This window comes from Giraffa tippelskirchi, chromosome 13, assembly GCF_054371585.1.
Source record: "Giraffa tippelskirchi isolate mGirTip1 chromosome 13, T2T-mGirTip1v1.2.pri, whole genome shotgun sequence".
Taxonomy (NCBI): Eukaryota; Metazoa; Chordata; class Mammalia; order Artiodactyla; family Giraffidae; genus Giraffa; species Giraffa tippelskirchi.
Genome location: NC_137287.1, coordinates 47,611,582 through 47,674,722, shown reverse-complemented (window position 1 = coordinate 47,674,722; position 63,141 = coordinate 47,611,582). Strand labels below are relative to the sequence as shown.

General features: G+C 50.1%; 1 protein-coding gene across 2 annotated transcripts; it reads right to left on the bottom strand.

The window, feature by feature from the left end:
• Positions 1-13,548: 13,548 nt before the first annotated feature.
• On the bottom strand, positions 13,549-49,155 carry JAG1 (jagged canonical Notch ligand 1). Of its 2 annotated transcripts, XR_014073721.1 has the most exons (27): positions 48,577-49,155; positions 47,844-48,149; positions 39,189-39,240; positions 33,853-34,107; positions 32,163-32,223; positions 28,399-28,529; positions 28,071-28,190; positions 27,294-27,407; positions 25,986-26,099; positions 25,302-25,415; positions 24,843-24,889; positions 24,352-24,525; positions 23,682-23,832; positions 22,704-22,868; positions 21,943-22,056; positions 21,362-21,475; positions 21,168-21,281; positions 20,914-21,030; positions 20,413-20,440; positions 19,888-19,973; positions 18,396-18,509; positions 17,659-17,768; positions 17,338-17,571; positions 16,998-17,129; positions 16,448-16,598; positions 14,307-15,711; positions 13,549-13,799 (listed from the first exon to the last, which is right to left on the bottom strand). XR_014073721.1 is itself a non-coding variant. In XM_081559101.1 (26 exons), the coding sequence occupies exons 1-26, from the start codon at positions 48,655-48,657 to the stop codon at positions 15,254-15,256; spliced, it is 3,657 nt and encodes a 1,218-aa protein (XP_081415227.1). In that variant the 5' UTR covers positions 48,658-49,155; the 3' UTR covers positions 13,549-15,253. The 2 variants fall into 2 exon arrangements, 1 of the variants encoding a protein (XP_081415227.1); XM_081559101.1 differs by having other exon boundaries at positions 13,549-15,711.
• Positions 49,156-63,141: the final 13,986 nt, after the last annotated feature.

Here is a 63,141-nt window from a genome sequence, read left to right as displayed (position 1 = left end):
TTTTTTACTTTTGGCTGCTCTTGGCCTTCACTTCATGGCAGCATGCAAGCTCTTCATTGAGTGTGCAAGCTTTTCTGGTTGTGGCACATGGCCTTCCCTAGATGTGGCACTAGGGCTTAGTTGCCCCACAGCATGTGGGATCTTAGTTCCCCAGCCAGGGATTGAACCCACATGTGCTACATCGGAAGGCAGATTCTTAACCACTGGACCAGCAGGGAAGTCCCCTAAAGGTGTGGATTTGACAGAGTCCCAGAGTAGATGTTCTTCAGTCAAGGCAGAAAGCCAGTCGCTGCATTCATCACCAGTCGAGCTCTCTTCTCCCACTGACCTTATTCTCTTGTTTGTTTGGTTTCAGCTACTAAAATAGTTTCCCTTGTGACTCAGTAGGTAAAGAATCTGCCTGCAATGCAGGAGACCTGGGTTCAATCCCTGGGTCTGGAAGAGCCCCTGGAGAAGGGAATGGCAACTCACGCTGGTATTCTTGCCTGGAGAATCCCATGGGCAGAGGAGTCTGGCGGGCTACTGTCCATGGACTCGCAAGAGTTGGACACAACTGAGCGATTAACACACACTAAAATAGTTTCAATGGTTGTGCATTTCTAGGGGATGAAATTAGTATGTAGTTGTAAATGAACCTACTTCATGAATAAACAGTAAAATTGTTTTAGTGTGTATCACTTTTCTTTAAAGCAAGTGAATTACTTAACCCCAAGGAATATGCATTCAAAATGCCCTTTTCTGAACATGCTATTTAAAATTATCTTTTATTGGTTGGAGACTTTTTCCTCCTTGGATCAGTTCTGAAGGTTTGAAGACTGTGTTGAAATAATCAAAGGAGCTCCTCATTTGAACCATTGGCCCTAAAAATTTAGGCCCTAAAAATCTGCACCCTGTGCAGATGTTGTGATTAAATGTAAGAATAGGAGTGGTCTTAACAATGTAGCTATATTCCCACTTTTCCCATTTGTGAGCTGAGATAGACTCCTCTAGTGAGGGGTTAAAGTATGCAACCTTGACTTCTTTCCAGAGAATCTTGACATTTCCGAAAGGGATTCCTTTCCATTTTCGAAGTGCATCTAGCCCTGGAGCCGCACTGAGTGAAGTCCTGGGCCCACTCTTTCTCTGCGCTGCCTCTTATGACAGGTTACGAGGCCTCTCTGGTTGCTTGGATCCTATACATACTTTTTTAGAAGTATTTCAATATCAGATTGGGACATGAATTGGGACCTGAATAGTTGTGCATGAAACACTGAGAGCCACTGCATCCAAGCCATTTCTTGGTGTTTCGGTCACAGGCCCCAAGTGCCAACCCAGGAAAGCCACTCTTCCCTGTCTGTTGCTGCTGCCCACCCTGGTACTTTGCCACCAATTGGTTCCTGTGGTTTGGAGACAAGTCACGTAACTTCCCAGGCCTCGGTTTCTTCATCTGCCAAATAATCTTTGATAGTAAGTTCCACGCATGGCTCCGTAGAACCCCGAGGTAATAGTACCACTCTATGCATTAAAACTCTATAGCTTCTAGTTAAATCAGAATCCTTGAGATTTGGCCTAGGCATTGGCAGTTTTAAAAGCTCCTCAAATTCCCATGAGATGCCATAGTTAAGAACTGTTGTTTAAAAGTAGGGGTGGCAGTTTTTGTGTGTTTAACTACTGGATGCTAGAAGAGGCAGGGTCTACGAAGAGCTGAGTATCCTTGAGAAGAAGGGCTTTGTGCAGGTCAGAAATGGGCCTAACAGACAGCTGTAGGAAGCTGCGTGCAGCACAGGGAGCTCAGCTCGGGCTCTGTGACGACCTGGGGGTGGGGTGGGATGGGGGTGGGACGCCCGAGAGAAAGGGGGTACATGTGTACATGCAGCTGATGCACTTTGCTGTACAGCAGAAACTACCACAACGCTGTGAAGCAAATATACTCCAAAAAAACCCCGAAACGTTTCTACTTTCAAATGACTGGAAAAGGCTTAGGTGACAAGGTACCAGCAGACATACGTTTTACTCCTACAGAGAGACCCGTTCTCTCTTCTCCTGAAAGTCCCCCTGTGTTAGTTAGTTCTGGTGCTTTATAGTCGACACATCAGAGCCCAGCTTCATCTTTGCCGGCATTGAGAAATTGTTACCCTCCTACAGAAGATGGGTTTTTAAAGCACCTAAGTAATTGTCTGGGCTTTGTCTTTGATCCACGATCATTAATATCATTAATAAGCTCTTGAAAGTGCATGTGAATCTCAAGTTCACGTTTGGCAGGGCAGTGGAAGAAAGAACGCTTTTAAACTAATTTGGCTCAGAAAGTACATCTGAAATATCCCTGTGGGAAAAAGAGGAGAATTTCTCATCTTCGAAAGGATTACCTAGGATGGAGATGCTGACCTTGTGTTTTAAGTTCACTTACATTTTTTGAAACCTCATTCATCCCCCAGCCTGATTTATTTTAGGAGGTGAAGCAGGCTGTGGGAGGGAAGTCTGGTGCTATGCAGTTTTCGTGTTTGCTTTCTGGTTTTTTTTTTTCCCAATTAACCAAAGATCATAACGTGCATATATTTATTTAAAAAAAAAAAAAAGGCTGCTTTATGAGGTTTACTACAGCTTTTCTCTCAGAAATTAGCGCTGAAGAATTCTTTGCTCTGCAGGCTTCCACAGCGATCCAGTCCCAGAAGGCGAGGTGCCCAGGGCGAGCGGAGCACTGACCTCCGTGGGGGAGAGGTCAGCGGAGCAGCGAGGCTCAAAAGGGAGGAAGAAAAAGCAGCTCCTCAGCGGGGAGTTTGACTTGCTTCAGGGCAGAGGAGCTTTTATAAATAAGGTCCCAGGCTCCCACGCCCTCGCGCCGGTCTCCTGTTACCAGTCCTGTCTCTGCACTTAGACACATGCACACACACTCATGGACACACACAGACACACACATTCATGGACACACAGTAGTGGATGCACACACACACGGACACACTTGACACAAACATTCTTGGACACACACAGACATAGACCTGAAGACACATGCATTCATGGACACAAAGTAATGGAGGCACACACTCACACAGGGACACACATTCAGACATACAGACATATGTACACGCTCAGACACAAACATTCATGGACATACATACAGACACAGTCATGAACACAGACACACTCAGACACACACACTCATGAACACACACAGACATACAGACACACATTGACACATTCATACACATGGATACACATACACCTTCATGGACACACTTAGACACAAACATTCATGGACACATACAGACATGATCATGAACACACACACACACTAGTGGACACACAGGCACACAGTAGTGGACGCACACATGAAGACATTACACATGGGCATACACACACACATCTACACAGTCACACTCATGACACACGATACACTGGTGGACATAGACACTAGTGGGTGCACACACTGATAGACACACATGGACACGATCCTGGATGCACATTTGTGGACACACACTCGTGGACATGTACACAGACATGCTCACGGACAGAGCCTGGTGGACACAGCCCCAGCTCTCACGTGCCCCGCCTGCCTCTCTCTCCACCTGCCTCTGGATCTGCGGTGGGACAGACAGACCCTTCTGCAGAGGAGCAGGTGATGGATTGGCTGGGGATTTTTCTAGGCCCAGTGGCTCCTAAGGCCTTTTCAGTTCCTCCTTCAGCAGGTTCAGCTGGTGAGAAGAATGTGGAGTGCTCGTTCCCAAACCCACCGTGGGTGCCTGGGAGGACGGAGCCCAGTTCAGCTGTCTGTGCCTGCTGTCAGAGGGAGGGGGGATAGTCAATTAGGACAACCTCCAATCTCCATGGGACACGCAGGGCCAGCGCCGGGAATGTGTTCTCGTGGGAGGGGCCTGGAAGACCTTCCCCAAATGATGCCGGTGTGGACAGAGGCTTGTGAAACAGCAGCTTTGCTTTGCTGTGTATATTCTTCGCATGCTTGCCTGTGAGCCTCTCACAGTGCCCTCTGCTCTGTGACCCTGCAGAGCAGGGTGGAGCCCGCCTGGGCGGAGCCTGGGGCATCTAGAAAAGCGTCCTCAGGTGGCTCTGCCACGGGAGTAGACGCTGTCCGAGTCAGAGACGCAGGTACCAGTTCTGCTGGTGGCTGGCCAGGGGCAGTGCTCAGCATCTCCTGGCTCTTCTCAGGACCTAATGCAGAAACCCCTTGTGCTGAATCCCTTTCCTATTTTGAATCTCTCTGACTTCTTCTGTAACCAGCCAGAGAAAACTCCCTACTTTTAAATCTCCATTTGGATAATCATTGCATTTTAAGGTGAACTGATTTGGGAACTTTAATTATGTCCAAAAAAAAAAAACCCTTCACAGTAGGACCTGGATTAGTGTTTGGTCAAATAACCAGGGACTAGGAGTCTCTAGGAGCCGTCCACCACCGGATCCAACAGCCCTTGGCTCTTCTCTAACACAGGTGCAGGTCAAAGGAGAGTGTGGGGGGCTTCCTCAGTGGTCCAATGCCACCAAGTGAGAAGAATGCTATGCTGCCAATGCAGGGGGCAAGGGTTTTGATCCCTGGTCTGGGAACTAAGATCCCATGCATTGTGCAGTATAGCCAAAAGATTAAAATAAAAAAAAAAAGTGAGAATGGAGACAGACATTGAAATCTAGCTGGACTTCATATTTTAACGGACTCTGGTCTCGTGACGCACAGAGAAATACTGAGAGTGCATTCTTTCTTGCTGCCGTCCCTTTTTGTGAACACTGACCAAGTGACACACATTTATTATCACCATTTTGCAGACGGGGAAACTGAGGCACAGAGCATTTTGGAAACTTTCCCGAGTTAGTAAGTGGCAGAACTGAGAATCCAGGCCTGTCTAAACCCCAAAGCCCAGTGACTTCTATTGAGCCACAGTGGTGTGAGGTAGAAGATACCGACGCCAGGACTCAAGGAAGAAAGAGCTGCAGGGGAATCAAGGGGGTGTGGCTCCAGAGTGCAGGCCCTGACTACTCAGGGCTCGGCCTGGCTCTGCACACCCAGATGGCGAAAGTGACAGGTGACCAGTCAGGCTGGGGTGGAGGCCCGTCTATTTAAATTGAACTACAGTTGACTTAAAGTATTGTGTTAGTTTCAGGTGTACAGCTTCAGATGCTTTGCCGTTACAGGTTATTACAAGATACTGAATATAGTTCCCTTTGCATACAGTAAACCCTTATTGTTTATACTATATATAGTGGTATGTATCTTTTAATCCTATACTCCTATAATAATTTATCCCTCCCTCTCCCCTTTTACGTTTGGTAACCACAAGATTTTTTTCCTCTGGCTGTGAGTCTGTTTCTGTTGTGCAAATAAGTTGATTTGTATTATTGTTTTTTAGATTCCACATATAAGTGATCTCATATGATATTTGTCTTTGTCTGGCTTCACCTGTGGCGGCTGCGATGGTCCGCGCAGAAGCATGGCGGCTGCGATGGTTCGCGCAGAAGTGTGGCGGCTGTGATGGTCCATGCAGAAGCATGGCCAAGAGGAGCTACCCCATGGCCGAGGTCGGGGGCGGCGGTCGAGAGGAACTACCCCGGGCCGGAGGCCAGGGGCGGCGGCCCACAGGAGCTACCCTGGGCCGGAGGCCAGGGGCAGCAGCAAGAGGAGCTACCGCGTGCCCGAGGCCAGGGGTGGTGGCCAAGAGTAGTTACCCCAGGTTCAAGGAGTGGCAGCTGCATGGGCACAGGAGGGCTGAGGGGAGTTACTCCACAATCAAGGTCAGGAGGGGCTGTCTTGAGTAGATACCCCTTGTCCAAGGTAAGGAGCAACGGCTGCACTTTGCTGGAGCAGCCGTGAAGAGATAGATACCCCACGTCCAAGGTAAGAGAAACCCAAGTAAGACGGTAGGTGTTGCGAGAGGGCATCAGAGGGCAGACACACTGAAAATATAATCACAGAAAACTAGCTAATCTGATCACACGGACTATAGCCTTGTCTATCTCAATGAAACTAAGCCATGCCGTATGAGGCCACCCAAGACAGATGGGTCATGGTGGACAGGTCTGACAGAATGTGGTCCACTGGAGAAGGGCATGGAAAACCACTTCAGTATTCTTGCCTTGAGAACCCCATGAACAGTATGAAAAGGCAAAAAGATAGGACACTGAAAGATGAACTCCCCAGGTCGGTAGGTGCCCAATATGCTACTGGAGATCATTGGAGAAATAACTCCAGAAAGAATGATGGGATGGAGCCAAAGCAAAAACGATACCCAGCTGTGGATGTGACTGGTGATAGAAGCAAAGTCCGGTGCTGTAAAGAGCAATATTGCATAGGAAGCTGGAATGTTAGGTCCATGAATCAAGGCAAATTGGAAGAGGTCAAACAGGATATGGCAAGAGTGAACATCGACATTCTAGGAATCAGCGAACTAAGATGGACTGGAATAGGTGAATTTAACTCAGATGACCATTATATCTAGTACTGTGGGCAAGAATCCCTTATAAGAAATGGAGTAGCCATCATGGTCAACAAAAGAGTCCAAAATGCAGTACATGGATGCAATCTCAAAAACGACAGAATGATCTCTGTTTGTTTCCAAGGCAAACCATTCAATATCACGGTAATCCAAGTCTATACCCCGACCAGTAACGCTGAAGAAGCTGAACTTGAACGGTTCTATGAAGACCTTTAAGACCTTTTAGAACTAACACCCAATAAAGATGTCCTTTTCATGATAGGGGACTGGAATGCAAAAGTAGGAAGTCAGGAAACACCTGGCGTAACAGGCAAATTTGGCCTTGGAGTACAGAATGAAGCAGGGCAAAGGCTAATAGAGTTGTGCCAAGAGAAAGCACTGGTCATAGCAAACACCCTCTTCCAACAACACAAGAGAAGACTCTACACATGGACATCACCAGATGGTCAACACTAAAATCAGATTGATTATATTCTTTGCAGCCAAAGATGGAGAACCTCTATACAGTCAGCAAAAACAAGATCGGGAGCAGACTGTGACTCAGATCATGAACTGCTTATTGCCAAATTCAGACTTAAATTGAAGAAAGTAGGGAAAACCACTAGACCATGCAGGTATGACCTAAATAAAATCCCTTATGATTATACAGTGGAAGTGACAAATAGATTTAAGGGACTAGATCTGATAGACAGAGTGCCTGATGAACTATGGACGGAGGTTCGTGACATTGTACAGGAGACAGGGATCAAGACCATCCCCGTGGAAAAGAAATGCAAAAAAGCAAAATGGCTGTCTGAGGAGGCCTTACAAATAGCTGGGAAAAGAAGAGAAGCGAAAAGCAAAGGAGAAAAGGAAAGATATTCCCATCTGAATGCAGAGTTCCAAAGAATAGCAAGGAGAGATAAGAAAGCCTTCCTCAGCGATCAGTGCAAAGAAATAGAGGAAAACAACAGAATGGGAAAGACTAGAGATCTCTTCAAGGAAATTAGAGATACCAAGGGAACATTTCATGCAAAGATGGGCTCACTAAAGGACAAAAATGGTATGGACCTAACAGAAGCAGAAGATATTAAGAAGAGGTGGCAAGAATACACAGAAGAACTGTACAAAAAAGATCTTCACGACCCAGATAATCACGATGGTGTGATCACTCACCTAGAGCCAGACATCCTGGAATGTGAAGTCAAGTGGGCCTTAGGAAGCATCACTATGAACAAAGCTAGTGGAGGGGATGGAATTCCAGTTGAGCTATTTCAAATCCTGAAAGATGATGCTGTGAAAGTGCTGCACTCGATATGCCAGCAAATCTGGAAAACTCAGCAGTGGCCACAGGACTGGAAAAGGTCAGTTTTCATCCCAATCCCAAAGAAAGGCAATGCCAAAGAATGCTCAAACTACTGCACAATTGCTCTCATCTCACACGCTAGTAAAGTAATGCTCAAAATTCTCCAAGCCAGACTTCAGCAATACGTGAACCGTGAACTTCCAGGTGTACAAGCTGGTTTTAGAAAAGGCAGAGGAACCAGAGATCAAATTGCCAACATCCGCTGGATCATCGAAAAAGCAAGAGAGTTCCAGAAAAACATCTATTTCTGCTTTATTGACTATGCCAAAGCCTTTGACTGTATGGATCACAATAAACTGTGGAAAATTCTGAAAGAGATGGGAATACCAGACCATCTGACCTGTCTCTTGAGAAACCTGTATGCAGGTCAGGAAGCAACAGTTAGAACTGGACATGGAACGACTGGTTCCAAATAGGGAAAGGAGTACGTCAAGGTTGTATATTGTCACCCTGCTTATTTAACTTCTATGCAGAGTACATCATGAGAAACGCTTGGCTGGAAGAAACACAAGCTGGAATCAAGATTGCGGGAGAAATATCAATAACCTCAGATATACAGATGACACCACCCTTATGGCAGAAAGTGAAGAAGCACTAAAGAGCCTCTTGATGGAAGTGAAAGTGGAGAGTGAAAAAGTTGGCTTAAAGCTCAACATTCAGAAAACTAAGATCATGGCATCTGGTCCCATCACTTCATGGGAAGTAGATGGGGAAACAGTGGAAACAGTGTCAGACTTTTTTGGGCTCCAAAATTACTGCTGATGGTGATTGCAGCCATAAAATTAAAAGACGCTTACTCCTTGGAAGGAAGGTTATGGCCAACCTAGATAGCATATTTAAAAGCAGAGACATTACTTTGCCAACAAAGGTCCGTCTAGTCAAGGCTATGTTTTTTCCAGTGGTCATGTATGGATGTGAGAGTTGGACTATAAAGAAAGCTGAGCGCCGAAGAATTGATGCTTTTGAACTGTGGTGTTGGAGAAGACTCTTGAGAGTCCCTTGGATTGCAAGGAGATCAAACCAGTCCATCCTAAAGGAGATCAGTCCTGGGTGTTCATTGGAAGGACTGATGTTGAAGCTGAAACTCCAATACTTTGGCCACCTGATGTGAAGAGCTGACTCATTTCAAAAGACCCTGTTGCTGGGAAAGATTGAAGGCATGAGGAGAAGGGGATGACGGAGGATGAGATGGTTGGATGGCATCACCAACTCAATGGACAGGAGTTTGGGTAAACTCCGGCAGTTGGTGATGGACAGGGAGGCCTGGCGAGCTGCGGTTCATGGCGTTGCAAAGTGTAGGAGATGACTGAGCGACTGAACTGAGACTGTTTTCCATAGTAGCTGCTCAGTTTACCTTCTGTTCAGGCCTTTTTACTGATGTTGGACCAAGAACTCACAGTAAGCAAACGTAAAAGATACCAGCCATGGACGGAGCGAGCACCAATGGGTGGGAGGCCTCGCTCAGCGCCCCACCCCCACACTCCTTTTATTTTATGTCTTGGCCACTTCGTCCTTAGTTTTGTGCAAACCTGTAGCTGTTTCACATTTGTGCTCTTCCTTTCCGATTTGTGCCTTGGATTCTTTCAGAAACACTTACAGAAACCGTCCTGCCAAGCCAGAGAGCCCCCGAGGATATCTGACTCGCATCATCCTGAACTTGGAGGGTGTACTTTTCTGTCTCCAAGAGGGAGTTTTCCTAAATGGGTCAGCGAGAGTGCCTTCGCGCATAGGAAACTGGCATAATGCGCATAATTCTGGCCTCCCCCGCATGAGGAACAGGTTAAGGATTTGGGATCCGCTCTGGCCCCTCCTCGGCGGGTAGGGAGACGTGGAGGAAGCCAGTGGCTCACGGGCCGTTCCGGGAATCCCCGGATGTGTCTGTGCTGGCCCTGGCCATGGATGGCATCACGTTCGGCCCCCTGGGAGTTTAGTCCTTTTAACTGCTCAGATGCTGTTTGCTCTGTAACCTGCCCTGGAGGCAAGCATGGTGGAGGGGCTGTGAGAGCAGGCCTGTTGCAGTCGCAGTCACCTGACCCCGCCCGCCCCCTCCCAGCTGGCTCAGACAGGGACCCTCTTGAAAACGGTGAAGTGCGCCTGTGCGTGCAACGCAGAGGGAGGGGCAGGATGTAGGCGGCTGTAGCTTGCTCTCCTTTCTCAGCCTCTCTTCCTGCGATTCATTTTCTAATTCCGTGAAGCAGAAACTCAAAAGGAAATCCGAAGCTGCCCTAGAACAAGGGACTCGCCTCCAAAGGAGTGGGGCCCTGTCTGCCTTTGGTTTGGGTGATGTGTATTGTTCGTGGGGTCATAAAGCTGTCAATTTCTAGGCAGTCTGGAGGAGGCAAAGCTTGGATGGCCACACTGACGTTGTGGTGGCATCCTGTGCCTTCATTTTGGTCCGTTGCTCACTTCCCAAGTCTGCATCTTTGACAGTCACATCAAGGGCAGGTTCTGGAGATAAACCTGACAAATCCCCAGAAGACGCTGAAAACACAGCAATCCAGCTGGCAGGAGCCCCAGATTCTAGTCCTAATTCTTGCTAACTCAGTGTGACCTGGAACGGGTCCCCGATCGTCTCTAGGTCCCAGTTTTCCCACCTGGGAAAATAAGAAAGGGTGGATCCTTTGCTTGGGAAGGTCTCCGATTGCGTTAATATCCAGTGAGTCTCCCATGAAGGCTTTTCAGCTGCACTTTTCTGAGAAAGGCTGAAGTAAAGCAGCTTTTCCCCCTTCAGGTGGAAAACAGAGTGGGGGGCCAACCAGTCTGGGTGCTGAGTGGTCATTAGGAAGCCAGCTGCCAGCTTGTGTTCCCCTGGGATGGAGGAGGAGCCCTGCTGTCCCTGCCAGGAGAACGTCCCTTAAAAAAAAAAAGCTTTTGCCAGCATCTGCTTCCGATCTCTGGGTAATCCAGCTCCTGGGTGCCCTGATGTGGAGAGTGGCGGGGGAGGCGTGTGGGGTTGGGGGGGTAGGGCAGTGGGCAGGCCTCCATTCAAGATTCTTATTGGACTTTAGAGCCTTTACTCTTCAAGTTAATTTCCCCAACTTGCGTATCACAGGTTAATACTGGACCCGTGGATAATGATACATAATTTAAGACTTGTAAAAGCTGCCCAGGACTTGAAAGAAACACAGTCTAAGCCAGGAGACTGTGCCTGGCATGCAAGAGCAAGTAACACAGGTAGAATTTATGTCCAAAGCGGGAGAGCCACACCCTCGTGACACCATCTCAGAAGGTGCCACGCTGTGTGCAGGCCCTCCCTTCTGTGCCAGGCGGCAGCACTGGAGCCCTGCAACCATCACCCCACTTGCCATTAACCACCATTGGAAGGCAATTAGTTGTTCACAAGGGCAAGTTCTTTATTCTTAATAGACCCAGGAATATCTCATGGACTTAAAGTGACACAACATGATTTGCCCTAATGGTTTCTGAACTCTGTTTTTAAGACTTCTGGGCCAGAACCCCACAGAACTGCCCTGGGGCACCCTTCTACCTCTGATAACCAAGCTGTCTGTTGGCATAGTTGGAGCCTGACATAGCCTGAGTCGGGATGTTTGGCTGCTTGTGGGATGGAAAAAAAATGTTAAGAAAAATAATTGTTGTTTTTGCAAACTATCTATTTAAAAACAGAACCTCAGGAAGCAGATTTCTGTTTCAACGCTCAGATGAATCAGAGCTTACAAAGTATAAATACACATTAGCAGGAGGAGGCTTCCCATAACCCAGCGCTGTGTGTCTTCCCAGCCCTGGAACCTCTGACTCCTGCTTCTCATTCCCAGCAGAGACAAGAAAGCAAGCCGCCATGGAAGCGGAAGTGCTGGAACCTCGCTCAGCCCAAGTTGCAAACCTCTACAGGCCAGTGGGAGTTTTGTATTTTTTCTTTAAAAGCAAGTGGTTGTTCGCCACACACTCGCTCACTTTGGGATCGACAGGTGTATGCCGTTCAGAAATGTGGCAAACCCACAGGCTGGTTCCTTGGGCTCTTTGCTACCAAAGAAAGATTACCAAAGAAGTTAACTTTGACTCACTGACCCCTCAGATCAGCCAATAAAATGAAGCACTTACACCACAACTTACTCAAGGGGTAGTGTAATTGATTTACTTAAAAATGATGTCAGGTGTCAACTGAGCAACAAACTGGCTTCCAGACTGCTTAATTCAGTTTAACAAGGAGGAAAAACCTTGTAATTAACGGAAGAGCTTGAATACTTGGGTGAAGCTGTTTTCAAAGTCTGCCATACCTAAGCTGGGGAGGGTGGGGGAAGAGGGGACAGCTTGCTGAAAACTATAGGTTCCAAGACCCTGCTTGCAAATCAGGGGCCAGGCCTGGGATTCTGCATTTAAGAGAAACGTCTTTGCAAGTTCTGCTTCTCTACTCATCACCCAGTCTCACTGGACTTTTAGTCAAGCTCTACTCCCGTTTTCTGTTCTAATTCTACATTGTGTGTCTATGTCTAGAATCCTTAGGACAGTTTCCCATCCTAAAGCAACCACCTTTGAGCTGCTGTTTTCCTGGAGTTTCATGGTATATATGTACTAATGTTGGAATTCTAGTTCATCATGTTTCTGAATGGAAAATTCTTCATCTTCCAGGGCCTGAGTATAGAGGGCATAGAACTTTCCGGGGCAGGGCCGGGGTGGGGGGGGCGGGGGTTTCTGGGGCTCTTCTCTTGGACTTTCCTGCCCCCAGGACAACCAGGGCTCCAGTGCAGGATGCCTGCCATCTGGAGAAAGGTAACAACCGCCCTTAACAACCGAGGTCCTGGCTTTGAACTGTGTCCAGATGAGCCTGTCTCCTCCTTTCCACTACCCAGAGTGTCCTGCATAGACGGCTCCTTGAAATAACAATCTCGAGATCACTTGTCTCTTAGAACAAAGAACTGCAGAGGCTCATCAAACTTTTTTCTTGGCACACAAGCATCTGGCAACTACCCAGGGAACTTGGGGGTCCTGCAGAATCCAAGATTACAAACCACCAGAGCAAAGTAGTGTTGGAATTCAGACTTGGTCCTACTGGTCGGTCTGCTCCTCCCTCTGACCGCACCCCGCAGAGAGCGGCACCAGGAACAGGGATGCCCCAGCCTGCCATCCACTCCTAACCACGACACCCGCTGGGCCACACCTCCTAACCTGGTAGAAAGAGAAGGGTCCTGAGAATGAAGCAAGATCAACAGCCGCATGGCTCTTCCTCCGCTCAGTCTGGTGCTCCAGTTGGAAGTGCAGCACGGAGACTGGATGGGGTGGACAGCAGGAGAGCCGCGGCTGGGAGGAGGGTAAGCTGGGGCTTCCTGCAGAGGAGGGCACTCCTGGCAGCTCCCTGAAGCTGCTGGAAGCTGTCCACGAGCCCGTCCCTGGCGGCTCACCCTCCACGCAGAGGTGCCAGAAGCAAAGCGCCCCCCACACACCCCCCCGACACCACGCAGGGCACGCCTGTTGGCCTTGGCCCAGCAGACGCCAGTGACAGCCACGCTCTCCTCCCGTCACAGGTGGGAACAGCCCAGCGCCGGCACCCCAGGCTGACCGAGAAAGAGGCCGGCGCCGGCTCACCTCCGGGAATAAGGTGATGAGCAGCCAGCCTCACAACCTCCCGGAGGCCAGCCTGGAGGCACAAGCAGGCCCAAAGCCTCGAGGGTGTGGTCCTCAGTAACGCCAGGACACCCCTATTCCTCCAGGCAGCCAGAGAAGAAAGCATCCTGCCACCCTCCTAATCCCTCAGCACCGTTCTAAGCTATTTAAAACCCTCTGAGGTGGGCATCGCCCCAAAGTTGCTCAAAACAATTCACATCCACACTGCAGGCCATTAATCCAGTGGTGTTTATTCAAGCAGTATTCACACTCGCTGTCGAATAACAAGGGCATCAAGGCCCCCAAGAGGGGGCTCTCACAGCTCCAGCTTCACAGCAGCCTCTCTGGGAGGGGTTTCAAGAACTGAAGATGAAGGTGATGGCTGAAAAGGCTTGCCGTTCCTGCTCTGGGCCCCCGAGGAGTACAGCCTGCTTCTCGCATCCCGGTCACCAGACAGACCCAGGCCAGAGGCAGAGGCACAGCTGGGCAAAAATACATAAGCTCAGAAGAGGCCACACTGGTCCATGTTTTCTTACAAAAAATTTAATAAATATGACTTTTCAAAATGTATTGCCAGGAACAACACAAAGATGCATGTTTATGTTCATATAACACTAAGAGGACAATACAAAGGATCTTCTGGTCTCAATGGTGAACTAACAAAATCAGTTTTGAATAAGCCTTTTTGAACTTAAACTTCATCATAGCATTAGCATTTTAATTTCCTCACTTAAGGCAGGCAGTGGACTCTGGCAAATCTAAACAGTGATCTTACTGGACATTTTACGGTTCAAGTATTCAACTAGCTTATTAGAATACTCCCTATATGCAGTAGATAAAAAAATCAAATCAGTCTTACATAACGAATGGTGACAAGAAATCAGAATTTACAAAATAAGATTGGTGTGCTTCCAACTTCACACAATTAATTTGATATTTTTATTGATCTTCAACCACTCACATTTCGGCTATGTTTAGTCATAGCTCACCTTGTTCCCTTAAACTGCTAGGCAGCAGATCACTTGCCTGTCTCTCTTCAAGTCTAAAAAAAAAAAAACAACTGTTCTAGACTAATTCTCAAACTGCCTCAGTCGGGGTTTTAAATATCTGACGTCGTATGCAAAAAAAAAAATTCCACCAGTATTCCAGGCACGAAAGGCCATCCTATTGTCTTAAACTATTTTCAAACACCTTAATTTTGGCTTATAGGCAACACGTAATAAGAAAATAAGTTCAAAAAATAAAGCCATATGCTTACAACGCTATCAAAAACCTTCAATTCTAAACACGTACATATAAATAAAAAGGAATGATGTCTTAAGGCTCTTGATTATTAAGTTAATAAATCAAATATACACAGTGATTAATAAAAAAAAGAATTATTTACATAACTATACAAAATTCTACTTTTGACACATTTTTCCTCTTTAAATTCTTCATTTTACCAGCAACTGCTGACATCAAAGTCCCCCCTCCCCCAACGACAACAACAAAATACAATAAAAAAAATAAATAATAAACTCATTTGTGATAGTTGCTGTGGTTCTGAGCTGCAAAGGCACTTTTCAAATACAGAACTACTTGGACGTCATCATAAAACCAATATACAAAAACAACTCGAGTCAATAAATATAAATAAAAACTATGATCCTAAGACTGCATCACCATCGGGACATCTGGCAGAAATGGAAGCTGGGCGTTCTCCCGGGAGCCTGATCCAGAGGTGCGGGGGCGGGGGGACCGGTGTTTGCGTAGCTGCGCGGTGCGGTGCCACCCAGCCAACCACAGAAACTACCACTGCCAGTGTAAGCCAGCTTGTCAGAACTTAAATTAACACAGGACTCTACGCCCAGGACAGCATGGGGCCGGAACACGACAGACAGGGCAGCTGCAGGAGCAGGAGCCCTGGGAGCCCTCGGACCGCGCCCGCCGTCTGCTATACGATGTACTCCATGCGGTTCAGGCTCTGCGCGCTCTCCAGGTCTCTGTTGTCCTGTTTGTTTGTCCAGTTGGGGTGTTTGGCCGGCGTGCCATGGGGGGGCTTCTCCTCTCGGTCGACCAGCGTGTACGTGGCCTGCTTGGCGAAGCGCGCCTTCTGCTGGTGCTTGTCCATGTCGTCCTCCTCCACCTCCGAGTTGTGTGTCCTTATTTTGGACATTTTGGAGTTCTTGCTCTCGTAGTCCTTGATGGGGACCGTGTTGGCCCCGTGCTTCTCGATGGGGTTCTTAATCTGGTTCAGCTGCTCACGCACGTTGTTGGTGGTGTTGTCCTCGGAGGCCGCGCGCGCGTGGCTGCCCGGCTTCCGCCGCTTGCGCACGCACCAGTAGAAGGCGGTGACAAGGCAGCAGACCCAGGCCACGGTCAGCACGGAGCTCAGCAGGGGCACCAGGAAATCTGCAAGGCAGGGCAGTGGCGGCGGGGAGCCCAGGTGAGCCACACACCGGTGCCCCTGGCCCCGGTCCGGAAGAGGGGCGGCATCCCCCGCCCCAGCTGCATCGTCCCTCCCCGGCGTCCTCAGAGACCCTGCCGGCCTCCCTGGAGAGACCAGGCCAAACAGCAGCCCATACAGGTGCCCACCTCTGTGTGGGGAGAGGCGTCTGGGCCAGGGCTGGGGAGTCTGGCGACTGAGACAGCTCGTGAGATGAGCTGGTTCTCAGAATCATCAGAAAGAGGGCCCTGGGACGCATGGCTCCAACGCCCCCAGGGGTCCCCCGTGCCAGCTATAGCACAGTGATGCTCCAGGGATCCTGGGGGACTCCGGCTGCTCTGCAGGGCCACTGAGCCATTCATCAAAGCCGCGCTTAGGATGGACTGTTCCCCCTCCCTGGAGCACAAGGCAGGCTCCATGAAGACACATCCTCAGGGTATAGCAACACTCTGCCAGGACGGTGCCTGGCAGCCAGAGACAGCCCGCAGGCAGGGGACAAGTCAGAGCCGCCTCTGCCCACAGCCGTGGGATCTTGTCATGTCAGCGGGCCTCTGTCTTCTCACTAAAAATGGGGGTCCTTGAATAGGGAACTGGCAGGTAACCTCCCGCCTGATGGTTTCCCTGGATGCTGCTTGTACTGGTCTTATTGATGAGCTAGACAGGACAGTCCTCACAGAAAAGGACCCCTGCCCCACCACTCACCTGTTCTGTTCTTCAGAGGACGCCTCTGAACTCTCACTTCCGCAACGGCAGCGATCAGCGAGCTGTTCCCATCACGTTTACTAACAAGATCGATGATTCTGTCGGTGATCTCCTTGATAGGGTTTCCATCATCCCGGATGTCTTCAGCAGACTGGAGAAGGAAGCAGACACCGGGGGTTAGGGACACTCACCAGTCACGTTTACTCAAAATTATTTGACCATACATGTATGCCATTCCCTGGTGGCTCAGACGGTAAAGAATCTGTCTACAATGCGGGAGGACTCAGGTGGGGACTTCTGGGTTCGGAAGATCTCCTGGAGAAGGAAATGGCAACCCACTCCACTATTCCTGCCTAGGAAATCCCAGGGACAGAGGAGCCTGGTGGGCTATGGTCCATGAGGTTGCAAAGAGTCGGACATGACTGAGCTACTAACACACATGTACATCAAGCTCTCCTTCCATGTATCTGCTCATCTGAATACTAAGCTAAGTGAGCTTTGTGGGCTACTTCCAATGAAACGACTAGGTGTGAATGGGTCTCATACTCACAATGGTCACATGTATTTCATTGTTTGCAGAAGGGGAAGGCTCGCAAGCTATGTAAATCGAATATTTGGCAGAAACATTCTTCAAAATGTTCAAGTTCCGCAGTTCGCTGCAAATATGCTCCGTGGTGAGACCCTAGAATGATATTTTAAAATGCACACATGTGTAAGGGAGCGGAACAAAAAAAGACTGCTGTTTACTTGAAAGGGAGGCTACGTGCAAGCTGAACTTTGGTAAAGGACAAGAATCCAGGCTAAGGAAGAGATCCGAGCTCGTGATGTCTCTGCTTTAGGGCAAGCGGACACACCCCACCTCTCCAGAGCCAGCCAGAAGTGTTCCATACCGGCGACATCATCTCCTTGTTGAAGGTGAAGGTGATGTTGGCACAGTTGTCTTGGTAGTAGGGGTCGGACACGCACTTGGTCCTCACGGGCTGGAGGCTTGGGGACCGGCACTCGCCCACCCCAGTGCAGGGGCGCACGAAGCACTGGGTGTCCAGGATGGGCACGCAGGTCTGTCCGCTGGGGCACTGGTTGTGCCCTTTGTGCAGCGAGCAAGGGCGAGGGCCACACCACACCTGCAGAGACAGACGGAGTGCGGCTCAGGAGGCGCCCAGCGGAGGTTTGGCGCGGCTGCGGGACGCAGGTGGCCAGGCCGCACCTACCTTGGAGCAGGCGACCCTCCCGTCCAGGCACTGGCAGGCGTTGCAGTCATCGTCCCACTTGGCCCCGTCAGGTATCATGCTCCCTATGGTGACGCACGACCTCCCTGAAACTGAGGCGCAGACCCGTGAGTGGCAGGAGCTGCCCTTTCTGGAGACGGTCCTCCTGATTCTTCCCTCCCTGCCCAGTGGGAGGTGCTGATGCCCGTCGCCCTTTGCCCGGTGACAACGCAGCTGCTCCCACAGCGGGCAAGCGTTCCTCCCTCCCCAGCAGACCCTGCACCTGGCCACACAACCAGCTGTGCTCAGTTGAGCAGAGTCTCTCCCTGGGAGTGAGCTCAGCCCCTCAAGAGCCTGCTGTCTGCCAGGGAAAGGACACGCCCTGGATACAGTGCCGGTCCAAAAAGGATGGGGTGGCACACAGAACAGAACTGGGTGCCCAGCTCAAGGCATCCATCACTCTGCTTGCCCTGCATGCCCACAAGCATCACAGCTGCTTGCTATAGGCACAGAGGTTGGGGAGGGTAGTTACAGAGCATAATGGTGACAAAAGCTGGCTAAAACCAACAGTGACTCTAGTTTCAAAGGACCCTCAGGTTTCCCGTTCCTAGGGGTCTCCGGTGGATGTCCCCTCTTTGTTCTCTCCCTGAGCACAATGTCCACACACAAACAGTCAAAAAGGTGGCTGCAATGCCCGCTCAGCCCAGGGGACACACGGCAGCTGGACCTGGCCCACATACCTTCCTGGCATGTGGCACCACTGTGCCCTGGGGGGCAGATACAGCGGTAACCATTGATCTCATCCACACAAGTGGCCCCGAAGGCACACGGTGAAGACTGGCATTCGTTGATGTCTAGGAGAAATGGAGTTCAAGTTTAGGCTCCAATGGGGGGCACCAATGCTTTTCTGATAAAACATACAGACAGGATCTGTAGGCCTTAGTACATGCTGAGTGCATTTTCATCATGCGACCAGCACCCAAATGAAGAAATGATCATCAGTACTCCCAGAGTCTCCCGTCACGGCCACCCAAGGGTCACCACTAGCCTGACTTCTAACAGCTGAGAATTTCTTATTCGGGGAAACAGCAATTTTTAATTAAGTGCTCCTTTTCTCTGATGGTGTAATTTAGAGAACAAAGGCCGGCCAAGATCTTGAAAAGGGTCAGCTAACAAGTATCTTAGGCTTTGTGGGCCATGTGGTCTCTGTCACAACCGCTCAACTCTTGTAGCATGAAAGCAACCCTGACAGTACGTAAACAAGAGTGGTTGTGGGTCAATAAAACTTTATTTACAAAAGCAGGCAGTGGGCCAGATTTGGCCCCCAGGCCATAATCTGCCAATCCTTGATTCAGAAACATGAAATAGACACAAAGATCCCCCACCCAGTAGAGCCCCTGGTGGCGCAGACGGTAAAGAGTCTGCCTGCAATGTGGGAGACGTGGGTTCAACTCCTGGGTTGGGAAGACCCAGGAAGATACTGTGTTGGGAAGATCCCCTGGAGAAGGCAATGGCAGCCCACTCCAGTATTTCTGCCTGGAGAATCTCATGGACAGAGGGGCCTGGTGGGCTACAGTCCATGGGGTCACAGAGAGTTGGTCACAACTGAGTGACTTCACTTTCACTTTTCATCCCCCGCCCGCCCCCAGTAGTTCTTGAAGATCCAGACTTGGGGACCTCAAGGAGGACCAGTAAAACTTCAAATAATTATTGAGGGATAAGAACATACACAAAGAAGCACAACTGATCTATCACTTTTTTTTTTTGGCAAAAGAAAGGGCGTAGAAAAAAGGCTCAGAATAAACTGTAAACTTCCTAAAAAACTGTTTCCTGACCTCATAAGGTTTGAATCATTTCAGTGGGGCCTGATCAAGCCTTGGAAACCACAGCCCCAGTCCTTCCTGTGGCTGAGGTCTGTGGCTATGCATCCTTGCCCATCATTTCATGTTATCACAGGGAGAAGCACACACTTTCCTTAGAGCCTCAAAGTAGATTAATCACCAGATGCTGTGGCCGAGGCTCTCTTCCCCAGGAACGAGGGGGCTGTGCCCCTCAGGGAAGGGCCAGCAGGAGTGTGGGAGGGAGAGTCCAGCCAGGGGCATGTTGCTCCCAGCTGGAAGCAGGAGAGTACTTGTCAAGGCTACTTAGAACCATGGCCATAATTGTTTTAGAGATGAAAACTCTTGGACTAAGGGGTGGGGTGGGGAGAAACCAGTCAGAGGTGGTCCTTACTTATTCTGCAGTCGGGCCCAGCAAAACCGGGGGCGCATTCACAGCGGTACCAGTTCTCACCATCCACGCATGTGCCACTGTTGTAACTACGAGAGCAAAGACCCCTTGGTTATCACACCTCCCTGCCTGCCACCCCCACCTCCAAAGGTGGCCTCACGCTGGTTATGATGGGCAGCTCTCAGCCCTGCTCACGCGCACCAATGCCTGGGTCCCACCCCCAGAGCATCCAGTTCACGGTTCTTGGTGGCAAGAGCTACAGTCCAGTCCCAGGCACTAAACCCTCTCCAGTGAGTCCTGTGTACAGCCAAGTCTGAGCATCACTGCTCTAAACGCGGACATCATCTGACTAAAGTGTGGCCCATGGACTAGTGTGATGGGCACTGCATGGGAGCTTGTCGGAAAGAAGGAATCTGCAGCAACCCCCAGCCCTCCTGAATCAGAACCTGAATTTTACACAAGAGGCCCAGGAGAGGCCCACACCTGTCACAGCCAACAAGTGCTTGCATAACAGGGTGCCATGCTTACCAGGGATGAGGACTGCAGTCATTGGTGTCTGCAAAGTAAAAAAGAAAAAATTCCAAAAACTTAACAGCGAAGCCTCCTTAGCCCTAAGTGAAAACACCAGTGATTTCCACGATACCCAGGTGATAAGGCTGTCATTAACACCAGCAGAAGGAGCTTAAGGCCTCTGCTCAATTGGAACCAGGCCCACATCACACTTTGTTCCAGTCACCGTGGGACATTTGTACACAGGAAGAGACCCGGGGCGGGCTGGGTAGGGGGCTGTGAGAATGGCTCTTGGTCAGACCAGGGCCGGGAACCAAGCTGCCATCTGTGTCCACTTATCTCGTGGGTGACTTTCTCATGCCCGGGGCAGGGCTGCCTCCCATCAGGGCCTCAGAACAGACCCAGGTGATGCACACGGAGCCATCACACAGCTCCACTTCTGGTTTCCATCGCCAGCCCCCAGGGATCAGGATGGGCTCCTGCGGCCCTCTCAGAGCTTGGGGTCGGGAGGATACTCACTCTGAGTGCAAATGGGCCCCTCCCAGCCTTCCTTGCAGACACACGTGAAGGACTCGCCGTTGACCACGCAGGTGCCCCCATTGTGGCATGGGCTGGGCAGGCAGCTGCTGTTCCGGGCTGCAAGACAAGAGCAGACAGGAGCACGCTCCCTGAGGCTCTGGAGACCGCACAAGGGACAAAACAGAGGCCCCGGAGAGAGGTCCCAGGCACTCGGATGCACGGCCCTCGCCACACCCGTGGGGGCGGAACGGTACCTATGTTGCAGGTCGTGCCTTCCCAGCCTCCAGGGCACATGCACTTGAAAGCGTCCCCCTCGTCGTAGCAGGTGCCTCCGTTATTGCACGTGGCCTCGTCACACTGGCTGTCACCTGGCCAAGGAGATCGGTGTAAGCCCGGGCCGGCCCCCCTCCCCAGACACAGGCCAGGGTCTCCGCCGGCCCCCACTTACGTGAGTGGCAGGTCTTGCCTTTCCACCCGTTTTTACAGTCGCAGTAAAAGTCATTGACCAAGTCGCGACAGGAGCCTCCGTTGTGGCAGGGGTTCTGGCTGCAGTCGTTAATGTCTGCAGTGAGAGCAGACACCCAGGTGAAGACACTCCCAGGCCCTTCAACGCCCCACGCTATGTAAGAGGCGTGTCTCTCCACCTTCACCCTGTTTTCCACTCCCAGTTCAAAAACCAGCACAGCCAACCTGGGACTTAAGCAGGGTCAGCCTTTCCCAGGAATAAAGGAGCCCAGGACAAGTCATGGTTAAACTCAGGATGGGCAGAAAAGATGACCCCTTTCTTTGTAAGCCGGGATGTCTAGCATCCTAATTCCAGGGGCTAATTCTCGAAGCATCTCCACAGAAACTCCCTCCCACGGGCTGGCATGAGCACCAGCGAATGCTAACAGCATGCAGGCTCTCCTGTCCCAGGCAGGAGTTTCTGGGGCCTTGCTTCCAGACCTTCTCATTAAAAGGAAAGGCCGGCCGGGCTGCCTCTGCCCACCACCCCCCCCAGTGCAGCTGTCCGCAGGGAGCCCAACGCACTGGCCTCGCAGTGGGCCCCCTCCCAGCCGCCGCTGCAGATGCACGCGTAGGAGTTGATGCCGTCGATGCAGGTGCCGCCGTTTCTACAGGGGTTGCTCTCACAGTCGTTAATGTCTGGGGAAGGAGGGGACACAGAACCCGGGTGAATGCAGGAGAAGCGACGCCCCCGCCAGCACTCTTCGAGGCGCTTCAGTCGTGTCCGACTCTGTGCGGCCCCACAGACGGCAGCCCACCAGGCTCCGCCATCCCTGGGATTCTCCAGGCAAGAATACTGGAGTGGGTTGTCATTTCCTTCTCCAGTGCATGAACAGGAAAAGTGAAGTGAAGTCGCTCAGTCATGTCTGACTCTTAGCGACCCCATGGACTACAGCCTACCAGGCTCCTCCGTCCATGGGATTTTCCAGGCAAGAGTACTGGAGTGGGGTGCCATTGCCTTCTCCGAGCTGAGGAAGCAGGGGCCTCCAAAGGGCAACCTGTCCATTCTATTGAACATCCTCACACGAAGCTCCTTAGTGCGAGTCAGGAAGAAATTGCTATGGAAGGCGGACCACCCTATCTACGAAGGTTTCAGAACCTTCTGAAACAAATGTTCTGGAGACCCAGAGGCATCAGTGATGTCAGTTAAGCACTACCTCGGTCTTGGGTCCTAGACGGCACCCCAAGCTGGTCTCGCCTTGAAGAGTTCAGGCCCCGCCCCACCCCACGGCTAGGCCAGGCAGCGTAGGGCCCTCGCCCCCATCCTGGACGCCATGCGGTCTTACTTTCATGGCAGTAGGTTCCGGTGAAGCCTTTGTTACAGTCACAGGTGAACTTGCCTCCCGACTGACTCTTGCACTTCCCGTGGGGGCCGCAGACATTGGAGGAGATGTAGCGCACCCCTTCCGGCGTGTCATTGGAGGCCATGGCCACTGTGCAGCTGTCAATCACTGCAAGACAGACCTGGGCTCAGCTCCCCGCCAGGGACCCGGCATTCCCGAACACAGGACCCATGCCGCCTGCTCTCCCAGAGGCAAGTGCCCTTGGCTACTGAGGGTAAGAAGCCACAAGGCGCCTCGGGGGCCAAGATCGCAATGTGCTGCGTGAACTATGACAAAGCCGACACTCCACACTGAGAGGAGAGTGGTTGTTTTTTTTTGAGGCATTTTCTCCCTGTGGAGCCTAGAAGCTCATGCATGGAGGCCCTGTCCACCCTTCCTTCTACATCTGCCAATTTTGCTGGAAGCTGGCTGACGAGGAGGAACGGCTTTCCCCTCCACTCAGTGGCACACACGGCTGCAGGACGGACTTACAGAACCTATGGGCTGAGCCACCTCACACAGCAGCCACAGGTGCTATTTACATCTAAGTGAATGAAAGTTAGGTACATCAGGGTTTCTAGTTGCCCTGATCGCTCTCTAAATGCTCTGGACCACACGTGGCCTGAGGCTCTTGTACCTGCCGGTGCAGAGACCACCAAGGCAGAAGGCTCTGCTGAAATGGGTGCCCCATGGAAAGTCTCAGCTTGCAGACCAGCCCGTCCCAGGACGGGATGCTAAATGAATTTCCTTCTCTCTCCAGGCTACTTGCAGGCATGGTCCCCCCCAACTGGCGGCCTGGAAAGATTGTTTCCACGTGTTCTGGCTTCCCTCCAAAGAGGCTATCAATCTACATTCCCCTCGAGTGTCCCAGGACAGTGACAAATGGCCAGAGAGGAGGAGGAGCCTCACAGAGGAGCCCGCGTTCAGTGGGGAAGGCAGTACCTTCGCAGGGGGTGGTGCGGCAGTGGTCTTTAAGGTGGGAGCAGTTCTTGCCTTCGTAGTCCTCAGGACACTTGCAGAAATAGTCACTGGCGCGGTTGTAGCACTGGGCGCCGTTCTGGCAGGGATTGGGCTCACAATAATCGATGTCCAGCTGTGAGACCAGGGACCAGGCAGGGAACAAAGTAAAACAAAGGCATGATTATGACTCCTCTGGGGCAGCGGCCCCCGGAATCTGGCCCTTCCAACTGCTTCTGTCAGGAGGACACGCAGCAGGATCTACAGCTGTGTCCTAGACACTGTCCAGGTAAGCATTTGAAAAAACAGGGCAGAGTGGGAGAGCGCTGGGTCTGGATGAAACTGACAAAAAGAAACTGACAGGCTGGTGGGGGGTGGGAGGGAGGTTCAGAGGGATAGGACATGTGTGTACTACTGGCTGATTCACACTGTTGTATGGCAGACACCGACACAACATCACATAAGCAATTATCCTCCAGTGAAAAATAAAGAAATCAACAGACACCTGGAAGACAAATCACTAATCATCCTCCTTTCACGGCTTATCTAGCAGAGGTCCCTAGTCAAAAGGAGACTCCAGACTGTGTTGGGGGATGGAGGGAGAGGAGGAGACTGTCTGTGAAAACCTGGCCATCAGCGCTCTAGCCTGGCTCACCTGACAGAGGTTTCCGGAGAAACCAGTAGGACACAGACACTGGAATCTGTTGATTTCGTTCTGACAGTGACCCCCGTTGAGACAGGGGTTGCTGGCACACTCATCGATGTCTGTCTCACAGTGATCGCCTGCATAGCCAGGTGGACAGATACAGCGATAACCATTAACCAAATCCTGGAGGAGGAGAAGGAGGGGGAGAAACACATGCATTTTTTTCTAGGTGCTGCACAAACACGGGGCTTCCTTCGGTGGTTCAGCTGATTCCCTGAAAGAGGCAACGCCTCTCCAAACGTGAGAGAGGAGTTTCTATGCTCATGCTGTCAAGATGATTCCAGGAGGGAGGCTGGGGCAACATGAGCCAGGTGAAGTGTCCAGAGCCTCCCTTTTCATCTGCAGTTTAAAATCTCCCAGGGTCAGAGCTTTCCCGGGGCCCCATCAATCTTAAGGCTTGTCAATCACAAAGGTTTTGATTGAAGCAAAGATTTACATACCTGACAGGAGGCATCATTCTGACACTGGCCGACGCAGTCATTAATATCTAAAAAATAAACAAGTCATCACATCAGAGGGGCAATTTACATTGAAACTGGGCTTAATTGAAAAGCCTTCTCCTCTCAGGACAGATTAAAAACCTCCAATCAGATTTCCTGTGTGCTTCCTGTGAGATAAGGTTATTACTGGGTGGGAACACTCCCTACCTAATTCTTCCAGACTGAGCTACTGTAACTTCACATCATTGTTTTAGCCACCTTATCAGTGTACTGTTTTACCAGCTAATGAGCCTGATAACAAGTATGTTTTCACTGAACACTCCCTCTCCAAAAACATCCCTCTATAAGGTTTTCCTTCTACTTCTCAAGTCTTAAACCTGGAGCCTTACTATATATAGCTGGCCAACACCTTCAACACCCTGGCGTCATGAAAATCAAAATCCTGAAAGCCTCACTCACTTATGTCACAGTTTTGACCCATCCAACCTGGGAGGCAATCGCAGTAGTAGCTGCCAATCAGATTCTTACAGGATCTGGCATTTACACAAGGTTTGGCCTCGCATTCATTTGCATCTGAAAGAAAGAGGATGAACAGTGAGAAATGGGGTTCCACCTCCCCGACCCTGCACACCCACAAAAAAAAACCACCAATAGTTTGTCTGAAATGAGACATTTTAATAAGCTCGCTAAATAAGAGATACTATTTGGAACATCTGAATCCTCCTAGCCATGATCCAATAAGGCACGCTAACTGATAACTTCCCAGCTGCTGTGAACAGCCAGCCCCCAACTGGACAGCAGAGAGCTACCAGGCACTCTGTGCAGAGTCCAGCGCAGCCTAGTTGCTGGGATTTAAAAGTGGCAAAAAGAATGCAGACAGCTCATTTCATGAGATCATCCCTGTTTGGAACCCAGCTGAACACTTCTCAGAGGGAGAGACGATTGACATGGTCTGAGGAATCCCACGACTTTCCCACAGGGCCTCAAAGAGCCAGGCCATTTGCATACAAGTGATTTCTCCCAGGCTCGCTGGAGGACACTCCTCTCGGGAGGGATTGCCCGTGAACTGGCATCGCTGGTCACATGCATCTTCCCTAACAGCTTGGAGGATTCACGCTAACCCTGGTGCAGGAGTTCTCTTACCTAACTGGCACGTTTTGCCAGTCCATTGGGGTGGGCACACACACTTAAATCCATTAACCAAGTCCTGGCAGGTGCCCCCGTGGGAACAGTTATTTGGAGAACAGTCATCAATGTCTGTTTGACAGAGAGGAGAGGGTTGGCAACTTAATCTCAATCCATTTGACAATTAGCTAGTTTAACACCACCCCTCACATGAGGGACCTTCAACTTAAGAGCCAGGCACCTGCTGCAAGTGACGGCCATGATGACAGTAAGGCCCGATTTTAGCTTTAAATCCCCTACTGGCCCAGTTCATCTAATCCCCGACCTAAGCGGGCAGGAGAGCCAGCTGGATCCCTGGGCATCAGCCCTTGGTAATTTGGGACACCATCTCTGCCCACCTTTATTTCTAAAGAAAAGTTTTATCATACCTCAGAGGTAGCTAAGGAATGGTAAGGATAAATAACTTTCTTCACTGGTGAAAAAAATCATATTCTCATCTGCTCAGAGTTCTCCCAAAGTAACATGCCTGGGGTACCCAACCTCCCACTTCTGCACTGGACTCCAGAGTCTTTGGCGGGTTCGTCTCCTGCACACTCAGGAGGTGGCAGACTCTCCCTGTGAGCCTCCTCGCTGAGCCTTCATGCCCCAGGAGACAGGAAGAAAGGAAGCCACCTTTCTCTGTTGAAACAGGGCACAGTTGGCAGCAATCAGAGTCCCACAAGTGGTGGGTGGGGGTGATCCCAACCCCAGAACCAAATCCTTAACTGTGTCACCTCCTGCTCTCAGGAGCAGATGACAGCGGACCTCAGGCCAGGCGATACCTCAGAAATCCAGGAGCTTGTTAAGGAGTACAGACTCCCCAACTCCAAGGGAATCTGCAGGACCCACACATCTGTAACTCGGTAGCCCTGGTCCCTCTTGGAAAACTTTTGTCCCCACGATGAAATTCAGTAGTGACAACCTGCCCCACAAGTGGCCTCTGCAGGGCTTCAGGGAGAACCGCCACCCCCAGGATTCAACCCAGAGGAGGCGGAGCTCCAGGGGGCACCTGCAAAGGGAGCCACTGCCCCACGGGGAGCCTCTTCCCATCAGAGCGGTACCTGCTGACTTGGTGGGCTGCCTCAGGACGGGGAGCCTGGGGACTTCCTCCCGCAGGACTGGAAGCTCAGACCTCAGACAACGTCTGCCCCCTCCCACAGAGACGGACCCGGCACTGAGACGACGTGTGGCCCCAACAGTCCTGCATCTTGACACAGTGACCCACTGCCCCCACCACGCACCCACCCACCACGCCAAGAAAGGACGCAGGTCAAAGCCCAGACTTACTCGTGGAGCACGTGGGGCCAGTCCAGCCTGGAGAACACTCACACTCGAACCCCAGCGAGGTCTCCTTGCAGCTGCCTCTGTTGTGGCAGGGATCAGAAAGGCAGGCGTGCTCCGCTGTGGACACCAGAGGGCAATCAGCAAGGGACGCCCACCAAGAGGCTACCTGACGTGAGCCCCCCGCCCACCCCCAGCCAAAGCCCACACCCAGGCCACCAGCTCGAGCTTGTTTCAAGAAATGATGCATATACACTAACATGTGTAAATAGAGAGCCAATGGGAATTTGCTGTATGACTCAGGGAGGTCAAACTGGGGCTCTATAATAACCTAGAGGGGTGGAAATGGGTGGGAGGTGGGAGGGAGATTCAAGAGGCAGAGGACATAGGTACACCTATGTTATGTTAATTCATGTTGATGTATGACAAATCAAACCAATATTGTAATACAATCATCAATTAAAAATAAATATTAAAAAAGAAAGAAATGAAAGCAAGCATCGGACACAACCCCGCTGTGTCTGGGGAAAAAGGAAGTCACCTTTCTCCCAGCTTCTGACCCAGGAGCTGGGTCACTGCCCTGCACGCGCTGCCCCGATGCAATCAGCCACACCCAAAACACTTGAGCACCTGGAGGGAGGTTTCAGAGAGCCACGGAGCTGCTGGGAGCACAGGTCTTAACACTGAAGGACAGTTTCACCTTTTTCCAAGTCTCTAAGGGTATCTGAGTTGAGCGGACAGAAAAAGTAGAAAAGGGGCTCTCTTTGCGCCTAGACCACTTACCGATTTCACAGTTGGGCCCGGAGTACCCTTCAGGGCAGGAACACTGGTATTTGTCAGGCCCTGTATTGCTACAAGTTCCTCCATTGAGACATGGCTGATGGGTCCCACAGTAGTTGAGATCTGCCAAAAAGACCCCAAAGAAGTCTCTCAAAGATCAGAAAGACTGCCCCTCTGCTGCGTTCCTAGACCCATTCCTCTTTACGAAATAAAACCGAGAGAAATAGACCCAAATTCACAGCGTTAAAGGCAAGGTCAAGCAGATTCGGAATAAAAACCCCAGCAAATAAAAGTAAACAAAAGTAGGAAGCTAGTCCCTGCGCGGACACACCTTTGTCGCAGAGCTGGCCGCCCCAGTTGGTCTCGCAGAGGCACTGCCAGGGCTCGTTACACGTGCCGTGGACGCAGCCGGGGTGCGGGATGCACTTGTCGCAGTAGAGGCCCTGCCAGCCGTACTGGCACCTGGGGATACACGGCACAGCAGCCTTTACCCTCCAGAGCCGGAAAACACAGACCCTCAAAGCCCAGGCTGGCTACTTCTGCTGACCGCACAATAGATGCTCAAGGTCCGTCCAGGGGTTCCCTCTAAACAAACATTTTCACAGTTGGACTGAGGGCCCCTCCCAGGCCCAGGCGACCCCCGACAAAAGGTGGGCTGTCTGGGGAGAGGCCCGCGCAGGGCCTTCCTGCACAAAGCCGCTCTCTCTTCTCTTCTCGGGCTCCCGCAGGAGCCCTGGGTGGGGAATCAGTCAAGCCCTGGGGGTGGAGAAGAGGGCTCTCCCTCCAGTGACAGCAGCCACGCACAAGTCCTGCAAACATGGCGAGTTTTACACCGCAGCTCGACTGGGGTCCCTCTCAGATCACACAAGGCATCGGGATATCAAGGGCGGCAGGAAACTGCCTCCCATGGAGGCATCCTGAGACAGGACAAGGAGGGAGGGGGCACCCTTCCTCGCAGAGAAGGGCTTGGATCTCTGGACACATGTCTGCAGGAAGAGCGAGGAAAGCAACCGTGCTCAGACCCAGCCCTGGAGGTGACTTATGACCCACCATCGTGGCTGCTTATGCTCTTTATTTTAGTTATTTCTCACTTTGCAAAAACCGAGTCAGCTCAGTTTATCTAGTATTGGGGAAGGGAGTTGCGTTTCCTTTATAAATGAGTGCATCACTAATCGGACTCTTTGGAGGCCAAAGAGTGCCTTTGATCCTCAAACAAAACCACAAGCACACACCTTCACCTGGGGCAGGGCTCAGCTCCTCTTCCCTCAAGTTTCAAGCCCTCTGAAACTGTGTCTTCTCAGAAATCAAGCTTCAGCAAACAGGTCGGAGCAGAGGGGAGGGGGGCCCCATGGCAGAATGAAGGTGGGGTGAGCAAGGGACAGCGACAGGTGAGTATTTCCACGATGGGGCCCACGAAAGCCGTGTCAGAACCGTCTCCCCCTTCCCACTCAGCTGCACTTGGGAAAACAAGCACCCCAAGATGCAAAGGCTTTCTGCTTCCAGAGAGCTGAAGGCAGGCTAAAAACCCTCGTCATGGGAAAATTATAGGGATCCAGCTAATAGCTAATCACCCATGGCCGCGAGTCAACAGCCCCTGAGAATTCTGACTAACCACTTCCTAACTTCTAAAAGCAAGCCATCCACGCCCCAGTACAGAGAAGCACCAGGATGTGCGGTTTAAAAATCAGACACAGGATTCCGGTTTATCTGAAATGAAACTTCAGTCTAAATGACAAATGACTATTTAATGGAGTAAAATAAGAACAAAGTCAATCCTTTGGTAGCAATTTCTTTAAAAGTGGACCCTCAAGTTGGTGGGAGCTCAGGATGATGCTTTTGATACTCTCAGCCTAGAAGGTAGATATTAAGAGGGAGTTGATTTGGAAATAGCATTATTGTCACTGTCTTTCCCCTATTCCCTCCCAAATGAGGGTTCACTACACCTCTTCAATTTGCTCAACAAAATGCAAGAAAAGACAGCTGAGGACCTGCCCTCAGCTCTTAATTAATGAGACCTGGGTCCCCAAGCATAAAAAAGGAACCACAAGAGGCCATGGATGACTTCAAAAGAAAACAAATAAAAATACTGACCCTAAAACAGGCATCCACAAAGTTATCCCGGTTTAATAATATATGATTAAGGTTCTCATGGGAAATTGAAGCGCCTTTCCTCAGAGGATGATTCATAATTAAGTTTGATATTATTGGCAGGCTCGCAATAAAGCAAGCCCGTACATCCAGGAAAAGGAACCCAAGTCGACTGGGGAGCAAGAGAAGCAGGCAGGTTTTCTCATGTGGAGAAACAAAACAAAACACACCCCTGTCAGCCACCTTCCAGAGGGCCGCTTACAGGTCATGGGCCACCCAGCTACGTGAGCAGCAGCCTCCAAGGTTCTGTTTTTTCTTTCAAGGGAAGGGGAAGGAGCCGGGCAGGAGAGTATGCAAATGCTGTGTGGGAAAGTCACACCTTCAGTCAGTAAGGGCCTGCGTGTCCAGGCAGGAGTGGGAGGGAGACTTCGAGAGAGGAAGGGCTCAGCTCTGGAGACAAAGCCTGTTGTTCTGGCTGGGAGGGCCTCCCCGGGCAGCAGCCTGTTTATTCTGATGACGGGAGCAGAAATCACCGTCAGCCTCTGGCTGATGCTCATCTGAGCCGAATGCAGGCCCGGCGGGTGCCTGCCAGCACGGCTGCTCTGAACCTGCAAACACCCTTCAGGAACAAGGCCTGCCTGCTTCCCGCCCGACGGCCGCCAGCTGCCCCCACTGACGGGGTCCGCCCCAAACCCCCTCGGCCTCCCGGAACATAACATAACCGCCTCTCTCTGGAGTACAAGGACAGAGACGATCTCAGGCCAGCCTTCCGTTTGGCTTCAGAGCCCTGAGTTCTACTTCAGCCTCAAGCCCCAGCGCTCCCGGTGGGTGGCGGGCAGAGGCAGCAGGGAGCACCCCGAGGTGCTGACGACCACGGCCATCCTCTAGACTTTCTGAGCAACAAAATCACGTGGCTGAGGTGGGCTGGTCAAAATGCAGATTTCTGGGCCCAGCCGAGGGAGTGGGATGATCTGGGTGCAGGGTGGTACCCCGGAAGCTGCATTTGCACACATCCTTGATTAATTCGGGGAATGACACTGAGGACCGAGGTTTGTCCCTCCAGCAAACAGCAGCGTCACTGGAGGCTTGCTGGAAGTGCTGAGAGTCGGGCCCCCCACCCCCACTCAGAATTTGTGAACTCACAAGAGCCCCAGGTAATGTCAGTTTTGAGAGGCACTGGTCTAGACTAAGGATTCGTAAGCTGCCCTTGGCTCAAACTGGAGTGGCTTTGGGGGCGAAAACGACAGGTCTGAAGGACCCATGTCACATTAAATCTGCTAATCCTTCAGATTTGGGAGGGGAGTACAGTGGGTGCTCCTGTCAAAATGCCACAGACACCCACAGCATTTCCTGAAAGAAGCCTTTCCCAGATGGGCATGATGCACATTTCAAGAAGTTCCAAAAACTGTAAGCGGGAAGCGGTGGGGGAAGGTCTAGGTTTGGCTTCTTGCATTGTCCCGGGCCATAAAAGAACAGACTTCAAAGGTCGGCAGCAAAAGTCTACATTCATCAGGCTCAACTGACAAGATTCCAGCCCAGCCATTAACCTCTCAGCACCGCCGGCTCCCGCCTGCGAAGGGGCTGGGAGCTCGTGCTAATCCCATTCTAAAGAATGCTCCACTTTCCCCACCGATGGGAAAAGTGGGGGAGGGCCAGGAGACAGCACACAGCAGCCCAGCCGCAGGGGAGGAGAGAGCCCCCAGCACCAGCCCAGTCCATTAGCACTAGAAGGGGGAGATTATAACAACGCGTTATCAATTTACAGAACCGTTAATACACGAAGTCACTCACTATGTCCAGAAGTTTTTTTTTTTCCAAGAGAGAGGCATGTACATTCCACTGGACAGCTGGTATAATTTAATAAGCTTCGGATGTGCTTATTTGAATTTTTTTTTGGTCAAGTTTTCTTGTCCTCCAGGGAAAGATAGGCACATTCACAATAGAGTCAGTCCTCTTTTTGCATTAAAGAGATAATTATTGGGGGGGAAAAAAAGTTGAGTTGTTTACCTGCAGTCGCCTGGGAGTTTGCAAGACCCATGCTTGGGGCTGCAGCCCTGTCGGCAAATAGCTGTAAAAAAGATAAAAGAGAAAAACACAGAAGGGTGCGTCAGCACACTGCCAGTCTCGCGCAGGCCACAGTCATGGGAATGGCCTCGTCCAACAAAATCCACTGTTTTAAGGGATCTCATTTCAAGTACACTGTAAGGAGAGGAAGATGAGAGGTGTCCCAAGAACGGATCCAGCTTTAAACTTCAAGGCCACTCGAGCAGATCCTCAAACACCACGCTATTTGTGGACAAAAAGCAGGCAAGTGGGTAGGGGGAGGGGTGCCTCTGAAGGATACCTGCCCTACTCCCACCCTCAACTCCCACCCTCGCCAAAAACAAAAAGAAGGCCGAATCCTCCCCCGGTCATCTTCCTCCATCCTCCAGCCTTCCTAGAACCCTCCGACCAAAAGCCTGGTGTCTCAAAAACCCCATGGGGCTCACAAAGCCAACCAGGCCGACCTTACTTGGCAGGCTAATCCACCAGCTGGATCTAGTGGTACATTTTTTCTTTTTTTTGCAAAGTATTCCTACAAAGCAATTCTGCTTCCTTTTCGGAAAAAAATTTTTGAACAGACATTAAAAAATAGTAGGCAGATAGTTTTAAGTAACTGTTACTGGTTTTTAGGACACCAACTATTTAAAATATGTTTATCAGTCCTTTCATTTGGATCCCAGAAAGGCTACCTTTTCAAATTCCTGTCTCTAATTATTTAAGAAAGCATTTTTGCCCGAGAGACTAGCAAATTCTTCTTTGCCCTGCCCTTCAGCCACAGTTCAAAAATTCATTTTTAACTTGAGTTTATCTTAAAGAAATTTACCAAATTATATGAACTAAGCAGAGTGTGTTAATGTTCATAAGGGCCTATTATATGGTTAACTAGAATTACCCACCAGTTTGCTCTGAATGAGAAGCACTGTAAAGGTGAAGCCCACAGACAACTCTGTGAACATCTGTGAACTGGTGCTAACTCCCTGAATTCTAGCAGTCGGGGCTGAGACAGTAGACGGGACTGTCTGGAGGTGTATCCCACTGTGGGTACATTCAATTCACCACTCTCTCTCTCCCCCAAAGATGCCCAGTGAAGGCTGCCGTGAGGCCACCTTGAGCCCAGGGGCTGTCATTTCTCACAGGCTCTCAGATACTGGCTGGACCAACCCCATCTCAGTCAGCATCTGTGTGAGGTCAGGGGCCTTAAGCACAGACCCTGAGAAGCGGGGTTGGGCACAGAGAAGGCGCTGAGGGCAGCAAGCAGAGGAGGGGAAGAGGCTGAGCCGGAACGTGGAATGAGCTGGAGCCTGGCCTCAGCCTGAGCCCAGAAGCAGCTCTGGAGTGTGGACTGCAGCCCTGAATCAAGGCCGCGGGGGTGTGGCCTGCACACACCCATGTCAGCCATTCAGAGACCGCGAGCTGGAGGGACTGGGTGTCAGGCGGCAGGCAGCTGTTTAGCCCAGGACAGCGCTCCAGAGATGGAGCCGCTGGAGGTGTCGGTGGGCAAGGCTCAGAGCACCTGGGGGAGGGGGTACCAACAGCAGCTTTGTGTTTGGGGCCTAGAAAACAGCCCACGTCTCCTAGCCCGAGGTGGCCACCTGACCGAAGGCGGGTGAGATCGTGGCCCTCACGGTGATAGCCGTCGAGCACGCCCACACACCTTTGTTACACTCCGGGCCCATCCAACCTTCCATGCACGTTTTGTTCCCATTCTGATCACAGGCATAGTGTCCAAAGAAGTCATCTCTGGGTCGGCAGAACTTATTGCAGCCGAAGCCATAGTAATAGTCATCGCAGGTTACTCGGATCTGATACTCAAAGTGGGCAACCCCTGCATTCTGCTTCAGCGTCTGCCACTGCCGGCCGGGGTTGATCATGCCTGAGTAGGAAGCCCTTTCAATGAGGCTGTCAGGTTCTAGAGGCAAAAAAAAAAAAGGATTAACCACAGTAACCTTCACATTAGAGATGTCTCCCCCAATCATTCTGATGGTTTTTAATAACAAATGCCCCTGGTACAAAATTCAAACAATACAAAAGGGCAGAAAATGAGCCATTCACCCCTCTCTCCAGAGGCACCCACCATACATTTACCCTCTTACTTCCAGTATTTGTTTGCAAATAAAGTGAAATTATTTACCTAGCTTCTGACATGTGCATTGAGATTGCTTTGGCTTTTTGTTAATAAGTAAGGCCACAAGGAACAGCCTTGAACATATTTGCCTGCATGTGGTTCTAAAAGAAATAAATATTCTAAAAACAGAAGTACTAGGTCAAAGACACACACGTAAACAACCCACTTCCACCCAGAAAACTCCAACCACCAGAAACTGTCCTTCTGCTCTCCCACCAGCAGAGGAAACCTTCCCAACAGCAGTGCCAACACTGTGTGTTATTGGACCTTCTGATTTAATGGATATTTAAGTGATGGTGAGAACCCTTTTGACAAAACCATGTGTATCTGTTCCCCTGACTGCAAACCTGTTTCTCTCCTTCACCAAATCTTCTATTGTGCTATTGGTAATACCGGTTTGCAAAAGTTCTTTATATATAATAGAAAGAGGCCCCTCTCTTATGGAAGGCTCCTCTCCAAGAAACTTCATTATCCCAGGTTAAGGTTAGTAACTTTTCTTTTCTGGTTTTAAAGTTGTGTATTTTGCTTTAGAAAAGCTATGTCTACTCCCAAACCCTTCACTGGAAGCCAAAGAATAATTCTGGGTGTTTTTTTTTAAGTTGAAAACCTTGTTGCCTCTTAAGCTGGTGTTTCAACAGCAATACCACGAACTTGATGTATTTGAACTTTCACCTTTGCCCAGAGGGCAGATGGGAAAATCATTCACCCCAGTTTACAGACAGGTGGACTGAGGGTTTTTTCCAGCCAAGTCAGGTTCCTTAAAGAGTGTCTAGACTCACCTGGGGCCGAAGTGGCTCCAGGAAGAAGCAGTGGTCCCTGCCCTGAGGTCACTTATCTAGTCGGGTAAGAGACAAATACAAAAACAGCTCCAAACTCCAGGTGTCCAGAGTTCAGAGCGGGGCTGTGAAAAGGTAAGTCAGCACCCAGCCTGGTCCTGTGTTTATTTTCTTAAACCTGCCAGCACCATCCCTGGACACCTTGTTGAATCCAAGGCGGCCTTGGAGCGACCGTTAGGGCCTGCTTGCAGTGTCTTTGTGATTCTTACCCACCCACACTCCTGTTTTTCTAGGCCCAGGGCCTGTGCTCATTTGCAAGGCTGGGCAAACGCCACAGGTGACCAGGACACGGGCCTCCTGGGTGGCCTCGGCCACAGTTCACCTTAAACAGCGCCCAGCCCGCACCCTCTGGGCGCTTACCTTTGGGCAGGACAAGCCTTGAACAAGCCCGCATGCCTGCAGACCTACACCCCAGCACGCATGAAGCACTTGCAGAGAACGCTTTCCTGAGTTTTGCAAATAAACACAGGCCAAAAAATGACAAAAATGTCCCTTAACTGTGTGTTTGCTCTGCCGGTTCAATTAAAAAGTGGAGTGAGCTATTACCATGTGATGATGAGATCTTAATAAAGGAATTACTTAAACACACTGGCCCTGGCTCCAAGGCCTCCTCTCCACTCAGGCAGGTAACAACACAGTTCAGACAGAAGTTCAGGGTAATCCGAAAGGCACAGGCTGCTGTGTCATCAGTCAGTACTTTGGTATGCTGTTTCCGGGAAATGTTGTGAAGACATCACGTCAGAATCCTCAGTGGGGCGAACAGGGCTGTACAGCTAACCTCACTCCTGCATGATAGACCCCTCCTAAGGGCTGAGAGGGAGGCTGGTGTGTCTGTGACACGCTTCCAGGTTACAGAGAGCATGTCTGCTGGCTGTCTCTTCTATGCTTCTGCCACCTGAATCACTCTTCCTATCAGCTCGGGACACTACCAGTGTTCCTAGGCGAGTGCAGTTGGCAGTCCAGCTTTAAGACTGGAAGGGGGACTTCCCTGGCAGTCCAGTGGTTAAGAATCCACATTCTAATGAACAGGACGCTGGTTCGATTTCTGGTCTGGGAACTAAGATCCCATAGGCCTTGCAGCACAGCCAAAAATAACAATAATAATAAATAATAAAAAAGAGTAGAAGGGGATGTTAGCAGGCCTTCCTGCAATCGTGAACTGCGTAAGATGGAATGCAAAGCACCCATAACAGTTTTGCAGGCCAAGGAGGAGGGGATGAGAGGAGAGTATGAGCAGAACCCTGGAACCATGCCAACCACAAACCTAGATGGCAACCTTGGCCAAGAAGGCCAAGACAGACATAAGGAAAACCTGGTCTAAGGATGACAACTTGTGTTTACATACCTACTGATCAGAATGATAAAAAGAAATCATTTGCTCTGGGAAACAGTAAAACCTGCACCCTTAGATAGCACAGTCCTGAGAGGAAATAGCGATGACCTTCAGGGCAGATGACAGCAAGGCCAGCCTAAGACAATACTTTCTAACACATGTGTATCTCCTGGGCTTCGCGTGGGCCGGGCTCTGCTCCTGACGGTTCGCTGCAGAGCTGCCGAGAGAAGGAATTCTCAGTTCCAAAGCTCAGGGCTCTGCCTCTAAATCTGAAGCCTTGTTTGGTCCTTAAGGAGCAGCCAACTCCATTTGGGTTACTACACATCGTCAGTTTCTGCCCTCATGGAGGACAGTCCCCTTGGGAGGCATAGAGGGTGAACGGAGTAAAAATCAAAATACTCCAGGGAAAGGGACCAGGACGTGCAAAGGCCTTGAGGCAGGAGAGAATGTGGTGCTTTTGAGACAGAAAGGTGACTGGTGGGGTATGATCATATGGCTGTGACGGATGACAGTGAGGCAAGTGAGATGGAGCAGGCAGGAAGACAAAGCCGGGCAGTGCCAGGGGCTTTGGGGCCACACAGATATCTGTCCCAAGGAAGCTGCCAAATGGCTCTTAGAAAGGTGACACTCAAACGTTACACTTTGAAAAGATGAAGATGGCAGGAGAATGCAGAAAGCGCCAGAAGTGGACCAGGGCAGATAGAGGTCCACTAATTCAGCTGTCACTATAGGAGTTCAGGCACGAGCAGATGGTGGCATGGACCAGGACTGCAGCAGGATGCTAGTGAGGTGCTGGACGTGAGACTTGTAGAACTCGGAGGTGGATTAGACATCGACGCCAAGAGAGGGAGGTACATAGGGAATGCCATCCAGACTCCTGAATTATGCTCCTGGGCGTTCAAATGCTGGTGCCAGCCATCCATCGAGGGCCCTAGGCAAGCTCCGCTTTGGGGAGGGCAGATGACACGTTGGGTCCTGAATATGCTGTAATTCAGGATACCTTGGAAGCATTGCGGAAGGGAGGCTGGACAGGCAAGTGGGTAAGCTACTGCCAGCAAACCCCAGCCCCTCCTCATCAGGTTCTCAACATGAGCCTCAGTGCCCTGCAGGGGACATCCCACGACTTGGAGGCAACCCTTCACTTCAGGAGTAAAGGTCTGAAAGCCCTTTATCCCCACTCCAATGTTTCGGTGCCCTTCCATGGTTTTACCTCCCAGCAAGGGACGAGAGGCTCCAGAACCCCCAAAATGGAGCAGACAACGTGGGCAGCTCTGGGTGGGCCCCCGCTTCGGGGGGAAGAGCCCCCTAGCCTGTGGGTTGATGGGAGGCCTCGGAAGGGCCCTGCAGATGCTCGGGGCTCCCTGCACACCCCAACAGGTATCCTGATCCACCTCTCACCAGGAGCCAGCGGGAACCTCAAGGATGCTCAACCCACCAGCCTGTGTCAACATCGACACCAAGATATCTGAGGAACCTATTCCTGCTGGCCCCCATCACCCCAATGCTTAGTGACCGCTGCAAGCAGGTCACTGTGACATAACGCTCACCGAGCCCCCAACACGTGTGGCAGGGGGGGGAACAGAGAACAAATAGGTGCCCACAACCCTGACTGACACCAGCAGCAACCCAGGCTGGGCACCGACACCCCTCCCCTAGCACAGCGGGACGGGGCATCGCTCGGGGACGACAGATCTCGACTCAGATGCCAAAGGGAGGGGGGTGACCTGGAGCCTCTGGTAATGGGCTCAGCAGCACCCAGGTGGGCCCAGGTGGCCCAGTGAGACGGGCAGGCCCTATGGTGCCCCGCCTGGGTGTTCACCAACCCCAGAGTCAGGAAGAAAAACTAAGGCGAGAAGAGAGGGAAATGTCACCAGCAGCAAACACACCAAGGGTCAGGGTCAGAGGATGAGACCCGCAGAGGGAAAGGTCAGAGACAGCAGGCTGATGAGCCCCTCCTCTTGTGCAGACTCAGATTTCAGCGTGAATCAAGTTTCCCCATGACAACCACCCATATCCTGCTGGCAAAAGGGGAACTGGCAGAATCAGCCAGGGAGGGGAGACGTATTTTGAAGGTACAATTCAAGAGCAAAGGCCCTGTTCTAGCCAGGAGGCTGCCATCCCCACTCGCGTCCTCTAGGGCTCCCCTAGCCCCTGTGCCCGCCCGCCCGCCCCCAGAGGGCAGCCCGTGCTGAGAACAGGGTCAGCTTTCAGAAGGGGACAAGGCCAGTGTGGTGGCTGCGAGGCACTGGAACCAGCTTCAACGAAAGGACTGTCATGCCCAGTGTGGGAAACACAGACGGCTCAGGGCTCACCTGCCCACTGAGTGAAATTCGAGGTCAGTCTTTCGAGCCCAGAGCCACCTCTGGGGCTTTATCTTTCCGATGAGAGATTAAATGCTCACTTAAAATTTAAATGGACTTTTTAAAAGTCACTACTTTGATCCTTTCACATTCTACAAGGTTTTAGAGTTGTAAAACCATTAAGATCTCTATCCTAAAGATAATCTAAGGCCTGTATTCAGGGGCTGAGTTAACTAGCAATCTGTCCTGGCCACTTAATATTCCAAGGGAAAATTCTAGGGGAAAGGATGGAAAAAGACTGCATAGAGAGGTTCAGAGTGGGGGTGGGTGGGTACAGAGGCACTCTGACAGGCCTGCTTCCAGACTCACAGGTTCAGCCTGTGGTTTGATACTTACGGACAGTGTCATTGCTGGAATCCCACGCCTCCACAAACAAAGTGTAGGACCTCTGAAACACAGATAAACAACAGCTCAGTATTCAGAAACCAGGGTCAGCTCGCAAAGGTCAGGCTTTCTCGGCCTGCCTGCATGCTCTGCCAAACAAAACCGTGCCGCCAAAACGGGACCCGTCTTTGCCATGAAGTGAGTTCCTGGGTGTTTAGATCCAGACCAGCTCCCCACCCCACCCCCAGCGCCCACCCCAAGTGGACAAAGGACACAGCGCTCTCTGCCGTCCACACACAGGCAGCCCCAAGCCCCGACCAGGAAATGCCACCTCCCGGCGCGTGGTTTCCCCAGACTTTCCAGCCTCTTAGCCTGATGCCTGAGGAAGCTGCACAAAGAACCGACTCTCAGCTAACCTACCCAGGTATCTGGGCTGGGAAGTGGGGGTGCTCACCCAGTGAGGAGGGCTGCGGATTGCTGTTTCACTCTGCGCCTTGCTGAGGAGGTCCCCACGGGGCCCCTTTTCCTTTTCAGAGCCCCTTTGAAAGCCCTGTCTGTGTGAGACCATCTCGGCTCCCACAAGTATCAGGTGACTCTAGGAAGCAGGAGGGGTGGGTAGGTGCAAAGATACTCTGAAGACAAAGGCAGTAATCTAACTTAGGGGTGCACAGTGCCGGGGTGGGGTGACTGGTAGACGATAGGAAAGAAGTATAAAAGGAAGAAAGAGCTGCACTCCACGGGTTATATTTATTGATAAACTTATCTATAAGATCTAACATTCCAGGAATAATCAGAGTCCACTTACTAAACAAATTCCCTGGACACTGGCGGGATGCCAGCCATTCTACTGAAGGCACCTTTTATCTTTCAGCTTATCTCAGAATTCCACCCCCCCCCCCCCAAATTCAAGCCATTAGCAAATTCTCACTTTTACTCAAATCTTCATTTGTAACTTAGGATGAGGTCAGTCTCACAAAACACCAGGCTTTCAAGAAAGCTTCTGCTGTCTTCGTGATGGGAAATATATCCAGGAGGGGGTGGGATGGGGAAGAAGGGCACGTGAACGTTTTTACGCATCCCTGCCTTTCACTGTCCAACACCAGTACGTTGGGAAGAGCAGCGTATATCAATCAAATAATACTACGCCACAAGAAGGTAACCACAAGGTGAAGGCAAAAACAGAAGGGGGAAGGAAGAAATTAAAAAAAAAAAAAAGGAGCTTCATTCATAACTCAAGGCAAGCTTACTGCTCACACAGCGACCCAGCAGGTCTTTAAATATAAAAATATCTTGTGATAGACCCTGCCTTGGAATTCAGCCGAAATATGTTTCATACTCAAAGCAGAGTAGGATTCCATTTCGTTCACTGATAACTGTGGGAAAATGCTCTGAAAAGCAAGCAGAACCAGGCAAGCCGGGGCATATACCCAGGCCTCTCCTGTGACCAGCCAGAGGTCCAAATTCATTGCTGTCATTGTTGATATTTTATTAGCGAAAGCTACACCGTATTTACTGCCTCTGTGTTTCCTATGATTTCCTACAAATTACAGGACCCTTCTCTGAGAACAGCAAGAACTGAAGTTTCTCTACAGACATGAGATGAGAGCCAGGTCCACACGAGGCTGGTTGTGGGGCTGATTCTGGATAACGAAGCCTTTTACTCACAGGTCACAACAGGACCCACCTTCTCCACTTGCTCATATTGCTGCAATTTACCCTCTGATTAAACGCACAACACCCGGAGTTCTAGCAGACTTGCACAAGCACTAAACACGTCATGCCCACGAGCCCCATGAAAGGAAGGGCGTCAGGGGATCAAGCTGGCGTGACAGCAGTGACTGCTTAAAGCTCAAGGGAGAGGGCGGCCTTGCTTCTCACACCAGGTCCTGGGAGGCCAGGCTGTCTCCCAGACTCATCCTCCCAGAACTGGGAGACCTCAGAAGCCGCTGACCTACATGCCCCGCCTCGAGGGGAAGGAGGGGCCGCATCTGAGTCTTCCCACGAAGTGCCTCCTAGGAGACAGAGGTGGGCTGGGGGCTGCAGCGCTGGCAGCAAGGCCGTGGAGAAAACTCAAGCGGCGGGCTTGGGCCGTCTCACTCCCAGGTTTCAGCGGAGGGACCAAGGTTCTAGGACTCACTTCCTGGGGCAGGAGGACTCCTCCCCACGCAATCTTCAGAGTAAAGAATCCTCTCCGAGGCCCCTATTAGGAGGCACTCTCACCTCCCACTCCATCCCCACACTATAGATCAGCAATCGAGATAATTTGGCAATGATTATTAGTTGCTAGGGAACTTTAATTTTTCCCAGGCCCACGCTTGACCTCTGTGCATCCCAGAAGGTACCGCCAGACTCCAGGATCCAGACCACACATGCGCACCTTATGTTGTCAAGGCCAGGTACCAGGTCCCAAATTGGCATTCCGCTACAATCACATCACACCCAAGTGGCCACTGCCAACCTAACCCCAACGGAGGCCGAGTCCCAGGGCCCTCCTCATAGCATAGCATGGGGGGCAAGTCAGATGACTGGCAGGTGTTCCAACTTATTAACCCCCACCCCCCAAAGAAACACAAAAGAAACTGCAGACCCCTGGATTTTTCTTGGTTTCAAGCTATGAGATTAGGATTCTTATATAAAGCTACCTGGCATTCATCTATTTTTCCTTTTTTTCCAGAAAAACAGCCAGTGGGCAGAGCAGGAGGGATGGGCAGGATCAGACCTTCAGTTTGGGCTCACAGAGTGAACGGCTCTGCCCCTTCCCAGCTCCAGGGAACCTGGCCACCGGGAATTGGGCCTCCAGTGCTCGCAGCAGGAAGGAGCAATGGTCAGTTTTCAGAAGGCCCTTTGGAGAGGATGCCCTGGGGATTCTACCTCGAGGAGAGTCCTGGCCTCAAAGCACCCCTGTGCCTGCCCCTGCCCCTGCCCCTGGCACCTGGGCTGCGGGAGGCCTGTGTTCTGCACCCATCCCACCTGCAGGGGTTACCTTGGCACCTGGCAGAGTGGTGAGCACTTAATTGCCACATTAAGAAGGGGGGATGTGAGAAACAAAGGTAATTGTGCTGACAGCTGGGAGCTTCCTTTTCCTGGCAACAGTGGCAGCCAAACCAAGCCCTGAGAAGTGGCCGTTTCCCCTCCTGCCAAGCTGATGGACACAAAGAGCCCACCATACAAACGGCACACGTGCAGCGTCCAGAGGCCCCGCGGCGGGCGGTGGGGAGCGCACCCTGGGAGCGCCCAGCGTGCCCATGGGGCCATTGTACGCAGCCATCACCCTGATCAGGCTGGGGCCCTGAGCTCTGCTGACTCGACGGTCACGTCCTGTGGCTGGCCCTGTATCTGCATTATTTGTGAGGTAGCGCATTATTCCCTGTAATCCTCATTTCAGTCAATTCGGCCACACTATTGTCCTGCCTGCGTCTGGGTGGCCGGAGTAGAATATATTCCAGGCACAAACATATTACATAAAGGCTCCGGAAATGCCATGTGTGGGCACACACGTGCTCACCCCGACGGCTCTTGTGTGTGGCAGGGTTTGGGCAAAGTGAGGCATGGAGCAGGGACAGCCACCCCATGGTGGCCCAGCTGAAACCTCAGTCATAGAAAGCAATTTAGTCTGCAGGGCTTGACATTTCAATAGAGTCTGATCTGGTTACAAAGGGTGATTTTCTCACGAAACCCCACCTCAAAGACTCACCAAGCGAGGCCCCAAAGCTCGTATCCAGATTGGAGACTCTCAATGAGATGCCCCCACCCCCTTTCCCATCATTACCCCTACCTGTTTGAAAAGCATCCCACTGATAATTAAATGCACCAGTTACAAAAGGGTGGCGAGGTTAATAGATAGAATACCGAGAAGCCAGCCAAGCACAACCGTCCGGTTCACACAGAGCAAGCCTGAACAAGATGCCTTTCTACTCATTTACCAAAAGTGCATAGAAACTGGGCTGCGCTGGTAGAGGGCCCTGGACGTCTGACTATTTATGGACCACTTTTAACCACTGGGACCCACGCTATGGAACTGCCTCCCTGCACACACACTGCACCAGAGACAAATGTCACTGGTGCCATAAAATCAAGGGCCACAGGGGAGGGATCCGAGACCAGTATGGGAGTCACAACACAGGCACTCACCCCCTCAGCAACCTGCCTCAACTCCCCACCCCCCGCCAACGGAGCCAAGATAGAAGCAGAACATTTCCGAACCCAGAAGCCTACTCCACCTCCCCTACCATACTCCTTTTTCCTCTAGAAAACCCAAGAATCATCTCTTTCCATGTGTACTAATACAAACATCTTCCTAAAGTTGAAAACTAGGTTAGATGTGTTTGGGTCTAACTTTTTTTTTTTTAATGTATTTAAAGACTGGAGCAGCTTGGAACCTCACACCGGCAGAGAGGGTAGAAACATGTCTCTAGAAGTTTACCAAGGAGAATTCTCAGGAATATTTGTCTTTACGGATTTCTATGCTAATTGTATGGCTGTCCAGAGATTATGCATTCTTACACGGTAACTAATCTTGAACGCTTGGCACTAGAACCAGGTTCTGGCTCTCCTACAATGGGCCAGTGGCTGCTCCAAATCCAGCCCAGGCCTCTGCATTCCTGTTTTCAGATCAGAACATGAAGACTCTTTGTTGCCTTGGCTTTGTTTTTTCATGAATAACATTTTTCCTCCATGCTAAACTTTTCACATGCCTTCCATCCAAAAGGTCCGTTACAACTGTTTGCTATACAGATTTTAGACAGCGTTCAGATGGCTGGTTTTCCAGGAGGCTGTGTGCTGTGTAACGGGCTGTTGCCCCTCCTCACCCATCCAACTTCCCTAAGTGCCTGCGTGCCAAAAGCTCTACCAGTCTTGAGAAATATTTGAAGTCCCTGTAGAATGATGGGTGTGGAGTTGGTGGGTTGCAAATTCATGTAAGCACTGGAGATTTGAATAAGTTGCTAAGAAACAAGAAAACAAGGAGAAGAACACACCGAGGCTACACCCGGAAGAGGAAAAAACTATGAGAAACCTAGTACCCTGCACAAGGAGTCCACGTGGGGAGCAGCCATTCTGCAGACCCATAGCACCAAGTGAGCACAGCTCAATTTTCTCCCCAGCCAGGTTTTGCAATGCAGACATATCATTTCATCGCTTTAGTATGAGGGAGGTGTTTTAGGGCAAAGGGTGTTTTCCCCACACACAGAAAGTCCCTTGCTATGAGCATGTACGCACGTGAGCTGTTTGTGTGCACGCACGCTGATCACGTGGGTGGCACATTCTGACTGCAGAAAGGGGCCAGTTCCAATGAGAACCCCAACCCTCCACGTGGTTACCCATGTGTGGAGCCCCAGGGACCTGGAAAGTGAGAGTCGCTCAGTTGTGTCCAACTCTTTGCGACCCCATGGAAGATACAGTCCATGGAGTTCTCCAGGCCAGAATACTGGAGTGGGTAGCCTTTCCCTTCTTCAGGGAATCTTTCCAACCCAGGGATCGAATCCAGGTCTCGGGCATTGCAGGCCGATTCTTTACCAGGGAATTCTTTACAAGGGAAGCCCCAGGGACTGGGAAGCACAGCATAAAAGGCAAAGGCATGTCAGTTGCAGTCTGTAACTAACCTTGTAGCATCTGATTTACCCAGTGTCAATGGCATTTAAATAAGAGGCTGAGAGGTGAGGTACCTAAACTGCTTCTGACAAAGTTTCTCCAGATTCACGTCACTCTAGGGCCAGCAAAGCATCAGTAGAGCGAACTGGGGTTCCTAAAAAGCTTTTCAGGCTGGATAGTGGTAATTACACTAATGTATTTTTAATGAGCAGGCACTCCTGGGATTTAGTACTAATTTTGGAAAGTGCAACTTACCCATTTCAGTGATTTCTAAATGGTTATTCCCCAATCTTTTCTCGTTGAGCCCAATTACCTTTGATAATGTGTGGTCTTATCACTGGGTCCCCTGATTGGAGGATCATAAATCAGGCTCATTGCTTCAAGTCAAGTACCTTCTAGCAGCACTGCTAGGGTAATTAGAAGCCACAAAGAAAACCACCACAAGGCTGGGGCAGTAGACCCCAAGTGGGACATAATCAGATACTGTCTAGAGGGCAGACCCACACCACAGAGCTTCTCACAAGGACACTGGCCAGTGGATTACACTTCACTTCTGACCGAATCATTTCCTCCTCTCCCATTTCAGAACATGAGCAGTTGTTTGATTTGGGTCATAATTCCAAACAAAAGATGTGAATTACACCACCTTCTAAAGTGACCTTCTTCTCTGCAATCTGAACCACCTCTCTGCCACTTTCAGCAAACCTGGGAGGACCCTTGCGGATGGTAACTGTGGCTGCCTAAGGGTTAGAAGCTTAGGGGCCTGGAAGTTCAACGTGTGTGTTCATTTTTTAAATCATATCCTCCTTAAATTCTGTACCCAATTCAGCTATTACCTACTCAAGATAGCAGCTTTAAATAGACACACTCATTAATATTTAATTGGCAAGCTGAAATGAAGCTGTGCAATCTACTTCAATACTTATCCAGCTACCTAAGTGCTTTCACTTCAGTTAACATTCACGCTGCAATCATTCTTGCACGTTACAGACGTTAGGGTTTCTCCAGTCACAATGGAGCAAACAACATGGCACACCCCAAGTCCACACTCCCGTGGGAAGTCAGGCTTACATCGCACAGCAGCCCTTCTGGGGGTGATGGGGTGGGGACGTGTTTATGAGGGACACAGGCATTTGGCCCAGCTTCAAAAGAACCACACTCGCAGTGCAGCCCCAGCTGTCTTCCCCATTCGAGAAAAGCCAAGAGTCTATTTCATGGTTGGTGACCCGTGGGGCCTGGAAACCACAGAAGAGCACCAGCGAATCAATCGTCTCCCTGCCCTCATACACCGCTTCCGCTCGTTCCCATCTAGGGCTCTCTGCCAAATGTCAAAAGGAGACAGACACACCTTCTGGGTCAGCCTCCCCAGCCAGCCTGTGGAGCAAGACTCCCAGGGCTCATCCCAGCTGGTTCTCTGACCCTGCTCCCCACGAGGAGCCTCAGCCAGCCCTGCAGCTTTCCCACATCACTAATAAGATTCCTTTTATGGTCTTGTGAAAAGCGAGGGGCTCCACACTGATCCTGACGGCGGTGGAGCCACCTGCGGGTCCCTTCCCCCTAACTCCAAACACACGGTCAAGGGCGAGGGCCGCCGGTCCTCACAGTAAACTTAGGTCCAGCCAGATTAAAACGTGGCCAACCTCTTTAGCTTAGAGTTCTCCCTAATAGGGGATTAACAAACAAGATAAACACTCTTTGTAAAAATGAAATCCCGCAACAGGCTCAGTCCTCCGTTCTCAGAGAAGCCCACAAACCACAGGGTTTTATAAGCCCCTTTTAATGGCGTTTCTGATAACTGTCTTATCTCAGCCAGGCAGAGGGCACTTTGTAGAGCCAGCTCCAGTCAGCGCGGGCCTCGAGAGCCGCCGGGGCTTCCCACACACTCCGAGGCCAGCTCCCTCCCCGACTCCCGCGGGCAGTATCCCAGCCCCAGCCCGCGTAGGAGGCGGCAGAGTGCGCCCCGTCCGAGCACGTGGCGGAGAGGACCCAGCGGGGCACCAAGCGCCCCCTCTCCCCGCCCGCCCTCCCGGCGCAGGGCCGGCGAGCCCCAGTCCTGGCAGCGAATCACGCCTCCCGGGCGGCAGGAGTGGGGCAGAGGGCACCCACACGTCCCCCCCGCCCCCCTTCCTGCTGCGACCGCGCTCATCTCCTTCCACCCAGCTCGGGATGTTGCTGGGGCCTCGCGGCTGGGTCTAACGGCGGGGCCCGGGCCTGGAGCGGCTCTGGAGCCGGGGGTCTCTATACTTGCTCCCGCAGGGCCTGCCTTAGGCAGGCCGCCCGTTCATGGCTTCTGCGCGTCCCCCAAAGTTCACGGGGGCCGCGCGCCTGCCGGACGAGGGCGCACCCCCGCCCTTCCCGGGGAAGTTTGCAAACACAGCTGTTCCAGAGCCCGGGAACCGCTGGAAGTGAGGCCACAAGAGCTACGCCGCGCGGGGGCGAGAGCAGGAAGGGAACGGCAGGGGGCGGAGGCTCCCGGGCCCGCAACGCGGGCGAAAGCCGGGCCCGCCCGCGACGCCGGCCCCCCGGGCCCTAACCCGGTCCGGAGCGCGCCCCCGCAAGCACCGAAATCTCCCGGGAAGCAGCGGGAAGCAGGCTCCCCACACCCTCCAGGAAGGACACGCCCGCCCTCCGGGCTGCTCACGGGAAACGGGAGGGTGCCAATTGGACGGCGTTCTGAGGCCAGAATTGTGCCCAGTCGCCTTCCACAGCGCATCAGGTTTAATTGGTTGAGCAAAGATCATCCATAATGACCTCCTGGCTCGGGCGGTTACTCTAGGGCCTCCAAGTTGCAAGTTTCAACCGGCCCTCCTGGGAGCCTTGCCCCACAATACCCTCTCGAGCCCTACTTTCCTCTTTTTTTTTTTGCGCGGAGCAAAAAGCATCCGGGCTGGGGCCTGCCAAGATCCATCACACAGCCCCGGCTCCCTGACCACCCACCGCACCCCCCGCCCCTCGCCCTCCATCGACGTCCCTGGCCAGCGCCGAGCTTCCAGCCAAGGCCCTTTAAATCCCTCTCCTCTCGCAAGAGAAAGCAGAGCTCGGCCCGCGGGTCTGACCCCCGACGCGGCCGCCACTCACCGGCCAGGCGAAGCTAAAAGGCAGCACGATGCGGTTGCGTCCGTCGCCGCGACTGGCCTTGAGGTCGAAGGTGTTGCCCCCGAGGACAGGCGTGGACCCCGAGCCGAAGCTGCACGGCCCCCCGGCCGTGACGCGCGACTGGTACTCCTTGAGGCACACTTTGAAGTACGTGTTACACTCGTCGCGGGAGCACTTGCGGTCCCCCGGGTTCCGGGAGCCGCCGCAGCAGTTCCCGTTCTGAAGCTCCCCGTTCGGGTTCTCCATGGACAGGATCTCCAGCTCGAACTGCCCAGAGGCCCCGCACACCTGCCGGCGAGGGAGGGAGAGAGGTCAGAGCAGGGGAAAGTTGTTTTCTTCAAGGGTGGAAGCGGCGACTCCCTCCCCGCCCTCCCCAACGAGCCCTTGGCGCCAAGTGAAACTCATTTTGCAAAACTGGGCGCAAGGACTCAACGAGATTCCCGGGCTTAAGAGGCTCGAGTGTGGGAACAATCCGACACAACGGTCCCCTGGGAACAGGAGCGGCGCGAACGCGCGTTCTGCCTAGCCTGGAGGGTACATTGGGGAGCCCGGGGTCCCCCCGGTCCAGGTGCAGCCTATCGGGCTCAGGGGCCCAGGCGGGAGCCGGCGCCCTAGGGCTCTGAAGCCCGCTCCAGACGCTCAACCGCAGGAATCCAGGAGCGCCGCGAGGGGAAGGAGAGGGCGGACCGGGGAGGGAGGCCCGGCGGGCTCCTACCTTGGCTCGCAGGGCGCAGAGCAGGGCGAGCAGGAGGCTCAGGGGGCGCCCGGGCCGGCCGCGCGTCCGTGGGGACCGCATCGCTGCGCCGCGCGCCGCGGGCTCTCGGGACGCCGCCGCCGGTGCTGCTCGCGCGGGTGCTGCCGTCGCCGCTGCCGCTGCGGCCGCCGCGTCCCGGCTCTAATATACTCCGCCGATTGGAGCATGCACGACTGGAAAACAACACCACTTTTCAAAAGCCCTTTCAAGAGCGGCCCGTTCCAGAAGGCAAAGAGCCCGGCCTCCTTTTATTATTCTGATGGCTTCTTTGAGGCGCTCCCCCTCCTCTTCCACCTCCTGGCTTTCTTTCCTTCTCTCGAGCTCCCCTTCTTTTATTATTATGATTATGCGCAGTCTTTTATTCCCTTTCAGATCAGCTGCTTGAAGAGGAGGGAGGGAGGGGAGGAAAAAAAAAGCCGGAGCCCAGCTCGCGAGCCGCAGGTAGCACAATGACGTGTGCCCGCCCGCCCGGCTCTCGGAGAGGGACTCAGGGAGCCGGTCTGGGAGCCGCGGCCCGGGCTGGCCACCTCTACCCAGCGCGCGGGGCCGGCGCATGCGCTCGTTCATATTCATGAGGGGCGTGCCCGCCCGCGCCACGCCCCCGGTGCTGGCGGGGGGCGGACAGGGAAGGGCCCCGGGGCTCGGCGGAGCGCGGGGCGGCGCGGGTGTTTCGGGGCCGGGGCAGACCCCATCTGCGGGCGTTCGGGCCCGGCGGGAGCGGGCGGAGCGCGGGGAGACGTGAAGGCTCCATTGCTCGGGGGCGCGCGGACCCCGCGCAGACCGCCCCCTCGGGCGCTCCGGGCAGGGAGCCTCGGGCTGCTCGTCGGGGTGTAGGCACCGCGGCGCTGCGGAGCGGTCGGAGCGGGGCGGCTTCCGCCTTCCGAGCCGCCTGCGTCAGCTGCGGCTTCGCCCCGGGCGCCGGGCCCGCTCCCCGAGAGCGAGCGAGCGCGTCGCCCGGAGCGCGCGGCTGGCGGCGGCGGCGGCGGCGGCGGCGGCGGCGGGGCTGGCGCGCGGGCCGCCGGCTGCTCGCCCCGCGGAGGCGACCTGGGCCGGCGCTACTGGGAACTTGGGTAAACTTTCCCGGAGCCGGGCTGGCCGCAGAGGCGAGGGGAAGCCTCGGCCGCGCCCCGCCGCCGCCCAAATCCTAGTCTGCGGAGCCCGGGAGAGCCCCTGGCTTCCTTGTCCAACCGCGCCGGGGCGGAGGCGGGGAGGCCAGCGCGGTCGGGGAGCGAGGGGCCGGCGGGGAGGCTGGAGCCCTGGGGCTCGCGCCCTCCCGCCCCGCCGCCCGGGACGCAGTGCCGGGATTGCACCTGTAGGCGGCCTCTGAGCCGCTCTGGGTGGCCGGAGCCCAGCCTGGGAGAGACTGTCTCTGCGCCGTCGCCCCGCAGCACAACTGGGCTTCTCTGGGGTAGCAGTGGAAACCAGTGCTATTTTTTACCTTGAGGCGAGACTCGCAATCAACAGCGACACTCTAGGTCACAACCAAGGTCAGAGGAAACCTGCCCAACGCCTCTACCAACCCCTTTCTGGGGGGACCGCTGCTGTGTTGGAGGGGATCTCTTTAGGGAAAAGATCGATTTCCCCTGAAAGGTGCACCAAGTTTTGACCCGTATATGGGGTACATCCTACGGGAAAACGTGATTATTTAGGGGCCGGATCGTGGCTCAAACCCTCAGAAGCTGTTGACCACGATGGGCTGCAAGGGTCAAAGGAAAATATTTTCCAAGCTCCTGTGTTAAAAGAGAATACAAGGATGGCTAGTTGTGCTTATTTGTGGGTGGGTCGATACGGATAGTATTTTCAGTACTTGATCTCATCAGGCTAGAGAATAAAACAAGGCAGCTAACTGACCTCTTTACACAGGTTCAGAATCACCAAGGATGGTTTAGGAATATTGGCATTTTAACAGCCTAAGAGAGACAGATTTTTAATGGTAATATGTCCCATCTTGATGGTCACTGGTGAGAGAACTAGTCCATATTTTGGAAAAGACATTTCCAAGAGGAGAATCATAAGCAGTAGCAACCGGGGTGTTTTGCCTTAATGTATCCCAGTCCCTGCTCCCCCCAATTATCCTAAATACAAGACATCCAGCTTTCATATGTAATCACATCTAGACTTTTCTCACCAACATTTCCATACAAACCAATCTCTCCCACCTCCTATCTGCCCTCTTCTCACCTCTGCCCTCAAATTTTCCCTAATTGGGGTGCTAAGTAATGGTTTAAAAGCAAAATGCTGGTGTTGGGAGGGAAAAATTCACAAAGCTAATAAGGTCTTAAAATGCTCACTCCTTGGCGTTCCCCATGTCTGAACCTGTTTTGTTTCTGTGCCCCTGTGGCCTGTTCCTCACACCCCTCAGGAAGGAGTCAAGCCATTAGCTGAAGAGTTTAGATCCAGCCACCCGACTTAACTCGAGAGGACTGCCTGAGACACCAGATGCCTTCAGGTGGGAACATGATGTGCATGTAAGCTGAGGTCAGCTCCAGGCCATAGGTAAGAACATCCATTTCTGAGGGATGGAAACTGATGAACCCTACCCAAAATGTCAAATCACGAATAAACATGAAATTCTCAGGTGAAGAGTATGGTGCCCCTCACCCTTCCTGAGCTTGGGAACCCACTTTTAAAGAAGACAGCTATAGACTAGAGGGGATTCTTTGGAAAATTTTCAGTTGAGCCTCTTGCAGCTAGTTGGTACTCCCCCAAAAAGCCAGTCACGTTTTCCACAACAGACATCAAGGAGACGACGCTCTGCTCTCTACATCCTCCCAGCCGGGTCTCAGCCTCCCTCCCTGGAGAATGGGGAACTACTGTAGAAAAAACTCAAATATGCCAACTCCCCCTTGGCCAGAAGTCCTCAACCTTTTTGACACTAGGGACTGGTTTTGTAGAAGGCAATCTTTCCAGGGACCAGAGATGGGGAGGGATGGTTTCGGGATGATTCGAGAGCATTACATTTGTTGTGTGTTTTACTTCTTTATTACACCAGCTCCACTTAAGATCACCAGGCATTAGATCCCAGGGGTTGGAGATCCCTGCCCTTGGCCACTTTGCATCCTGCGTTTGGGTGTAGCCTATAGTAAGTGACCATTACAGAAAATGTTCCCGTGAGCACTGTTGTGTTTAGCCATCACACCTGTAAGAAGGGGAGAGGCTGGTGGCCAGTTCCTATCTAGCTAGTCTTGTGCACAAATCATTACTGTCTTTGAGTATCTTTCTATTTTAATTTTTAAAAGATGATGCATTGTTTTCTGCAAAACTTCCCTACCTTTGCTGAATCATCGACCAACAGTAGTGCTGAATCCCCCCCAACACACACACAACAAAGGCTTACTTAAAGATAGTCTAGCTATAATAACTGTATTGAAATACATTTAGTTGGCTTAAGTTCCTGGTTAATTGACACTGTGATGAAAATTAGCAAGTCAGTATTATCGAGAACTTCATGACGTGCAACAACATGGGTGATCTCAGAAATATGAAGCTGAGTGAAAGAAGCCAGACACAAAAGCCTACATCCTGTCTGAATCCATTTCTATGATGTTCTAGAACAAACAAGACTAACCTATGGTCAAAAAAAAAAAAATTTTGAAGAGTGGAGAGATAGGAAGGTGGAGAGGAGCTGGGAATGGCCCGAGGCCTCTTTTGAGGGATGGAGAGAGGGATAAGGATTTGTCTCTTGATAAGGCTTTGGATTACACAAGTGTATGCACTTGTCAGAATTCTATTAAATAGTACACTTAAGATTGGTGCATTTCATTTCATGTTCAAAAAAAAATTAGTAATACTCAAATTGAGTTAGTTACATGAGTGCTGAAGTATTCAGAGGAAGAGAAATGCTATTTGCAACTTGAAAATGCATAAAAAGTTAGAAGAACTGATGGATGAAGAAGGCTGGATCACTTGATAAATGCAGGAGCAAAGTATTAAAGTGTTAGTGATAGGATCTAGGTGGTAGGTACACTGGTGTTGATGTAAAATTCTTTCAAACTTTGTTGAGAATTTTTCACTATAAAATGTTGAGGAAAATAGTTATTGATGCGTCAGGTATTGTTTAGGTAGGTGCCAATAATACAGTGGATAATACAGACTAATGGACTGAATAAACTAGAGGGCATGCTTGTAAGGGATGATGATAGTTTTTTTCTTTTTGTAGTTCAAATGTTGTTGTTGCTTATCAACCAGATGATGATAGTTTAGATTGTGGTAGTGAACACACAGGGCTTCCCAGGTGGCTGTGGTAAAGAATCTGCCTGCCAATGCAGGAGATGTAGCTTCTATCCCTGGGTTGGGAAGATCTCCTGGAGAAGGATATGGCAACCCACTGCAATATTCTTGCCTGGAGAATCCCATGGACAGAGGGGCCTGGTGGGCCACAGAATCGGACACGACTGAGCACACATACAGTGAACACAAGGAAGGCAGTTTCATTCCCCCGCACTTTTTCTCCCTAACCCTTTCTTTCCAATAAGTAAGAGTGAGAGTGAAGTCGCTCAGTGTGTCTGACTCTGCGATCACATGGACTGTAACATACCAGGCTTCTCCGACCATGGGATTTTCCAGGCAAAATTACTGGAGTGGATTGCCATTTCCTTCTCCAGGGGATCTTCCCAACCCAGGGATTGAACCCAGGTCTCCCGCATTGCAGGCAGGCACTTTACCATCTGAGCCGCCAGGGTAGCCCAATAAGTGAGTGAGACAGGACCAAATACAGAGAAAGGATGTGTGAAATATCTTTCAATATCTTCCTTTTTCTTTGAGGATGAAGTTTATGCAAGTTCACGAGCCCCTGTCCATGGAAAAGTAGTTGTGATATATTTCTGTCCCTTTTCAGCAGGAGCAAAGGACACATCCATGTCCTCCAAGCTCTCTACCATATGACTGTCTCAGAAAATGTAAGCATTTGTAAACTCTGTGTAGCCAGCTCCCCAGAGAAGCACATCATCTGATTACACAGCCACCTCTGTGGATTATTCTTATTCTTCCACATCACAAGGAGTCCTGGACCAGAAAAAAAAGAAAAAAAGAACCACCTATGGGTAATGAATTAGACATTAACAAATCAGGATAAAGTTATACCTCCCACCACCATCATAACCAGACCTCAATTTATACACCCAAGCACGAACTGAGTAGATCTAACCTTTTTTTCCCCAAAAGCTTCATTTTACATACACAAGAGATCTGAATTCATTTTCTTTGGAAACTAGAACAATGAATTTCTTGAATTGTCAACAGTAATTTTGTATGAGCTTTGCTTTAAACATTGTTTGGTTTTGCCTTGAGCTCGGGTATTTATAATTTTGCCTGTCTTGCCCCAACCCTGTTTCACATTCATTGTCTGGAAATCTATCAGGCCAAATAGTTATGTGTCCATGTCCTCTTTAACAAGCCAATCCCAGAAAGTCGCAAAAAAACCCCAAGATACAAAATCCAGGAACCCTAGGACTAATTTCCTCATTTCACTCCTGGAATTAAAACCAAAAGTTTTAAATGACCTTTCATAATTTTATATCTGTCTGCAATGCAGAGCCATGTTCCATCCCTGGGGCAGGAAGATCGCTGGAGAAGGATATGGCAACCCACTCCAGTATTCTTGCCTGGAGAATCCCATGGACAGAGGAGCCTGACAGGTCCATGCAGTTGCAAGAGTCGGACACGACTTAGTGACTAAGCCACCGTAGTTTCATCATTTAATGGGGCAGGGAGAGTACTTATAGAATGTCCTGTTTTTTTATTTTTATTTTTTATAGTGGAGAGTCTTCTTTCAAAATGAAAATCTTAGGTGTAAATTGCTGTTAAATTGGCATTCTCAAACAACCGTAAATGATTCATCCACCTTCCTTTTTCTGGTGATAACATAGTGACTTTTCTCTCCTGTGAATGACACCTGAATGACTTGACCCACGGATATTCTGGGATAATATTTTTGAAACTAAATTAGCTGTTTGTACAGTTGACTGATATGAATGAGACTCCCAATTTTCTATAATTTGAAAGTGTGACTGAACTCTTATAAATCTTTTCATCTCCTAAAAGGCTCTGGAAATTACACTTCCAAAAGCAGATGAAGTGAAGTGAGTGAAAGTTGCTCAGTCGTGTCCGACTCTTTGAGACCCCATGGACGATACAGTCCATGGAATTCTCCGGGCCAGAATACTGGAGTGGGTAGCCTTTCCCTTCTCCAGGGGATCTTCCCAACCCAGGGATTGAACCCAGATCTCCCTCATTGCAGGCAGATTCTTTACCAGCTGAGCCACAAGGAAAGCCCTAAAGCAGGTAGCATTTGGAAAATGTTAATACCACAATACAATTCACTTTTCAGCACTTTTTCATCTTGTTTGCACTCAACTTTCTAAACCTGTGCAAACCCAAATCTGCCTCTAGAACTCAAAAAAAAAAAAAAAATCAAAGTGGTTGTTGGAACTAGAGAAAAGGAGAGCTAAATATATCCAGTTATCTGAGAAAATTTCAAAACATGCATAAATATGAGAGTCAAAGAAAGGTAATTACACCTGCCAATGGCACGAAAGCCACAGGGCTTTGAATCCCAGTATTTCATGTTTGTGTTAATGGTTCTCAATAAATAACAAGATTGTGTCTTGTTTGACATTTTTGTTCTCAAGCCAGTGATTTCTTTACTGATGGCTTTTAAGGACATAAAATGTGGATGGTTGCAATGCTTAAGGTTATTTTTTCATTTGGAAGGTAAATAGTTGTTTTTATTATTGTTTTGATGCCAAGAGCACTCAAGGATGGCTAAAGAAACATTAGCTTGAGCACAGAAATATTGGCACAAGGAGTACCTATAAATTTCAGGTCTGTAATTACAGGTCATAACAGGTTACTGATACACAGATTTTTACAGACATCATTCAGAAATGATTGATAGGAACACATCTATTTTGGAAATTAAGGCATAGAAAACTTTGAATGATTATAAAGAAAGTTTCAATGCTAAAAGATGAATTCAGTGAACTGGTAATTTTTTTCAAAGGCAGGTAAAAACTAGAGAAGCCAATTACATTATTTTAGGATAGTTTGGCAATAATTAATGTGAGGAGGAGGTGGGGGTTTTAATAGACCACACCTGTGACATGCCTTAATTGTGTAATCAGGCTACTAAGAATGGGGGTAGGGCCATAGTATGAGGTTAAATTACTAGAAATGCAGGGGGTTAGCAATCATGGAAAAATAGCCCCAGCATACTCTGCACTAGCCTTAACATGACTGAAGGGTTTTCACCAGCTCTCAGCATTTTTTTTAACAATTGTGGTAAAATATACATAAGATAAAATTTGCCAGCCTAACTATTTTTAAATGTACAGTTCAAAAGTGTTAATTAAATCCACATTGTTGTGAAAACAACCTTTAGAACATTTTCATCTTCTCAGGCTGAACCTCTGTACTCATTAGACAGTTTTCCATATCTCACCTCCCTCAACCCCTATCAATCACCATTCTACTTTTGGTCTACAAATGTGACTACTCTAGGTACCTCACGTAAGTGGAGTCAGAGCATTTGTCTTTTTGTGGCTGTCTTATTTCATTTAGCTAATGTCCCCAAAGTTTATCCATGTTGTTGCATCTGTCAGAATTTCCTTCCTTGTAAGGCTGAATAATAACCCATTTGTATGCATATGCTACATTTTGTTTATCCATTCTTCCTTTGATGGACACAAGGCTGTTGTGAATAATGCTGCTATGAACATGGGTCTACAAATATCTCTTCAGGATCCTGCTTTCAGTTCTGTTGGTATATGCTCGGCACCATTTTAAGAGGCATATCGACTGATTGGGTCATGCTCAGAAGGTGGTGAAAGGTCAAAAACTGGAGGCCTTTAAGGAAAGCATTTGAAGGACTTGGAAGGGTCTCGTTGGGAGAAGAAGGAAGAGGAGGCGTAGCAGCTGTCTGCAATGTTGGAAAGGCTGCCTTAAGTTGGGGAGCAGACTTGGGATGCTGTAAGTGGCAGACTCAGCTTACCAGGTGAAGGTTATAAGGAAGTTGATTTTGACTCAGCAGAAAGACAGACGGTTTCCATAAAAGCTATTCCTCAATGTAACAGGCTGCCTTGGAGGTAGTGAGTCCCTACTCTTCAAGGTAATCAAACAGGTTGCTGGGACCACTTGTCAGCAGGAGAGAGGGAGGTTCCTCATCCTGGGTGGGGTGTTGAACTAGGTGGTTTCCTAGGAACCTCATTTCTATGAGGCAATGTGAAATAAACAGATAGGATGGGAATTCAGGTCTCTAACCACAAAGAGAATCTAGGAGCCAGTTTTAGACAAATTATGATGTTGATCCCACTGATTGGGGATCAGCAGAGCCTGGTGTGCATGGGTGAGAATGGCATGGACTTATCTGCTTTCCTAAACTGACTTGTTGAAACTCAGTCACACTCATGTTTACCTAATGGCTGCAGCAAATAAATCAAGTATAAATGTTGCAGAGTTGGTCATCTTAGCCCTGGTCTATTACCTTCATCTCTCCCTTGCTCCTCTGAATACCATCTGAGGCCAGCAGCATTGGCTCCGCCTGGAAGCTGGAGAGAAAGGCAAATTCTCTGGCCCTCACCCCAGACCATCCGATCAGAATCTGCAATTTCACAAGATCCCCAGGTGATTTATATGCACACTAAGGTCTCATCCACACTGAATACAGAAACAGTCTATGCATTAGTTAAGCAGAAGTTATCAGAGGTTCTTTCCACTGACTGGTGGCCATATTGTGTCACTGGGTTGGTTGCTCAAATCTACATTTTGGGGGTCCCATCAATCATGAGCTCTGTGTCATAATGGGAATTCCTTACACTTATTTATCCAACTATATATACTACACCAGCCTAGTCTTAAAAAAGATTTCAAGTGACTTTTAGGTAAAATATATGAACAAATAAATATCAGGACCAGGGAAGATGGAGCTTGAAGGTAGATCTTAACCAGGGAGGAAAAATAATAAATGAAGACAGGTCAAGCACAACTACCTGAGTGGAGAATTGGATGATGAGCTTGCCAGCGGCCAAAGTGATCAAGAAAACAGCTACAAGATTATCTGCAGAGTGCCAACAAGCTAGTCCCTCAGGTGGAGCAAAGCTTTTCCTGGTATTTTGTGATGCAAGATATCCACATTTATGAAGGTGCATGATTATGAAAATATAGGGGGGCTTGGGTCTTATATTTGGAACACCTGGAAGTTGAGGCCTGACACAAAGCACTGCTCTGAGAAAGTGGTGCGAGGGTGAGAAGGAGAGGAAGATAACTTGGTCCCAAGGGTACATCTTTCTGAGAGTAATGCTTAATCCAAAGATGATCCCCAACTGTCTAGCCTGGCAGCTTTTTTTGTTTCTTGTTTTTTTAATACTGCTCAGCAACTATTACTGAATCACTGAATAAATTCTCATGTGTGGGAAATGATTGCAGATTAAAATCCTAGCAATTTAATTGTTCTTGTTCAAAAAACGTTTCACAAATTGCCCTGCCCAAAGATTGACCCAGTGTAAGTTCTAACAATACAGTCTGAGATCTCTGATCTTCTAGTTTACATGGTCAGTAACAGTGAATTTCTTTCTTTCTTTTTTTTTCAATTGAGTTCTCCTCTTATTGATTTTGATGAACTCGGCAAACTTTTTCTGGGGAGTAAAACTAATGAGATATAAGTGCCTTAATTGTGAGAGAGGGTACTTAACAAAAAGCTTTTTTAGAGAAGTACTGAAATAAGCCATTTAACTTTCTCAAAAACGTGAGTTTTATGAGAAAAAAATGGTATTTTGGCTAATATTCAATCAAAAGAGACTAGACTTCATTTTTTTTTTAATCTTGATTTTTTCCAGACCTCCACTCCACAGATAATAGTAATAAGGTTATAAGCTTAGAGCCAGGGAGTTTAAATTTGCTTCTCAAGCTTTCTTCATCTAGCCTTTCCTGCTTTCAAAATTGCATTAATACTTCACCTGGCACAAACCCAACATTATATATTATGTCCAGTTCTGTTTTATTTTAATCCTCTTCATATTAGCTCACAGTTAAAGCAGGTCTCTTGTGGTAGCAACATGAGAATAAACTGGACATCAAAATTACATGAATAACAGCATAAGGTGGTCATATATAAGCAGTACAGTATATTCTTAAGCAAACATTTGATATATATTGATTAAAATACTCTATGTAGACCCGTTTAGTAAAGGCATTGCATTAGAAAAGTACTCAATTAGCTCTAAAATAATTTGTTTTAAAAATTACAAATTAATCTATGACTGGTGAATTGCAAAAAATTGCCCCAACAGTTTGCCACCACCCCCTGCCCCAGCCCCATGTCTGTATTGGACTCCTGACTTGCTGTGGCCATGAATCAATGCAGAAGTGATGGTGCATCACCTCAGAGCACAGGCCCGAGAATGTGCTTCCCTTTTGCTTCAAGACTCTGCATGGGGACTTCCCTGGTGGTCCAGTGGCTGAGACTGCACTCCCAATGCAGGGGCCCGGGTTCAATCCCTGGTCATGGAACTAGATCCCACATGCCACAACGAAGGATCCTGCATGCTGCAGCAAAGATCAAAGCTCCCATGTGCCACAACTAAGATGAGGTACAGCCAAATAAATATTTTTAAAAACAAAAACTCTGCTACGGTCATGGGGCAAGCTGGGCTAACTGGCAGGAGGGTGAGAGATTATGGGCAGCAGAACTGAGTGATCCCAGACCAGATTTTTCTTGACCAGTCTCACCTGACCCACCAGTTGACTCCAGGCAAACCAGGAAGCCCAGCCGACATCAGGAAGCCCAACCTCCCAGGTGACTCACAGACTTGTGAGAAATAACAACTGCTCCATTTTAAGTCAATAAGTTTGGAGCTGGTTTGTTATACAGCACTATTTTAGCAGTAGATAACAATATGGTATCCATGGGTGAAATTTTTGAAAAGTTTTCATTCAATTTATTTAAATGAAACTCCCCTAAACAGACCACTCACTTCTTACATCCACCACACCCATCCTCTTGCAACTGCCAATCTGTTCTCTATATCTAATAGCTTTTTTAAGTTTCACCATATAAGAGGGGTCATATGGTATGTCTTTGACTTATTTTACTTAATATCCTTGACGTCCACCCATGTTGCTGCACATGGCAAGATTTATTCTTTTTATGGCTGAATAATATTCCAATATACATATATACCACAAGTTCTTTAGCCTTTCATCTATGCATGACATGTAGGTTGTTTTCACATCTTAGCTGTTGTTAAGTAATGCTGCAATGATCCTGGGGTGGGGGGAGTGCAAATGTCTTTTTGAATTATTGTTTTTGTTTTCTTTGGATAAATACCCAGAAGTGGAATTGTTGGATCATATGGTTTCATTCCAATCCCAAAGAAAGGCAATGCCAAAGAATGATCAAACCGTCACACAATTATGCTCATTTCACATGCTAGCAAGGTAATACTCAAAATCCTTCAAGCCAGGCTTCAACAGTACATGAACTGAGAACTTACAGACATACAAGCTGGGTTTAGAAAAGGCAGAGGAACCAGAGATCAAATTGCCAATATCCCTTGGATCATAGAAAAAGTGAGGAAATTCCAGAAAAGCATCTACTTCTGCTTCATTGACTATGCTAAACCTTTGACTGTGTGGATCACAACAAGCTGGGAAAATTCTTAAAGAGATGGGAATACCAGACCACCTTACCTGCCTCTTGAGAAATCTGATGCAGGTTAAGAAACAACAGTTAGAACCGGACATAGAACAACAGACTGGTTCCAAATCAGGAAAGGAGTACGTCGAGGCTGTGTCTTGTCACCCTGCTTATTTAACTTATATGCAGAGTACATCATGAGGAATGTCGGGGTGGATGAAGCACAAACTGAAATCAATAACCTCAGATATGCAGATAACACCACCCTAAGGGCAGAAAGTGAAGAGGAACTGAAGAGCCTCTTGATGAAAGGGAAAGAGGAGAGTGAAAAAGCTGGCTTAAAACTCAACATTCAAAAAATTAAGATCATGGCATCTGGTCCCTGCTGCTGCTGCTGCTGCTGCTGCTAAGTCACCTCAGTTGTGTCCGACTCTGTGCGACCCCATAGACGGCAGCCCACCAGGTTCCCCCGTCCCTGGGATTCTCCAGGCAAGAACACTGGAGTGGGTTGCCATTTCCTTCTCCAATGCATGAAAGTGAAAAGTGAAAGTGAAGTCGCTCAGTTGTGTCTGACTCTTCGAGACCCCATGGACTGCAGCCTACCAGGCTCCTCCATCCATGGGATTTTCCAGGCAAGAGCACTTGAGTGGGGTGCCATTGCCTTCTCCGCTGGTCCCATCACTTCATGGCAAATAGATGGGGAAAAGTGGAAGCAGTGACAGAGTTTATTTTCTTGGGCTCAAAAATCACTGTGGACGGTGACTGCAGCCATGAAATTAAAGGATGATTGATCTTTGGAAGAAAAGCTATGACAAACCTAGACAATGTATTAAAAAGCAGAGACAGTACTTTGCCAACAAAGGTCCATATAGTCAAAGCTATGGTTTTTTTCATAGTCAGAAATGGATGTGAGAGTTGAACCGTAAAGAAGACTGAGTGCCAAAGAACTGATGCTTTCAAATTGTGGTATTGGAGAAGACTCTTGAGAGTCTCTTGGACAGCAAGAAGATCAAACCAGTCAATCCTAAAGGAAATCATCACCAAATATTCATCGGAAGGACTGATGCTGAAGCTGAAGCTCCAATACTTTGACCACCTGATGTGAAGAGCTGACTCGTTGGAAAAGACTCTGAGGCTGGGAAGATTGAGGGCAGGAGGAGGAGGGGGTGACAGAGGGTGAGATAGTTGGCTGGCATCATCAATTCAATGGACATGAGTTGAGGAAACTATGGGAGATAGTGAAGGATAGGAAGCCTGGTGTGCTGCAGTCCATGGGGTCACAAAGAATTGGACACGAGTTAGCGACTGAACAACAACAATGGCAGCTGTATTTTTAGTTTTTTGAGGAACCTCCACACTGTTCTCCATAGTGGCTGCACCAATTTACATTCCCACCAACATTGCACAATTGTTCCTTTTTCCACATCCTTGCTGACTCTTGTTATTTCTTTTTGATGTCTCTTTGATGAATAGTCATTCTGACAAGTGTGAGTTGATATCTCTTTGTGGTTTTTATTTGCATTTCCCTGATTATTAGTGATGCTGAGCACCTTTTTGTGTACCTGTTGGCCATCCATACGTCTTCTATGGAAAATTGTCTATTCAGAGGTTCAGACCATTTTTTAATTGGATTTTTTTTGTGTGTGTGATTGAATTCTTTTGGATATTAGCCTATTATCAGATCATGGCATCTGGTCCCATCACTCCATGGGAAATAGATGGGGAAACAGTGGAAACAGTGTCAGACTTTATTTTTTTGGGCTCCAGAATCACTGCTGATGGTGACTGCAGCCATGAAATCAAAAGACGCTTGCTCCTTGGAAGGAAGGTTATGGCCAACCTAGATAGCATATTTAAAAGCAGAGACATTACTTTGCCAACAAAAGTCCGTCTAGTCAAGGCTATGGTTTTTCCAGTGGTCATGTATGGATGTGAGAGTTGGACAGTGAAGAAAGCTGAGCGCCGAAGAATTGATGCTTTTGAACTGTGGTGTTGGAGAAGACTCTTGAGAGTCCCTTGGACTGCAAGGAGATCCAATCAATCCATCTAAAAGAGATCAATCGTGGGTGTTCATTGGAAGGTCTGATGTTTAAGCTGAAACTCCAATACTTTGGCCACCTCATGTGAAGGGTTGACTCATTAGAAAAGACCCTGATGCTGGGTAGGATTGGGGGCGGGAGGAGAAGGGGATGACAGAGGATGAGACGGTTGGATGGCATCACCGACTCGATGGACATGGGTTTGGGTAGACTCCGGGAGTTGGTGATGGACAGAGAGGCCTGGCGTGCTGCAATTCATGGGGTCACAAAGAGTCGGACACGACTGAGCGACTGAACTGAACTGAACTAGGTGATTGCTAAGTGGTCTTTCTGAGCTCCATTCCAGGCATTGCCCCCGGCCCCTGGACACACACGGAACAGTCAGTTTTCACATCAGAATCTCAGAGAGATAGCTGCCAGGAGCAAGGAACCACCAAAGAGAAGCTGCGGTCAGAGGCTCTGCGAAAGTCAGGGAGGCTGGGCTTACCTCCCCCAGCCACTCCCAACTTCTAGACCCATCTGCTGAAGCTCTGTGCCTCCTCTCTGAGGGAGGCGTGGAGCCCACCTCTCTCCCCAGCAAATGTGCAGCCTCCCAAACACCACCCTCCTGGGTCAGGCTTTGTTGCCAGATAATGTGACTTTGTAAAGAAGCCCTTCTCCTCCCCCCAAAAAGGAGGCTAAGAAAGGCTCTCAGATCAATCCTCAGCAGATACACGGAGTCACTAAGCTCCAGCAGATCCTTTATTCTCCTTTTGGAGCAGCTGCTGCAGCACCCCCACCCCACAGAGCCGGCCCCCAGTGGAAACCTGAAAACTATTCATATCGTTTAATCCTGTTGAAAATCCTCTCTGCTCTTTC

What these genes read in the sequence shown, in the direction of transcription:
- JAG1 (XM_081559101.1), bottom strand. Translation starts at nt 48,657, where the DNA reads ATGCGGTCCCCACGGACGCGCGGCCGGCCCGGGCGCCCCCTGAGCCTC. An exon ending in AAACTCCCAGGCGACTGCAG is followed by an intron (nt 28,530 to 32,162) that starts GTAAACAACTCA and finishes GTGTATCCCCAG; the next exon opens with GTGCCAGTACGGCTGGCAGG. An exon ending in CGGCCAGCTCTGCGACAAAG is followed by an intron (nt 28,191 to 28,398) that starts GTGTGTCCGCGC and finishes TCTTTTTGGCAG; the next exon opens with ATCTCAACTACTGTGGGACC.